This window comes from Sinohyriopsis cumingii, chromosome 2 (genome assembly GCF_028554795.1).
Source record: "Sinohyriopsis cumingii isolate HCF-2022 chromosome 2, ASM2855479v2, whole genome shotgun sequence".
Taxonomy (NCBI): Eukaryota; Metazoa; Mollusca; class Bivalvia; order Unionida; family Unionidae; genus Sinohyriopsis; species Sinohyriopsis cumingii.
This window is the reverse complement of record NC_142962.1, coordinates 158,217,502-158,278,449: the sequence shown is the minus strand read 5'-3', so window position 1 is coordinate 158,278,449 and position 60,948 is coordinate 158,217,502. Positions and strand designations below refer to the sequence as shown.

The 60,948-nt window shown below is 35.1% G+C and overlaps 1 protein-coding gene across 1 annotated transcript; it reads right to left on the bottom strand.

Moving 5' to 3' along the window:
- Window positions 1-8,265: 8,265 nt before the first annotated feature.
- Window positions 8,266-34,075, bottom strand: LOC149806185 (putative methyltransferase-like protein 24). The gene is made up of 7 exons (XM_089935284.1): window positions 34,040-34,075; window positions 33,238-33,390; window positions 26,908-27,080; window positions 20,973-21,125; window positions 15,474-15,548; window positions 11,571-11,709; window positions 8,266-9,480 (listed from the first exon to the last, which is right to left on the bottom strand). Exons 1-7 carry the CDS (start codon window positions 34,073-34,075, stop codon window positions 9,169-9,171), a joined length of 1,041 nt encoding a protein of 346 aa, XP_089791410.1. The 3' UTR covers window positions 8,266-9,168.
- Between the last annotated feature and the right edge of the window lie 26,873 nt (window positions 34,076-60,948).

Genomic DNA, 60,948 nt, shown 5'->3' with positions numbered 1-60,948 from the left:
TGTTTGCCGTGGTGGCCATAATGGATGTTAGATCAGCACCAATGTAATTTAGGAATAACTAGACAGGTATCATAAGAAGTCTTTTAGTGTAAACTCCTTGTTCATGTGACCATCCATTCAAAAGAAGTAGCAATGACAACATAGTAAAAATGGCCACTGTGGCAACAATACTGCATGTATGAGTGGCATCATTTCATTCAGCGCCAACAAGGCCTTGTGGTTGAATGTGTCTGAAAATGTTGCATGGTATGTAATCCTCCATGTAGTTAAGGTGATGTAGCGATAACAAACATGTGCTAGTGGATGGACAGATGGTGCATAGATGATTAACAACAGACCACCCTGGTTGCAGACCATTAAGTCTAAAACCAAAGACAAAACTTGTAGAAAGTATAAATGTCTCATTTAAAGAACTGCATTGGTACACAATTTTGGAAAAGAAAAATAGATTCCAAATTAGGTTGGCACTAGACAAGGAAATCCGAGAGTTAAAATTTTTCTTTTACTGAAAACACTGCTAATTCCTGGTGTAATACCAAAACCTTTACAATAAAGCAAAAGAATAAAATGTTCCTAAAGGTCCTAATTAGTTCATTATTTATTTGTCCAGTGGCAAGGACTCAATAAATAAATAAATAAATAATTAAATACATAAATAAATAAATATATGGTCTATTTCTCAATTGAAATGGTTTATACACACAAACGGTGGTTTCAAGAAAATTAAAAAAACATGTGAAAAAGTATGGAAAGTTAATGTACAATGATTCTGTCAGCATAAAAATAAGAGAAAATTAAACTGATAAGGTACATCTAAAAATAGCATCCTATAATACTAAATAAATGATAAATACATTTTTTGTAGGAAGAAAACAAATAGTGTTAACAATTTGTATAGAATGAAGCACTAAATTTACAAATCCAGTCACTATGAAATAGATGCAGTACAGTAGAAATTTGTTTACAAACAAAATTCTTAGAACAAACAAAATACGTCTGGAGAAACAGGAATTAGGAAGAGTAAGTCTTTCATATACTAAATCTGTACATTGACAAGATAAACATGGGGTATGCATAAGTAAGTAATGCTAATGAATTGTATACACTTGGTGGACACGCATAGTTTGCTTAAGTCAATAAAGGATGTGAGTGACTCAAGGTTATACTGTTACTGTAGCAAAATATATATGTATCAAGTACTTGCACAAAAACAAGGCTTTTATAGGGATTCCGTCAATGTCAAAGACAATCGAATAAAAAGAGCAACTAATACTTTCCAGTAGAAATTATTCTAAACTAAACATTATAGGAAGAATTTAATTTAATTTCAAATATGTAAAGCACTGACTGGTGTCATATTACTGTGTGCACTATAGGAAAACCTGACTTGTTTTTCATAACCAAACTCAAGGAACCAGTCAACCCCAAAACAACTCAACTGGAATAGAATAAATTCAAAACATTATTTAAAAAACAATCCAAAAAGGTAATCAAGCCTATGGAGACACTGATCTCAACATAAATACCAGAATAATTATTTAAAACATAACAGTATTTGTATTTTTGTGGGAGTTAGTTCCTGATTACTAGTATCATTGACAGGGTTTTATTGTAATTTTGTTGTCATCAGTAAGCCTAATTGAGTACACTTCATTTTATGTCAATTTGACAAACCCATCACCAGATAACATTACTACACTGAAAACAAACTACAATTAATGATATGTGGGGTGACCCTGAAATATTTGTTGTCTATCACTTTATTTAAATAAAATAAGATTCCTATTATCATCAACCAGTTATTACTGTTAGGAGAAACAGCTTATTTTGTGTTATCCTGCAAACAGGGCATGGATTCACTTGATACAATGTATCCAATTAACCAAAGATTTATTGAGTTAGCACCAAAATAAAACCATATCCAACTTCGGATATCTAAGAATCTCAATACGTAAACAAACTTGGTGATATGTTGTAATTACCATAAAATCCAAGAAAGAGGTATTTGCATGAAATGTGTTTCATTTGGGGTGGGTGGGGGGCATGCCTAATAAATCTATAATTAACAAATATTAAAAAAAGATAAACATTTTGTGTACAAAATAAGTAAATGAAAAAAAATCTGAATACTGTGAAACCCTGCTATAGCACACCTCATTGAAACATCACTTTAGATCTAATGTGATCATGGAATGGCTCTCAACATTTTACAATAATGTTACCAATAAAGTAAAACAAAGTTTTAGTCTTGATATAAAGAACTTGATTTAATAATTTTGCAAGATATGTTGCTTTCCTGCATAAAAAATGTCTTTTGTCAATGTGTCTTTCTTTATATCAATAATGATGTGAAAAGTTTATGTTACTTAATATTCATTTCAACTGCATTATTTCAATCATTGCACGTTGGTCTTAGGTTATTTATGAAAGACATCAGTGCTTTAGAAAACTGACTGCATTATGTCAATCATTGCACATTGGTCTTAGGTTATTTAAGAAAGACATCAGTGCTTTAGAAAACTGACTGCATTATGCCAATCACTGCACATTGATCTTAGGTTACACTGGTCAACAGTGAAATCATTACTGACTTGAAAAGGCCCTAATCTGTAGTATTTTGGTGTGCCGAACACGAATATAACCGTGAAAAATTTGTATTGGCTCTCGTTTTGAAGATATTCATATACCTCATTTTCTATGTTTCACTGTGTAAATTTCTCCAGTAGGACTGCAGCAACATCCGGAATAATGATGTAACATTGCATAATACCATCATGCTCACATCATCCACAGTTGATTGCATCATTTTCTGATGCAATGCAATACTAATGCCATGCGGCTGCTGAAGTAAGTTGACGTCAGCAGTGTACTATACATGTGTAGGCCTATTATACTAATGCCAGGCGGCTGCTGAAGCTGACGTAAGCAGTGTACTATATAAAGCCCAATCAGATAGGTTCAGCATTTAAAATATTTTAGACGTTGTGCGAGACAGTTCAAGCTACTGTTACATAAAACTTATTATTTTATCCATTTACGTACAATAAAGAACAGTAATGCCTCGAAAGTGTGTTAATACCGCGGACAATTTTTGCTATATTTGTGGGGAAGTGACATTTGCCAACCAGAAGAAAAGTATCAATTCTCAAGTGAAGAAGGCATATCATCTTTACTTCGGATGCAAGGTTGGTGACCAAGACAAGCCTTGGGCTCCGCATATATGCTGTGCTACATGTACAACACAGCTTTCACAGTGGTTGAATTGCAAAAGGTCATCAATGCCGTTTGCAGTCCCAATGGCGTGGAGAGAGCCAAGCAACCACCTAAATGACTGTTACTTCTGCTTGGTTCCTCCTCTTTCCGGCGGAATAACGAAGCGAAAGAAGTCGAGAATAGTCTACCCAAACATTCCGTCTGCATTGAGACCAGTTCCACATGGTGAGGGACTTCCTATTCCAGAACCTCCAGCAGAATATTCTCTTGATTCATCTGACGAAGACAAAGGTGAGTCGACCTGTTCTTCTCCTGGTCCATCAGCATGCAGTGATCCAGATTTTCACTGTGGTGCATCATCAACCCCACACAGAATAACACAGGAAGAACTAAATGACCTGATTCGTGATTTGGACTTATCAAAGAACAAGGCAGAATTGCTAGGATCAAGACTCCAACAATGGAATCTTCTAGAAGAAGATGTCACAATTACTGCATATCGAAAGCGCCACCAGCAATTGGAGCCTTTCTTCAGAAAGAAAAGTAATCTGATATTCTGTTCCGATATTGAGGGCCTCATGAATGCTTTAAAAATCACTCATGACCCACAAGAATGGAGACTATTTGTGGACTCTTCGAAACTGAGTCTCAAGGCTGTGCTTTTGCACAATGGAAACATTCTTCCATCTATTCCAGTAGCGTATGCTGTCCACATGAAAGAGACATACGATAACTTAAGGCAGCTACTGAATTCCATTGAGTATAACAAGTACAGCTGGCACCGCTATGGTGATTTGAAGGTAGTTGCCCTTTTAATGGGACTGCAGCAAGGATATACAAAATACATGTGTTTCTTATGCGAGTGGGATAGCCGAGCAAGGGAAATGCACTACATGAGGAAGGAATGGACTCACAGGCAGAATGTAGCCATTGGAGAGAAGAATATCCAACACCCAGCTCTGGTTGAGGCTCAGAAAATCTTGCTACCACCCCTTCACATCAAACTAGGTTTGATGAAGAACTTCGTGAAAGCCATTGACCGGACTTTGCCAGCATTCCGATACCTGCATGAAAAATTCCCTCGACTCAGCGAAGCAAAGATTAAAGAGGGAGTTTTTGTGGGTCCTCAGATTCGAGAGCTTTTCAAAGATGACCGGTTCAACAACTTGCTGGAAGGTGACGCGAAACAAGCATGGAATGCTTTTCGCCTAGTTTCTACAAACTTCCTCGGAAATGTTAGGGCAGAAAACTATAAGGAACTAGTAGAAGACATGTTGATGAAGTATAAGAAACTTGGCTGCAATATGTCTCTAAAGATTCACTTCCTTCATTCCCATTTGGATTTCTTTCCTAGCAACTGTGGTATTGTTAGTGATGAACACGGCGAACGTTTTCATCAAGATATCGCAACAATGGAACAAAGATACCAGGGAAAATGGTCCACTACAATGCTGGCTGACTACTGCTGGACACTCCTCAGAGATGCTCCCGAACAGCTGTACAAGAGACAGGCGAAGAAATCTAAGATGTAGTCAATGACTTGATTTTTTATAGGTAGGCTATTACAGTTGACCTTTTACTATTGGAATGCATTTCGTTATGTAAACATTAATTTCTTGCAGATTACAAAAAAACTAGAGCCAATTTTGCAATTTGACTGTCATATTCGTGTTCAGCACATAAAAATTGATAAGAATTGACTAATTTTATTTCAGTAACATGACTTTTGTAAAAATTTGTTGTCCAGTGTTATTTATGAAAAGACATCAGTGCTTTAGAAAACTGACTGCATTATGCCAATCACTGCACACTGATCTTAGGTTATTTATGAAAAGACATCAGTGCTTTAGAAAACTGACTGCATTATGCCAATCACTGCACATTGGTCTTAGGTTATTTATGAAAGACATCAGTGCTTTAGAAAAACTGACTGCATTATGCCAATCACTGCACATTGGTTATTTATGAAAGACATCAGTCAATCATCCCAATCAGTTGACCAGAAAATAATATCATCCATTCCGTATAAAAATAACCCCACTGTCCATTAACAATTATTCTTGCTGTAGTCATTTACACAAATAAGTGTCAAAGTGTGAATTAATGGGTATTTACACAGAAACAAAGTTTTTACAGTGTGTGATAAGATGGATGGCGACTTGGAATACTGACTATGGTCGAATTCTTGAGTTAAAGAAATATGATTGACTTTGTTAAGACAAAACATGACAATACCAGCTTGAAATCAATGTTTTAAAAAATAAAAAAACAATAAAGTCATATGAATCAAAGCAGAAAACATTCTAACTGTATATTTATAGACACTCTTTATTAACCCTGGAATGTACACATGTATATATACCAATGAGTGGTTCTCTGAATAAATTTCAATTTTACATATGCAATCTCTTTGTTTTCACTATATGTGTATTTCTCATTTAATATGCAATTAGTTAAGATGATAAATATGCCAATGAAGCATGCAGTCTTCTGCCCATTTCTGTCTCCACCCCTTTTTTGTATGCATCTTTTTCTCCAGCTAAATGACATGACACTTCTATCTCCACCCTTATTTTGTATGCATCTTTTCTCCAGCTAAATGAAGTGATTCATTCTAGCATGATAGTAACTATACATAGCATGACGATGGCCTTGGACCCAAACCACCATACTATAGCAGTCTTTCAGCTTGAGCTGAATGCACTTAAAACAGTCTGTCAAGCAAAACTATTCAATGTAATTGTGGAAAACCAGAAAAGAGGAAAACAAAAGCACTCCTTGATGTTGTAAATGACTGCTGAAGGTGGTGAATGTCTCAATTTCATATAAACCATGACATTCTTTTAGAAGTTCGGGAAGAAAATTAGCTGAATCAACATTTTTACATTAAGCATGAATCCTGTGTCCTGAATGTGGGAAAATCTACAATGAAAACAAAAATGAAACATAGAGAACCTCAACTCATCGCCATATATTCTTGAAATTCATGGTGATGAAACAACACTGCTAAAAAAACTTTATGAGATATAAACTTAGACTGAACATTGCTGAAAATAAAAGAAGAGACCAAAGATATCCATGAAAGTATGGACTCCGAGAGTGGCCAAAAAAATCAGAACAGAAGCAAGAGCCATAACAATGACATCTGCAATGGGTTGTGACTGAGATGCTCTCACCATGTACAATTTCTATGCATGAAAAGAATGGAAGGTAATCAAAAGAAGATCTCTCTACATAGCAACTAGAGCTCTGCCTACGGAAGATCCTTGAACAGAGAAAGGGTTGACTTATGTATATTTGATTTAATTTAATTGTCTGTTGTGTATTTAGATTTTTAATGTAGCTTTAACAATTTTTCAGTCATATCGCTATGATGTATGCAGTGTGACAGTTTATAGTGATGTCTAGCACTGGGGCATCATGCTGGAGACATGTAGCATGACGTCCACCCAGTCACATTATCCTGACACCAGGCCGACCAGTCCTAATACTAACCTCTTAATGCAGTTAGTACCATTTTTGTAAGTCTTTGGTATCATTTGGCAGAGGTTTGAACCTGCAACCTCCCAAATCTGAGGTGGATGCTCTAACCACTAGGCCATTGGAGTGGTCGTTTCTTTGGTAGTTTTACAGTTTTTTTTATTCATTACATGCTATTGTAATGTAATTTTATTTACTGGATTTTATATTTTAAAGAAATTCAGTTCAGTTTTTCGTAAACACTAATATAGAAACTTTGTATCTAATGCTGACCTAGTTTCTAACTTACTTCATAAGTAAACAACTTTTTATATCTTAGCTTTTAATTCTTTCTTAGAGTAGATTTATTGAGTGAAACTGAGGCCATGCTTGAAGTACGTGACAAATAACATGTAGCAATTATTTCAAAACTCTGGTTTTGAAATAACTGCTACATGTTATTTGTCACCCACAACCAGTCATTTGGTTTGTACAGTAGCCAGATTTAATATTGACGTATTGATAAATAATTTTAGTCTTGCCTTAACACTTGAGATGCCAACGTGGTTTTGTTGTGACCAGTTTGATTTTAATTTTTAATTTTTCTTCAAATTATTTGGATTCTAAGAGATTATTTTTCCTTGGAAATACTTGTGCTGTAAATTAATTCTTGGAGAAAGACAGTTATTGAAATTTACAGAATTAAAACACTGGAATACTATTTTCTGTGATTCAACAAAGAACTGTTGACACATCAGTACTACACTGACTACAGCATACATCATCGCCTTCCATTTTGGATTTCATCAAGATTCAAACTCAATTTCATTAGAACATTTTATTACTAGGACTTCTAATTTTTAATTCTTGGATTATTCTTGGATTATTTTTGGATTTGAATCTTAAAAGTTCCTTTTCTCATTTTTACCTTGTTTTTCTAGGGAAATAAATTATTTGTTAAATTTTACAAAGCTTTTTGTCTTCACTTTTTTCTTGTTACTGTTTAAAAGAGCCTAAACAATGTAACACTAAACAACACATTGAGAGAAAAGCTATCAGTGATCATGAAAACACTGCAAAAGCTGATTTTCACTCCATAAAAAACTTTAAGAAACCACATTACCTCCAAACATCTATTTAAACAATTAGGAAAAAATATGCTGTGAGTTAGTTATAATGCATATTAGTAAACATAAAATGTTAATTCCATCATACTCTACAGTCACATCACTGAAAAGCAACAGAAAGCGTATTCATTTGCAAACCAATACTCACTGATCCTTTCATCTAATTCAAAATCCTCCCATGAAAATAGGTCAAATTCTCCAATGTGAAATAATGAATCTTAGCTTTTCCTCAGACTTGGCTTTTACAGTTACATTCCTTATTTTTCAGTGTAACACTCTATGTACAATATATGAAAAGCTACACAGCAATGAATTAACGTGCAGTGACAAATAATACAATGTTTGTGTCAATCCCAGAAAATCAACACACTCCTTTACAAAGATTTGTTTCAACTTTTAATGATAATAATTTAGAACTTCTTGATTTTATTCAATGATATTTCTATTTGCAAAAATAATTGTACTATTTATTATAATGTTTTTTAATCGTGATCATGCAAGATTCATCGTTGGATAATTTACTGACCAATTTTTGGTACATTCATATATGTCTAAATGGAATGGCCCTAACTATTGGTTTCAGAAATAAGTCTAAATAGCAGTAAGCAATCATAAACAGCTGAGATGTGAAAGGACCCTAGTCTGAAAAAAAGGGTCAGAATGAATGAAAATCCTGAAAAAGTATTTGTGAACCTCTAATAGCACAAGATTCAGCTTGGACCAAATTTTGTCTAGTTTTTAACTTTTCACAAAGTCTGATAGCAAATGTCTTGGATTCCTGCAAATTTCTATCCAGGTAAATATTAAAATATTAAAATACTGAAATGCAAGAGGTATTTATAAAAGAAAATTGAGACCTTAAAAGACAATCAAAGTATGCACATAAAATTCTTGTAAAATCTATTCCTTTCTTGGTTAATATCACTGGCTACATGATATTAAGAGCAATAAGTTTAAAGAAAGAATGCAAAACACACACATAAAGAAAGTCATAATATTATAAATGGACTAAAAATGATTGTTCTATTGGACAATATAAAAAAATAGTGAACAGACAGTCTGATGTGCCTGTTACATCTGTAAAGTAAATATGGACATCTTAGATGACTCATTTCCAATAGCTCTAGGCTTTAACATATAATAATTGTATATAATACCAAAAATAAAATATATATTCTCTAACATCTCAGAAACCTCAAGACTTATAAGCAGTCTTATAAATATTACAAGTCAAAAGGATAACAGGGCTTGACACAGCACCATTTCTTATTTGTCATTTAATTTTACCCTATACATGCCTATTCAGGTAAATGTAATAAAGATAATGACATACGGACACTTTTAATCCCTAATAAAAACACTCTGAAGGTCAAGAAACTTTTAAGAAGTTGACCTCATGACAGTTAGCTCTTCTTAAATTTCTACATCTGGATAAAAAGATGCATGAAGGATTAGGATGTGTCCAGAAAATTCTAAAGCCTTCCTGATACAACTGTCTAAGGATATTAAGTGCCAGTAGATATTTTGGCCTTGGGACGTCTTTGTGCTGGGGTGGGGCAATATGCAAATGAAGCTCAATGGACAGCTGTCGCACTTGTTTCAGCACTCCCGACTGAAGCATCTCTGGAAGGGCTTCCCACTCAGACCGCTCAATGTCAATCTTCAACACATCTATTATTCTCTGCAGATGACAAAATAGCACAGGTTAAAAGGTTTATAATTTCTGTTTGGGATTGTATAACTTGACTACATTCCCTTGGAGGAACCGACACTCTACTGGGAAAAATGAGTTTCCAGATATTCAAGATAAAACCATTCCTTCCTTTTAACTGCTCAGTGCTCAAACCATCTCTTCAGCAATAGCAAGATTTTCAAATTAGCTGCAGTGGTGGATATATTGGATGTGATAACATGATTTCTGTGATGGCCCCACAGGACCAATTAGGACCAACTGAACATCATATGAAATCTTAGAGTGAAAACACTACAACCATTCATACAAGTGGAGCAGAGATACATTTTTGAATATGGATGTTATGGTGAAGATATTTTATGTCAGATTGCAACCATTTTCATATCCATAAGACCATCCATTCAGGTTGAGTGGCAATAACAAGATTTTCATGGTGACCATATTTGATGTCAGATCAGCATCATTTTCATTTCCATCTCACATCTGTCTGCGCCAGTTCGAGTCTCAGATTCAGCCAATGTGGTTAAGTGAGAAAGCTTGCCAGTAGCTTCTCGTGGGTCGGTGGTTCTTTCCGAGGTTTTCCCGGGTTCTTCCTCAACCATTAATACTGGCCACCATGTATAGCTTATCGTGTGCTGAAAAATGGCATTAAACCGAATAACAAGAACAACAACATCATTTTCATTTAGGACCAACTAGGTGTGGTAGAGGTAAGATTTTCTATATGGCTCCCATGGTGGCCATATTGGATGCCAGATCAGAACTATTTTCTTTAAAACCAAAAAGACATCATAGATGTTGTTTGGTGAAAACCCCATGTCAATATGATCACCCATTCTGGTGTATTAGTGGTGGCTATTTTGTATGTCAGATCTGCACCATTTTAATTTAAGACCCATGATGCAACAAAACAAGTCTTTCAGTGAAAACCTCATGTCAACAAGACAACCTATTCAAGAGAAGCAGCAATAACGAAATTTTCAAGATGGCAACCATGGCAGCCATATTGTAATTCAGTTCAGCACCTTTTTCATTTAGATCCAACTAGATATCATCAAAGTCTTTTAGTGATATTGTTAGTACCATCATTACTGGAAAAATAGCAATAGCAAGATTTTCAAGATGCTTATATTGTGGCCTCCTACTAGCTTAGGAAGAGTAGTGATAATGAACATGGACAAATGAACAAGACAATAAAAGGCCACGACGTTAAGCTCTTCAGGTCTATGACCAATAGTACTAACAAGATCTGTCACATTTTTGCACACTTTACTTTTATATAAATCAAGGAATTTTTTATTAACTGAACTGAAATGATGTAATGATTAATGAGCCACACTTATCTTGTTGCAGTTTTCCCAATCTCTTTTCACAACATGGATAATTCAAAGAAACAGAAACAGGATTTGAGTCCTTATATATCATTGGTAACAGTGAATTTCAGTTGCCAGTATGTAAGGGTGAAGAAGGCAAGTATTTCACAAGTTTCCTGGCAATTATGGAAAGCCCTGAATATATAGCATGTTATGAAATGGGTAACTTTTTCATAATCTGTGTTCGAAGTGAGACCCACTGGTGATGATTAAATCTGCCTTATACGTAATGAAGATCATAACTAGTAAGATTCTGATAAAAGAGGTCAGGGGAAAAAAATGGTGTAATTATTGCAAATAATAAATTATCCATCCAAGGCATATGTCATGTAACATGGGGGAAAAACAAAATATGGGGTGAAATATGGCACCCATTTGCCTTAGAATATCTGTAAAGAGTAATTTAAACCACTTTTGAACCTCCCCATTTATTTACCAAGAGGCAAAAATTTTCCTCAGAAATAACTTTTTTTTCAGACAACGTATCATAAGTAAGTTCAGCAGTTTTGTCGGGTTAAATACAGTTTCCTAAGATGGAGCCATTCATGTTACTGTATTCAGAATTAGCTTCTCATTGAGAAAAACTATTCTACCTATATAGATAGAATTTGCAGAAATTGTGTAAAAAAAGTCGAAAGGAATGGACATCTTATGGGATAGTGGTAGTATCCTAAGAATAAAATCTTGTTCTGGCCCCAGTCTCACCTGTGTGTGGTTGAGCATCTTCCTGATGCCCTGTAAGGTCACCATCTTCCAGCCAAGATTGTTCTGGAACTCCCTTCCAGATAGTCCCACCTTGTAGAAATAGTCCAAGTCACTCCTTTTGAAGTCTACCTGCTTCATACTGACCAAAAAGACAACAATATTGTCTTAACTTTTGATCCAACATGGTACCTTTATCTCATACTAAACAATCACTTTACAAGCATATCAACTACAACTTAGAATTGTTACATGTAACAGTTCATTGACAGCTATCCTAAATTTAATATCCAGCACTACAATCATGCAATCATGTATGCAAAAATGAAAAAATTACCTAATGAAAAATAAAGAAAAAAGGTAATTTGTATATGAACTGTCTGGATAAAAGACATAATGAACAGTAACTAAGTAATGAAAATAATTTACTTCTTTGAGAATGGCATAGCCAATCAAATCAGAATTAGTGCTGTTATGAAATTTTGCCATTGCTGATGTTAAATTCAGTGCAATGGTGAAATATGCACAAAAAAACATATACAGATTTTTGTTACATCACTCCCACCATGGACCCATGTGAATCCATTTACAATTCACTGCAGTACAAAGCACAATTGAAGAGTACCATGTTTTCTGTGATCCTGAGCATTCATTTTGACTGATACATGTATGTCAGACATAAACGCAAAGTTTACTACAGGTGATGATTATTGGTAAAATAAAAAGATGATGTAATCTTCTTTATAGTACATGTTTCTTCAATGCACTTTGCAGAGAAAAACTTGCTGATTTAAAATAATATAAACCATTGGCAATAACATGATACTACTTTATGTTCATAATAACATCACCAATCATAATAGCTACATTATCAAAACACCCTAGTAGGTAGTTACTCTGTTGTTTACAATCTCAGTGGAACTTTCAGTAATAAACAAAATTTTGCAATGAATGCAGAAATCAAAGCAATAATGTTGTTACATATCAGAGAACAAGAAACTGATAAGAACAAAGGCATAAATTTACTATTTCATACATGTAACACATAGGTAAGTTTTTAGGACAGTTCAGGAGATTTGCGAAATTTTGTCTGGAGTTTTTACTTTAAATCAGGACGATTTTCACTGACCTCAGTTTTAGCACATACATGGACAAACATGAAAACTATTAAACAAATTACTTTTTTCACCTTTCAAATGTGCATGGCATCTCATCACATCAGTGTTTTCACAGTAACATTTTGACATTTCTTAGTAGATAATTGGCTGGATTATATTTATGGCAGTCCTCATCATTGCCTGGATTATATTTATGGCAGTCCTCATCATTGCCTGGATTATATTTATGGCAGTCCTCATCATTGCCTGGATTATATTTGTGCCAGTCCTCATCATTGCCTGGATTATATTTGTGGCAGTCCTCATCACTGCTATATTTGTGGCAATCGTCATCATTGCCTGGATTATATTTGTGGCAGTCCTCATCATTGCCTGGATTATATTTGTGGCAGTCCTCATCATTGCCTGGATTATATTTGTGGCAGTCCTCATCATTGCCTGGATTATATTTGTGGAAGTCCTCATCATTGCCTGGATTATATTTGTGGAAATCCTCATCATTGCCTAGATCATATTTGTGGAAGTCATCATTGTTGATCTTAGCACTTAGCAAATGATACATCTTTTCTGGATCCAGATTTCCTCTGGATGGAGTCAGCCTGAATTATCCTCAGAATGGAAAATGTCCTTTCAGTGTCTGTACTGGAATGTGGCAATATTAATACAACTCTAATGAGCCCATCTGAACATTTAAATTGTTTCCTGCCTGTGGGTAGATTCTGGTTCTTGACTGCCTACCAGAACTACTCAAGACTGGTGCTTCTTTGGGTTGAATTTTGGAAGTTCTTTTTAAATTCAACTGTACAATAATGGAAGAATGAATATTCATGTCCCTTTGAACTTTGTTTTGGCTACTGAGATTCCAGTTTCTATCAATTATTGAATTCTGTGTGCTATTTTGGTTCTTTAGATTTGAGCATTTTAGCATTGGAAGATGATGCATGCTTAGATATCTTGACAAGCTTTAATTACCAAAGCCAAACTGACCTGTTTTATGCCACTTGGGGTCTTTAGGAATGACTAATCCAACCAAGATCCATTAATGTCTTTAATCCTTTCAGAATTATTCCTGATCATACACAGTATAAACCCATCACAGCAAACTTTAAATACTGAAGCCAAACCAAGCTTGCTGATTGAATCCAAAATATGTGAACTGTTTTATGCTACTTGACCTCTTTCGAAATCTGACTATAAGCTGTTAACATCTTTAATCATTTCTTAATTACTATTGATCACACTGTTACGTATATTTGATTTACTTGTATCTGATTTAATATATATTCATTTCAATTTAATTGTTTGTCAGTTTTAAATTTTTATTTTTTTTACAGGCTATTGTAATGCAAATTTATTTTCTAGAGATGATATATGTACTTTTTTCAGAAAATAATTTGACCTTGACTGTTAGTTTATAAACACTAGGTCTTGATCTAAATCCTGACCTTGTTTATAAATTTGTGACAACCACGTAAACAAGTTCTATCTTTATTTTAAAATGATTGGTTGTTGTCGAGGTCATGATGGGACTTTGTCTTTAAGATGTAAACAATTTTTTAAATTTTTTATTTCTTAGAGCAAAATGATTGGTTTTCATCAGGATCACACTGGGTAGACATGATCTTTAACAAGTACTTATTTTCTATAAGCTTCGAGAAGATGATCACGTGACCCCTTGTTTGTGTTTTTGAAGACCATACAACCTCTATTTTGGAAAATTATTCTCAGAAGAAGCTCAGCTGTTACACATGAAGTTGTATATTGTGCTCTTTGGAGTTATTTCAAATTACTTGGATTGGAATTATTCCAAATTATTTGGATTCAAAAGGATTAATTCTGTTATTTTTCTGGAAAATATGTGTCCTCATGTAAATTTTTTCAAAAAGGACAGTTTTCTATAAAAAATTTATTCACCTATCAGAAATCGGACTGATAATTCTTGTTTCTACAAGGAACTGTAGACTTCAACACTACAGACTGCAGCATACATCATCATCTTCCATCTTGGATTCTTTGTCGGGATTCAAACTTGAAATCAGGAGAACATTTTTTTATTAAGATTTCCAATTATTTTTAATTTTCACAGAATTTTTCCAGGGAAAAAAATTACTGTATTTTTTCAAAGCTTGTTGTTTTCACTCTTTCTTGTGTTACTGTTTATTTGAGCCTAAACATGTAACATAAGAACACACAGTATAATCTAATCACTTTAATGTTACTGTCTGTAATCACAGAAAGTCTTTACAACAAATATACTACAATGGAAGCAAGGTTTGAAGAAAAGTTTTGTTGAGTAGGTGTGTGTGTGATTCGGATTATTAATGTAACTTTAAAAAAAATTCAGTCATATTTCTATGATGCCTGCAGTTGGCAGTTTATAGCGATGTCTAGCACTGTGGCATCATGCCGCATACATGTAGCATCATGTCACACCCAGGCACATTATTCTGACACCAGGCCGACCAGTCCTAACACTAACCTCGTAATGCTGAGCACCTTGCAAGGCAGCTGTTAAGTACCATTTTTAGAAGTCTTAGGTATGACTCAGCAGGGGTTCGAACCAGCGACCTCCTGTATCCAAGGCGAATGCTCTAACCACTAGGCCACAGGAGTGGCCTTTGCTGAGATCTCAATAAGTGATGGGATGGAAGGGAGACACCACTCATCTTGAGTAGTTCAAATGTAAGCTATTTCTCCACATGAAGGAGTGAGGGTTCGTGGGAGGAAGCATGATGCTACCTAAGTAAAATTAACCAGATATACCGTATAACAGCAATTGTAAATTTACCTGGGGTCAAATGAGTGCACCTCGCAGTGGTAAAACTTGACCATGTCATCATCAAATGAAAAATCATTATTGATCCTGAAAAAAATAAGTTAATATTTTCAAAAGAAATGGGATTTAATCAGACTGAATAAACTTCATTGCTGAGTAATTAAGGAATAGACTGACTTAAGTACAAAAATGGATGCCACAAGTGCTAAAAATGTCAACACAATTTAACATCAAACTTTTTTTACTAGCACAGAAGTCTGTTCAGATCATATACACAGAGATAAAAACTCAGCCTTTCAATTTTCATTTGCATAAATTAAGTGGGCTTTTATTTACAGTAATTGTGCTAAAAATGTTTTTCAAATAAAAAATTATAAATCTTCTCCAAAAAGTATCAAAGAAAGATAAACCATTCAATTTTCTTTTACCTGAATTACAACAGAACCTAATCACATCATGCAAGTATTCACCTAGGTCAAGTGGTTTCTAAGCAATTATGTAAAGTTTCTATTATCAATGTTAAAATCCATATATTGAAATTACAAAATTAAATAAAAAAGCGAAAAATCATTTATATGGCATTACAATCTTATCAGGTCATCTATCTATGAATGTAAAATGCATACCAATTTGATTGCCTAGATGATATGGTTTCTAAATGATCAGGCTAATAAAGTTAGCATTAAAAATCTCATCCTAAATAGTGAAATGTAAAGATAAAAGTAAAATTTCGCTCAAATGGCTTGAAAATCTATTCAAGTCTTCTACATATGTATATATATAAAAAAGCCATAAGCAGTCTACCTAGATCATGCAGCCAATAAATATTCATGCTAACTTCACTGACAAAAGTTGCCAATAATTTGCAAAAACAACCCTCTAAAGCAAAAGCAAAATCACTTTCATAACACTAAAATATGATTAAAAATGCATATTAATATGTTTAGTAGATTTCAGGATGGATATGCCAGCCAATGCACCCACTTCTGTTAATGCAGCCAAGATATAAAAATTAAATCTATATACAATTTATACTGTTTAACAAAATGTTACTGAGTATTTGAAATATGTGTATTCTAGTCAAATAAAAACATACTAATTAATATGAAATTGACTTTGGGTCAGCTACTGAGGCATTTGCCTAGGCAAGTCACTCTACTCCAACTGACTTTGGGTCAGTTACTGAGGTGTGTACCTAGGCAAGGCACTTTATTCCAATTGACTTTGGGTCAGTTACTGAGGTGTGTACCTAGGCAAGGCACTTTACTCCAATTGACTTTGAGTCAGTTACTGAGGTGTGTACCTAGGCAAGTACTTTACTCCAACTGACTTTGGGTCAGTTACTGAGGTGTGTACCTAGGCAAGGCACTCTACTCTAATTGATTTTGGCTCAGTTACTGAGGTGTGTACCTAGGCAATGCACTTTACTCCAATTGACTTTGAGTCAGTTACTGAGGTGTTTACCTAGGCAAGTACTTTACTCCAACTGACTCTGGGTCAGTTATTGAGGTGTGTACCTAGGCAGGGCACTTTACTCCAATTGCCTCAACATTAAAAAACCTACTTGTGTTTCTCTCACTAATACATGTATATTTTACTAAAATGTGCACATCTCTCACTAATACATGCATATCTCACTAATGTGTGTAAATCTCACAAATACATGTATATCTCACTAACCTGTGTATATCTCACAAATACATGTATATCTCACTAACCTGTGTATATCTCACTAATGTGTGTAAATCTCACAAATACATGTATATCTCACTAACCTGTGTATATCTCATTAATATGTGGATATACTAATATGTGTATATCTCACTTAATACATGCATATCTCACTGTGTGTATATTTCACTAATGTGTGTATATCTCACTAATACATGTATATCTCACTAATATAATATGTGTATATCTCAATAATACGTGTATATCTCTCTAACATGTATATCTCATTAATACATGAATATTTCACTAATACATGTATATCTCACTTACATGTGTATATCTCACTAATACGGGTACATCTCACTATGTGTATATATCTCACTAATATGTGTATATCTCACTGTCTATATCTCATTTAATATATGTACATCTTACTAATGTGTGTATATCTCATTAGTATGTATATATCTTGCTATTATTTGTATATCTCACTAATATCAATATATCTGATTAATACATTTATATCTCACTAATATGTGCATATCTCACTAATACATGTACACCTCTCCCTCGATAACTCAGGCACAATGGGGTCCACAAACACAGACCGCACTATAAGTGAGGCGCAAGTTACTGAGGGACTTCCAATTTTTTTTAAAAATCGCTTTGACATTGACAAAAATCGGGCCGGGGTGGTGGGGGGGAGCAGCATTAGGGAACTAGGCTGTTTAATGACTGAATCCTCATTTTACGATCACATCGATATTAATTTTTAATAATGCACTTTTTCTAATGAAGTTGTTCATTATTCTGTTTAAATAACATTTATTTTCAAAATGTTCAACATATGAAAGATTGTTCCAACTGGTTTTAACAACCATCACATGTATTATGTCACTGCTTTTTATTTTCTTGATGAGTCTGGTTTCCATAGTGGTTTTTAATAGTATCCTGCCAAATATGGAGTCCACAGAGCAGGGAACTAGACTAACTGTTGATACACCACCAAACAAGATTCCTTTTTTACAAACACATGTGACATTTATGTCATGCGACAATTGTCTATGTCGAAACTTAATTTCTGTATTGTTCAATTAGTACAATATTGATGTTGTGATTTCATTGGAAGTAATAATGGAACTTCTTATCATCCTTGAGGATATCTCTAAGTGCCAGTTCAAGAATTCTCTGAATCTCGCTTGCCCACAATGGTCCGTATCGGTGAAATCAAGCCCTTTATTTTACAAAGTATTAATTTCGCTAGGATGCCTTGTCATCTTTGGTCACAGTTATGAAAGAGTCGGTTAATTTAAGGTAGTTTATGTTGCATACACAATAACATTTATAATTATTCGATTGACCAAATGAAGTGAGTTCACCCGACTTATGACTGGAGCCACTAATTTCAAGCTTGTAGGATTTTCGTGCCTTTTAATTTTTCTTTATTCCACCGCCTTTATTTGATTCAAAAGACATAATTAATGTGATAATATAAAGCAGGCCAGCTTTTAATTCAATGCAACAATACAACAAATACTTCCGCAAGTCAGTTATCAAAATATGGTCGGCACTTAATTAGGTTCACATAGAAGCACTCGCGGACATAGCTGTTATGGTAGATTGACGCATTTTATGTTTAATTACAAGAAGACAAATTGCATTTATGATGATTACACATAAAAGGAACTAAAAGATAGAACTAGAACACAAATTTCAATTGATAAAAAAATTATTTAATTTGTATTTATTTATTAAAGTACTGCATCCACTCAACGTAAGTGACATTTTCATTGATCAAAAATTTCCTTACATATCGTTAATTGCAGTGTACAAGGAATGTCTTTTGGAAAGAAAATGTAAAAAAATTCTTCAAGTTCAACAAATAGGGATCAATTTTTAGGGGTATTTTCTGGTTTACAAATATGGGATCCATGCCTGACCCCGTGTTATAAGCGGGATCGCGAGTTATCAGGGCACGATTTATTGAGGGAGTGGTGTATATGGTCACTAATACATGTATATCTCACTTAATACAGTACCTGTCCAGAAACTTCTTTATGAAGGTGGAGAAAATCCAACTGGAATTTCATCTCCTGATTGGTAACAAGTATAGGAGATCAGATACAAGATGACATCAATAATGTGTGATGATCTTTGTCACATTCAAACTAATCTAACATCTTGATAATATTGAACTATTTAACAAGTTTGATCAAAATTTGATCTGAAATATACCTGCTAGAGTGTTGGTAAGTTCAACCAATCCAGTGTCAAGTCACATCGTTAAAAAAGTGAGAGTTTCATACATATTCATACTCAAACAAGATCACGATGACATAGGCCTATTTACCAAATTCAATCAAATCACTGGAAACAAGACTGTCTTGAGAGTGGTAAATAAAATCACTCGAAACAATACTGTCTTGAGAGTGGTAAATCAAATCACTGCAAACAATACTGTCTTGAGAGTGGTAAATCCAATCACTGCAAATAATATTGTCTTGAAAGTGGTAAATCCAATCACTGCAAATAATACTGTCTTGAAAGTGGTAAATCAAATCACTGGAAACAATACTGTATCAAGAGTGGTAAATCAAATCTGAGTCAATGCTCATAAAACAATGTCGTGCTTATGTTAGCCTATTTACCAAGTCTGATTAAAATCAGGTCAGAAAAACACATCTGGGTCAAGACAAAATGTATTATATATCTTGTAAATACCAAGTATGCAACAAACAAATAAAAAACAGAAATAAAGGCACTAAAATGCTGATATCCAATCAGATATAAAATCACTTTAATGAATATGCATGGCTGGATCTTGTTATAAAAAGAATCATCCAAGATCTTGACAATCTAAGACCATTTACAAAGCTGACTCAAAGTTAGACCAGTGACAGTATCTATAGTGGTAACAAGCTCAGCCAATCACATGCAAGATAATTTGATTAATATGCACTGATCCAATGCATTATCAAATTCATGTGAGATGTACATCCCACAAAGCAATAGTCCACATTTGATCAAACACTGAATCAGAATTATGGCTCTGAGTGATAACAAGTTCAGTCGATCAGGCGCAAGATCATTTCATTAATATGCCTGAATCTTACTCATTAATGAAATTATCCAAGATCTTGATGATATAATCAAGAAATAGAGCTTCCTGCGTGGTAACAAACTCAGCCAATCACAAGCAAGATTACTGCATTATTGAAACTCTCACTCATTATTGAACCCATCCAGGATTTTCACTATATATGTCTGCATTTGATCCAAAATGTACCAGAAATATGGCTTCCAGAGTGGTACAAAGATCAGCCAATCAGATGCAGAATCACTTTAACAATATTCTCAGTTTTCACTAAATACTTAAATTGTCTGGTATCTTGATAATATAAACATGTATTCAAAGCTTGATCAAAATCAGATCAGAAATATGGCCTCCAGAGTGCAAACATGGTCAGCCAATCAGATATAAGATTACCCAATTAACGTGTGAGGATCTCAGTTGATCCAAGATCTTAATGACAATGTAACAGCCTATATTTCAAGTCAGATAAAAAACACATGAGAAATATGGTTTCCAAATCAGTAACAAGTTCAGCCAATTAAATGCAAGTTCACTTCAATTATGTGTCCATCTTGCCAGCCATGTTGGAGTTTTTGATGGCAGTAGCCCATATTCCAAGTTTGACTGAAGTCATATTATAAACATGGACTCCAGAGATGCAAGAAGCAATTGTTGACAAAAGGATTATGGAGATGACAGTCAACAGACACAGGTGAGTGTAAATATAACACATCTGGTAATCTGATATATGTGACTTCCAGTCTTACCCTACTGAGTATATGAGACAAGATGAATTAGATCCTGAAGAAGATAATGGGGGAGGCAGGTATTTTGATTCGGTACACACTTCCCAGCCACCGTCCTCCAACAGCCCCATCCGTACTTTCTTCTTGCACAGATACTGCACATTATTAATGTACCTGAACAGGACAAAGAAAAATATCTAGGGTATTATTTTATAAGTGTTTTCCAAATGCCATTAAAGTATGAAATTATATATTATCAACAGGATAACTTACGAGATGCAATGAAAATAAAGAGTATATCAGACATGATTTTGGTCTTCCCCCCAAAAAGCTGAAAAAATTTTAAGTGGGGTTTGGGGGTCCTCCTCCAACAGGGTCTTGAGGGTCAATGCCTGTGCCCCCCCCCCACCAAAAATGCATTTTAAACTCATAAAAAAACTGCTCCTGGTGCAACTTATGAACATAAAATAAACCAAAATAATCATTTGAAAAACTATTAAACTTACCAAAAATGTTCAACCTGAGTTCAATAATTTCACAATATTTATAGCCACATGAATTTGTTCTCCAATACTATTGAATCAGATGCTGAAGTTTATTTCATGTGCATGTCAATGTTCACATCGTAATTAAGTCACAATAAATTGTCAATTTTTGCAGCAAATATATTATACTTCTCTCTATTCATAACAAATCTGTAAAATAAAAGCCCAAGTACAACTATATACAAATAATCAAATACATTCACTTGTCTTTTTCTCCAATGGACACAACCTGTTGATATGCCAGTTGAGCTCTTTTTGCGGCTTTGGCAAAGATTTATTTAGCCTTCCTTTTTGTCACCACTGACTTTTTTGGCTCAATGTGCAATCGTTTATTTTCCTTCTCAATGAGAGCCTTTTTCCTTTCAAGCTGGTGCTTGGCAACATGCAGTGCGCATATTCTGACAGAGGGCTATATCTGTTCTCTCATGCAAGAAATCTTTTTTCTTATAGTAATTAAATGCACTTTTTCCAGATACCTCTGAGCTTCAATTTTTCCGTATGCAGCATCTTTTGTAGGTGTTGTTCCAAATTTGTCCAACTGCGATTACCATAATTCAGATCTTTATTGCAGTGGTCACAAAATGGCAGTCCTCTAGCATTCAGTTTTCTTATAAACTGACCAATTAAATTTCCGTCAACTTTTCTCTCCAGCCATTCCCATTTCCATATGTTTTTTAAACCTTTATCTAAACTTTTCATGCCATGGTCTCTCTCAACAACTCAGGATGCCATGTTCTGCAAGCATGCTTATTCTTTCCATTGCCATCAGTAACCATTACACGAAGATACACTGGATGAATTGAAACCTTTGACCAATCAGAATACTCTTTACGAGAGTATTGTGCTACCTAATATATGGAACGAATAATTTACAAGGGACATTGCGGATTGGGAATGGACAGACCATATTATTTTTAAACAGATTGGAGATGATACAAAAAATGAACTATATCAAGAAAAATCTGATTCAAATCATGAGAAAAGTGGAATTCCACTTTAAGGTGGAGAAAAATCATGTCTGATATATGACCCAATTAAATAATAACAATAAAAATATTTTCAATTAGTATATAGTCATACATATATATACATACATATATACATGTGTGCATATATATATATATATATATATATATATATATATATATATATATATATATATATATATATATATATATATATATATATACACATATATATATACACACACACACACACATGTATATATGTATACACACATGATCAATCTTAAGCGGGCAACTAGTCCCAGCTCTTTTGACGAAATGTTGTCCTGAAAGCTAACTTGGCAGATATTACTGACTTCATCTAATGTTTCTAATTCCTGAAAACTTTTTCATCCAGTCCTGTGGCACTAGTTGTGCAGGTATGATTTATTTTATCATGCTTCACATCTGTAAAACCTTTTCCCACTGGTTAAAAACCTGGCTTTGTCAGATGTAGTACCTGCATAACTCAGACATGTACTTTATCACTGTTGCTAGGTTACACTGAAAGCAATAATGATTTAACTAAACCAATCAAATTGATTGCTTACATCTGTAGAAAACGACTATGAATGACATCATAGCAATACATCACAATGATGCTGTGGTTTCAATTTATGTTCCAACATTTTCCTCATCACCTTTGGATATCAATGATAAAATAGTAAATGTTAAGGCATATATCAAAAAAAGAACCATTTTGTAAATTACATTAATTACATGATGAATGACGGTAATCTCCTTGAAATGTTTTTCCCTGCTTCGGTCTTGTTTTGATACGACATCACTGGAAGTGTTCAGTGAATTGTGGTTTAAACTTTTTGCTGAGGCTGATTTTGAATATCAAAATTATTACTGACACCTGCTTGTGGGGATCCGTGTATTACAGCTGTAGAGCTGTGCAGTAGCTTAAGATTCAATAGTCTTTGGCTTCAGAATCTAAAACTACAACTCAGTAATACATAGAATACAGAACTCAACAAGAGTCTAATATTTAAATAGTGTCAAATGTCTATTCTAGGTTGTACAATTGTGACATTCATTTTAAATATTAAAAGAATATGTAAAACAAACCAAAATGTGTGCAAATCATGTCTACAAGCCCGACTTTTATTTCTTTGTTAAATCATTCCTATTTTAAGACGCAGGGGTGAATTTCCCCATAAATTTTCAGTTGTACAATAAACCGTGAGTTGGAAATGAGTAGCGGAAAGGCCTAGGGCATGGTTCATGAATAACTCATTGAAGAACACAATATGAATATCTTCACCTGTTACTGATAATGTATACCAAGTTTCATCACAGTTTATGAAAGAATGCAAATGTACAATGCATTCATGATATCAGTGGTGTTCATGTATGTTTTGTTTTATGAATCAGTTCTAATGCACTTTACTCTGTGTTCATTTATTCAGGTCTACTGCACTCTGTAGTGTGCTCATGTATTCAGGTCTATTGCATACTGCTGTGTGTTCATGTATTCAGGTCTAATGCACTCAGTAGTGTGTTCATGTATTCAGGTCTATTGCATACTACAGTGTGTTCATGTATTCAGGTCTAATGCACTCAGTAGTGTGCTCATGTATTCAGGTCTATTGCATACTACTGTGTGTTCATGTATTCAGGTCTACTGCATTCTGAAGTGTGCTCATGTATTTAGGTCTATTGCATACAAGTGTTCATGTATTCAGGTCTAATGCACTCTGTAGTGTGCTCATGTATTCAGGTTTATTGCATACTACTGTGTGTTCATGTATGCAGGTCTACTGCATTCTGAAGTGTGCTCATATATTCACGTCTACTGCATACAAGAGTGTGTTCATGTATTCAGGTATAATGCACTCAGTAGTGTGCTCATGTATTCAGGTCTATTGCATACTACTGTGTGTTCATGTATTCAGGTCTAATGCACTCAGTAGTGTGCTCATGTATTCAGGTCTATTGCATACTACTGTGTGTTCATGTATTCAGGTCTACTGCATTCTGAAGTGTGCTCATGTATTTAGGTCTATTGCATACAAGTGTTCATGTATTCAGGTCTACTGCATTCTGAAGTGTGCTCATGTATTTAGGTCTATTGCATACAAGTGTTCATGTATTCAGGTCTAATGCACTCTGTAGTGTGCTCATGTATTCAGGTTAATTGCATACTACTGTGTGTTCATGTATTCAGGTCTACTGCATTCTGTAGTGTGTTCATGTATTCAGGTCTACTGCATTTCTGAAGTGTGCTCATGTATTCAGGTCTATTGAATACAAGAGTGTGTTCATGAATTCAGGTCTAATGCACTGTAGTGTGCTCATGTACTCAGGTCTAATGCACTCTGTAGTGTGTTCATGTATTCAGGTTTACTGCTTACTACAATGCATTCATGACATCACTGCACACTACAGTGTTCATGTATTCAGGTCTACTGCACTCTGTGCATACTACAGTGTTCATGTATTCAGGTCTACTGCACTCTGTGCATACTACAATGCATTTATGATATCACTGCACACTACAGTGTTCATGTATTCAGGTCTACTGCACTCTGTGCATACTACAGTGTTCATGTATTCAGGTCTACTGCACTCTGTGCATACTACAATGCATTCATGATATCACTGCACACTACAGTGTTCATGTATTCAGGTCTACTGCACTCTGTGCATACTACAATGCATTCATGACATCACTGCACACTACAGTGTTCATGCATTCAGGTCTACTGCACTCTGTGTATACTACAATGCATTCATGATAGCAATGCTGTACAGTGTTTATGTTTCTGTTTTGGTTTTTAAATCAGGTTTGTTGCACTCGATCTGTGCATGACAAAATATCTAATGGACTCCATACTGTTTTATGATATCCATGAATAGGGCTTGTATTTCTGGTTTGTTTTTTGGTTCAGGTCTAAAGCACTCTGCAGTGTTTTATGATATCCATACAAAATATTTCTGGTTTGGGTTTTGGATCAGGTCTAAAGCACTCTGCAGTGTTTTATGATATCCATATAAAATATTTTTGGTTTGGGTTTTGGATCAGGTATAATCATCTTCGCTAGCCAAGGTTTCAATACGATAATCCTATCTACACCTTGGCGGATCGAACAGATATATTGTTGCTTTGTACAAGCAACATCTATTGGATTTCATGAGTTGCCTCCCTTAGTATGTAATGCCGACTAACCAATTGCATGGTGCATTGCACATTGGCCTAAAATGGTGGGGTTAACAGATGTAAAAAAGATACTTTGGAAGTTTAACATCAAAAGTATGACTATGTACCAGAGGGAAGCCATTATGGGTATATTTGAGTGAAAGGTATTTGTATGAACACAGACCGGCACTAGAAAATTCCTTATTTATCAGTCCATTCAAGTTGTGTGCTCCTTTTGTCTTGATCATGTAGGAACAGTGTTCAAATCTGAACAACTTAAGTTTGATTGTATGTGTCACATCCAATGAAATTCACAGACCTGAAGTACAGAAAAGTCTGCTCAATACACCATGGTGTAAATAGAGTTATCACACTGGAACCTTGGCTAGCAAAGATGAGGTAAAATGTACACTAATTTTGCCCTGTGCTTATGTTTCTGAATTGGTTTCTGAATCAGGTTTATTACACTCTTTTGAGATCAGTCTGGTGCTCAGCAAGAAAATCATGCAGGTCACCATACAGTGAAATATGGACAACAAAGTCACAAAGAATGGTTTATTTTGACTCATGATATATACCCCTACCAAAGTTTCGGTTGAAGCTGAAATTAATTTAACTAAAAAGGAAAGTAATATAAATTTCATCATTTGAAAATATATATCTGTATCATACAAAGTTCTGATGGTACTTATTTATTACATGTGACCAAAATACATGTATAGCTCCATTTCCTTTCTTATATTCATGTCACACATGAAGTTGAATCGTAAGTCCAATTGGTTTTATTTTTCATTTAAAATTTACAACTCTTTAAGTTTCTAATGTTGTTCTTCAATATAAACTAGTCCAAACTGCTCTGTTAATATGAATTAAGCTGTCTACCATGATGTGATTCAAGCTCAATACTATTTCAAAGGGGCCCCGAGTGGCTGAGTGGTCCAAAGCGCTCACCGTTCTGGATCACTGCCATCTCACCTCTGTCTGCATGGGTTCGAGTCCAAGACTCAGCTAATGTGGGTATGGTGGGAAAGCCTGCCAGTAGCTTCTCGTGGGTCGGTGGTTCTTCCCTGGGTTTTCCAGGGTTCTTCCTCCACCAGTTATATTGGTCGCCATGTATAGCCTATCTTGTGCTGAAAAATGGCGTTAAACCCTAGAACAACAACAACAACAACAATTTCATATTTAATAATCAAATTAGGAATCCTTTCTTCTTCAAGGATGCAATCTTCAAAAATAATTTCTCAGTTGGATATTATTCTTACCTGTGATACATTGCACTTAATTCTTCATGGTTCATTTGATTCAGTCTATCTAATGATGGAATGACAAAATCATCTTTTGACTGATAATCCTTAACAAAATCCTCCCTCAACATGTCTTCAGGCTTGCATGAGACATCTGGTATCTCCTCTATGATTAGTGATGTATCTGGTACCTGAAGAAAATAAATAAATAAAAGCCACAATGTTTCCATTGTTAAACATCATTTGTTTCTGGTTTTTTAAAGAAGAAGAAAATAAAGAAGATTAAGAAGGTGTAGAAGAAGACTACAGTACTATATTTGCATGCTTAAAGGCCTTCTACAGTCTAATTTCTCTGATCAATGTTTAAACCAGTCAAATTTATCCATGTGGCTCAGGTGATGTACAAATGCAGTATGGTAAAATATTGTAATGTAGGTACATATGGTAGCTGTATAGTATTTATAGGTTACTGCATTTGTATGGGAAAATATGACCTTGGGAGTTCAGTATATCCATCCGACAAAACGAGTTCATATTTTCCCATACAAATGCAATAACCTTTCGAAAGAAAATGGCGTATCCAGTTAAAATTGAAATTTGAAGTCATATTGTGAATGAATGCGCATTGCAACAACAAATGCAGTAACCTTTTTATTATATGCTAAAAAACATTATTCTACCTAATGCTTAATTATATTAACAAAATATATTACACGAAACAAAGTAAATGAATGTATGCCGCATTCCAAACTAAATACACAAGCGCATATTCATCATTATTACTTAGTCGCGTGCTCGACATAACTTTCGAAAGAAAATGGTGGGTCTAGTTAAAATTGAAATTTTGAGTCATATTGTGAATGAATGTGCATTGTAACAACTTTTCCATTTGATCTGGAATGAATAGATTTTGGTATTTTTTTTTTATTTTTCGAAAGTTCATGATTATGGACTGGATTTATATGTGACAATTCCACATGAAATACATGGGATTGAAGAAGCGAGGGACAAGCATATTGACATCTGCAAATGTATTTCTGTTTCTGTCATTGAATGTTTGAAATCAAAATGTGGGGAAAATATGAAGTCTTTCAATTGCAATTATCAAAAAGACGCTATGGAATCTAATGCTTATTTCATTTTGAGTCCAGTAAGGAGGATATAATTGCACTTATAATTGAAGTTACAGTACAATTTCAAAATGTGTAATCAAGATTGAGAACCTTTGACATGGCTCATGTAATTCGGATTTGCAGAACTAAGAAAGTACATTTTGAGGAAATTCAGGATGTAAAACTGTAAGTATATTTTTTGCCATTCTTATCACCAGCTAAAGAAGACAGTATATGACTTGTCACTTGTATGTTATTTGTAAGGACCCCTTCTTGCATCTGTTGTGTACTGTAGCTAGCCTAAATCCGAAACGTATCAACAAATTTAACGTGGAATGTGCCAAAGCAGCTGGTATGTGGCAGTCCACGAAATGATCTGTTTTAGTTCATTCAGAAACAAATTTAAAAATCACAAAGTAAAGCACCTCTTACGCGAGTGTACATGATTTGTTTACAAATAAAAAGTGCTGGCATCTGCGTCCATTGTTTGTTTACAGTAGAAAGTAGTTCCTTTATGCACATGAATGCTATGTGTGTATTGGCACGTGAGTTCAGTATCGGGTAATACTGAACAATTCTGACAATGTAAAGTTAATGGGGCAAAAAATGAGCATATAATAAAAGGATTTACCTGTATATTTTTATTAAGTTAAATATGATTTTTTTGTTGAAGATGGCTCACATAAAACAAGAGGCCCAAGTGGATGAGTTGCTCACTGGCTTTTAGATGTTAAACAGATGGTCAAATATATGGGTTACAATGACTATTTTGTACATTTAAAGGATTTTATATTAGTAATGATGGCAGATCAAGACCATTTGTATAAGCTTGAAAAGCTTTTGTGTTAGCATGCCTTTTGTCAAATTTAATCATTTCTGTACAGCATTATTTGAAAGCTGTTTGAAGCTTTTTTTTTATTTTTTGCAATGGTAGCCATATTTGATGGCAGTTCAATATCACGGCTTTCATGCCACAATGCTTTCTGCTAAATTTAGTAAACCTTCTGTTCAACAGATTTAGAAAAGATATCATGGGAAGTGTGTTTGATCATTAGTAATTGCAGCCATACCTAATGATAGATTGGCTTAGTTTTTTCATAAACTTTTCAAAGTCTTCATTCAAGGATTCTTTCTATTAACTTTGGTCAAATTATCTTTTGCCAGTACCTTTCAGAATTACGTTACGGTTTTCCTATTTTCAGCAATGTCAGCCATATCTGCCATACTGACATAATTTCTAAATAAATGACCCATATATAAACATATTCTCAATAAGTTCACACAGCAGTCAAGATTAACAAATGGAAAAAAGTTTATGGTAAAAGAAATCAGGGATTTTCCATACATGTACACATTTAACTAAGTCAGCAAATCCCATTCTATATCACATGGTGTTTTGCATTATTTTATGAATGAAAAGTATAAAAAAGGAATTTGAACTGAATGTTAGGTGCTTCACAATTTAATAAGCAACAGAAGCAGACTTGATCATACAATCAGAGCTATCTAATAACCAATATTATCTAACTCGTTGAAGCCCATTAGGAGTGTACTGTAAACTCATGACTTTTGTTTCAGTGTGGGATTCTTATATCCCAGTGCTCCAAAAATCTGATAGCATGACACCCAGTGCCCCTCTAATTTCAGATTGGGACCATCCTGTATTCTAAGAGATGTGCCTGTCTGGCTTGTATTTTCAAGATGCTGACATACCTGCCATAATGATGAGTAATCTGATTAAAACCAGATCACCACTATCCTATGTGAAGTGCAGATCTGATTTTAATAAAACTATAACATGATGTGCCATGCTAAAACATGATTTTGTAATACCCCCAAACCTCCTTATACAGTCATGTTTCAAGGAAACAATTTTCTGTAATCTTTGAAAATAAAAGAAAAAAACACCACTTTCAATATACACCCATTAAATGTAGCATGTATAAATACTGCAAACATATCAACATACGTCATCTTGGTTCTGAGCAGGACTCACTCAGTGAATCCAGCAGAGAAGTTTGAACACCAAGACCATCCAGTCTCCAGCGAGTTTAGTAATGAACACTAATGACACTTGCATTACTTCAAACCCCCAACTGAAACCTATTTAATTTATATTTGAATTGTAACAATTGCAACATTGTGTGACAAATACCATTTAAAAAGGGGACATTTTGGGCATATAGAAATTTTAGCACAGGCTTGTGGAATTTAAGCCAATGCTTGTGATTTTTTAAGTCACAAACCTGGGCCTGTGTTAAAGCAGTTTCTTATTTGCGCACTGGATCCTTTGTATAAAGGCCAGTTAATGAACTCTATTATCCGTCAAGGTCAAAAAAGTGCTTTTAAGACCTGGGGCATAAAATTTAAGTTCAGGAAGGTTGGGGTTAAGTACAAATATGCCATGCAGTCTAATATAAGATTGTCGTAAAATGCCCAACACATAAATATCAAGGCCTCAGTCATAAATTGTAGGGCTAGAATGCCTCCCATCAGAAGTCACGTCGAAATACCCATTACTTTGGGGGATTTGTTGTTGTTGTTGTAGGGTTTAATGCCATTTTTCAGCACAAGATAGGCTATACATGGTGGCCAGTATAATTGGTGGAGGAAGAACCCTGGAAATCCCAGAAGAACCACCGACCCATGAGAAGTTACTGGCAGGCTTTCTCATGTACCAACGTTAGCCGAGCCTGAGACTTGAACTCACGCAGACAGAGGTGAGATGGCAATGATCCGTGATGGTGAGCGCTTTAGACCACTCGGAGCCCCTTGGGGGATTTGATGAACAGAAATAAAATAAATCATTAACCACAACCAATGCCTTGCATGTTTATTATGAATAACGGAGAACTCGCCCCATGGAGAACTCGCCCTGGGAGAACTCGTCCCAGGTGTTGAGAGAAGTCGACCCATGGTGGTCGGTGAAGTCACCCACTTCGCCTGGAGAAGTCGCCCCAAGGATCACATATAGTAATTCTGAGATGTTGCCACATGGTTGTTAAGGTTTTACTTATTGTTGTTTTTCTTTAACTTAATAACTTATTAAATCTATCAAATTTGAAATTTTTCAACTTTTTCATTTGATCAACTCCGCTTCTGGACTTAACGAAAAAAAGTGTTATCTGTCCCTTTTGCTCTGCTCTTCAAATCATTAGATGCATTTTATTTGGAAAAATAGAGAGGGTGTAAGCATAATGTGATGTCTGCAGCTTTTATATATGAAAGGGTTCCAACCTAATGACCTAAGTCATCCTGAGATGACTTTATGGCATGGACCTCTATAACCCGAAATCGACTGAATTGGCGATGACAGTCAATAAGCCAAAGGGTTATATTATCATCTCTCTAACTGAACAATTTAATCTGATTGTTCATTGAGATTTGCTAACCACTGACGAATGATACTTGAACTCGATAAAAAGCATCGCTGACACCTACTCAGGAAATGTGGTCGCTACCGAGTTCATCATCATGGCTAATGCGCAAAATTTGCACGGTTTCTGAAAGATCACTTGTACTACACCCATCATTTAGTTTATTTCTTCTTTTTTGTCAGTGTTCATAACTTATCATCCGTTTTAATCACTATACTGTCATCACTCATCAGATTATATAAAGACTTAATTTCATCCTTAGAAATATTACTATGATATTGCTTTTTATGATTACCAGTTAATATCTCTTTTGTGATTGCGTATATATAAAAATCTAAATATGAATCACATAAAAGATGATTTAATTCTGTTATTAAAAGGTTATCTGGGTGACAAGTTTTGGGGTGACTTCTCCAACCAATTGGGGCGACTTCTCCAATGACTATGGGGCAACTTCTCCAGATATGTTGGGGCGAGTTTTCCCAGGATGTGTTGTCCCAGGGGCAAGTTCTCCCACGGCTAGTCCTACGTGTAAGACCTGATGCTGATATTTATGTTGTGGGCGTCAAGGTCTTACAGCCTAACTAACAGCACTGTGTAGCATCTTTTGATGTCGATTAACATTATTACGAAAGTCACATTTTCAGAAATATTTAAAAAAAACTAACAACTAAAACAGCGACGCTTTTCTACAAAGTAAAGTCATAATGTTTTAGTCAGACTTTACTTATTCTGATGTCTTTTCTCTAATAAATTCAAATTCTCACAAAAGAAATGGACCTATTTTCAACTTTCGTTGGCCTACATTTCAGTTGGCTGGAAGGCGATGAAAGCCAGGAATGCTGAAATCGGGTTAAGTTGAAATATTATTCTTCAACGAAATGAATAAAAAATATATTATGCCTATTGGAACTGAAAGCAATGGTTCATTTCGTTCAAGAAACTTAACTCCAACATGTACCTAATTGAACTTACTTCAGCATACCTCGACTACTGTCGCATTGCAACAAATTCAGATGTATGTCAACAGAACATAAAAATGCGTCCATCTGCAAGTAGCATATTTTCATTCTGCCAGGATAAAGACAGCACAGTAAGTACATTAATTACACATAAATTAGTGGAAGTGAGTGTGATTTGGATTTTTAATGTAGCTTTAACAATTTTTCAGTCATATCGCTATGATGTCTGCAATGTGGCAGCTTATAGTGATGTCTAGCACTGGGGCATCATGCCGCAGACATGTAGCAAGATGTCCCACCCAGTCACATTATCCTAACACCAGGCCGACCAGTCCTAACACTAACCTCTTAATGCTCAGCGCCGAGCGAGGCACCTGTTAGTACCATTTTTGTAAGTCTTTGGTATGACTCGGCCAGGGATCGAACCCATGACCTCCCGCATCCAAGGCGGACTCTCTGACCACTAGGCCACCGGAGCGGTAATTAGTGGAAGAGTGTCGATATAGGCTGCCAAATGTGTGAGATGTTCCTGAAACTTTGATTACTCATTCCAATGTCAACGACATCGGAACACGATATACAAGGCCGTTATTTGGATAGTAAGACATAGCACCTAAACAAAATCAACACGTGCTATGCCTAGTCCAGGGCGAGTTCTCCGCATACCGTTTTATATGGAATACAATACAAATGAAATGTACTGTAAGCATGCTGAGACACGGGGTAGGGTCGCTATGTTTTCTAAAACAAGTGCCTGTCCCATGTCCGACCTAGTCCTACAATGTAAGACATATCATATGTTATTTATATTTTAGTGCTCGACGCCAAAAAAAAACAAATATCTACGAACAAACAAAATCATGTCTCCTAATTCAATGTATTTCCATGTTCGTGTACCTTCGTTAATGATGATCCATTAAACACAATACTAGTAACGATAACCAGACAAGTAAAGACAAAAAGTAAGAATAGAATGATCGTTTTTTGGTATCTAAAGTGACCATCCTCCATATTGTACACATTGGACTGCCATGTGAAAAGGGAACCATCCTGAAACATATAAAATTTACCATAGAGGTCCAGTCTAAGCAGCCAATAAGACGTGTTTGATTTAGCATTTGGTATACAACTTTTATTGTTCCATCAAATCAAGTGCCACCGTGCAGATGGACATAGAACACAATTAATTTGACTATATGTTCTCTACATTTGTTTCTCAGTACTGACCTTTCCACTGTGTAACAATGAATGCAAATCATATGTTAACCTAAAATACCATCAAAGATGATTTCACGGTGAAGTCCTTGTCAAAGGTTGACCTGCTCTTTTTTTAGATGCTGGACTGTCAACATAGCAGCATGTAAACAGAACACAAGTTTCATTTCCGGATCATCACCAAGGCCTTATTACTCACTGTGCACTGTCGCCAAAATACACACAGACAACAACACCCTGAGCTCATATTATCAAGAATAAACAGTTACCTTTAAATCCCTACCAAAAATGCATAAATAAAACTCTTCTATCACCACCAAAATGAGAGAGGAAAAAATGTTCTAAAAATAGACTAGAACTACATTGGGTACTGAACTGGAAGTATTAATTGTGACGTGATTCCAGATTTGGGACAAAACTTTTTGGACTTGCTCAGCTGTAGGTGTATGGGGCGTAATGACGTAGGCACAATTGCATCATTTACCAAAATGAAGAATGCAAACTTTTTCTTTCCCTCCATGGATCATGATAGGCCACATCAATGCTCCAAAACAGCATATACGTTTTAAGCTTGCATATAAAATAAAACAGCCTTTTTTTGCACGTGAATACAAAATATTTTCTTAAAATCTTAAGTGTTATATGATGAATAAAGCACTAGCTATGCTGTGGTTTAAAGTGTATCTGAACGTGGTTATGTAGGCGCATTTACAAACAATAACGAAATAGTTTTTGTTCCAAAATTTAATAATAGTATAGTCTATTACATCTCGATTGTTGAATGCACTTGAAATGCAATCTTTAAAAAACGAAAAATCCAGAGAAAATTATTGATCGCTATGGAGTTTTACAATGGTGGCCAGGTACTTGTTGTTTTAGGGTTTAACGCCATTTTTGAGCACAGGATAGACTATACATGGGGGCCAGTATAACTAGTGGAGGAAGAACCCTGGAAAACCCAGGGAAGAACCACCGACCCACGAGAAGCTACTGGCAGGCTTTCCCACGTAACCACGCATGCCGAGCCTTGGACTCGAACCCACGCAGACAGAGGTGAGATGGCAGTGATCAGGAACGGTGAGCGCTTTAGACCACTAGGCCACTAGTGGCCAGGTACTAAATTGAATCAAGAAAATAAGACGTCAGATCCATCATAACAAAGTTCAAGGAAATACGAATTTGTATCAACATGTGCAGCTTAGATAGTGACATCACAACGGTAATATTCAATCCAGTTTCTACTTTATTACATCTTCATGTTGACCTGCTCCCAAAAATGGCAGTGTACTTTATAATCACCGCTGTTTAAAAGTATGTGTAATCAAATAAATATATATATATATATATATATATATATATATATATATATATATATATATATATATATATATATATATATATTGACACCCATTACATTTTAATCCAGTATGGGAAATGAAACTATTAAGGCTTTGCAGGATGTGTTGCATAGTTGCGTTTTTAACGGACAGTTTATTTCATGGTGGCTGTTATCTTGATATTCAGACTGCAAAATAAACAGTAAAGCTTAAGCTGCATCGAAGCATGCATTTGGACCCTATTTGGTGCTTCTGCGTTTAATTTAAATTTCGAATTCTTTTACCAATTATTATTATTATTATTATTATTATTATTATTTCAAATGATCCTTAATTGTGGTTATAATTTATCCAAAAACTGGATTTGAAACTGATGGCCTTTTGAGAAAGCTTTACTTGCTAACGTTTCAAGCTCTGCGCTGTGTTTTGTTCACTTGTATCTATTTATTATGTTATGTTTTTATGCCTTGCAAATCATATTTACTTAATGACTCTTATTTGTTCTTTTTTTATATTTTTTTTTTTTATTATTTATAGAATCCGATCTTAGCTTAGCTTATCTTACCTTAGTTTTTTTTGTTTAGCAGGATAACCTTTGACCGTAATCAGAGCCTTCCTTTTGACGTTTTTATGTAAGTGAGAAACATACTGCTGGGTACTCAACATTATATTAGAACTTACAGTCCCTGTGAAAGAGCTAGAACTGCAATAAAAGACAGAAACTTTTCAGTCCATATTATTGCATGATTATTATCCATTAATTATAGAAAAATCAACACCTTTCGTATACATAACGCCATATTTTACTAATTCTGGAACGTACGCTTGATTTAAATCAGTCTATAACAGTGCATTTGTCTTGTGCTTTACTCAAAACGTGAATAAGGGCGCCCTATTACATTTCTCTCAGTTCTGACAAAATATGTAACGCAAATCATCTCTGGTTCGGATGTGGGGCAAAGAAGTTCACACTTATTAAATAATGTCGCTGGCGGTGATATAGCTACCGCGCTAACAAATCAACTGGGGTGGAGGAGTACCGTGTAGTAAGTATCATGGCGAAATCTATAATCTGAGTACAATTATTGCGGCCTGGAAGACTGCTAGACATACGTCTGCATGATAAGCAACCGAAGCCTGCCGAAGAATCTATAATGGGCATCAAAACTGCATTTTACAAATAATATCTCGCGTATAAAATGTAAACGAATCTTCAACGCGCCGACGTGGATCTAAGCCATGACTTGAATGCGATCAATCTACACTAGGAGAAAGAATCGCCAGATGGAATATTAAAAGAAGGTCACGATTTGACTTGGAGGCCAGCCACAGGGAGGGTGAACAGACCAATTTTGGAGCAAGTCTTCTTTGAAAATAAAACTTCATACGAAGAAAGTGAAAATACAAGGTCAATAACGTCAAACCAAAGCCTCTAACCGACCAAGATTTACTCTAATTGGGTTAGCTCATTTTGGTACTTTTTGTATGTGTATTCGTTTACCCACCCGGACACTCATTTTTGGTCGCACCCTCCCTGCTGCTGTAGTGTGTACAGCTAGATTAGCTCGAGAGAAACTAAAGGCAATTAAGAAATATATTCCAGTCCGTGATTCTGTCAAGCAAAAATTACAAGAGCGTCAGGAGTCTCAGATGGAACTTGCAGGAGGTACAGAACAGGTATTTAAACCAATTGTCGAACCAACGAAGAAAACTGTTACAGCAACTGACGCGGCTCAAAAAGCTCTTGAACCATTATCTGTTGATATTGTTGGCCGTCTTCAAGCAGCTCAACCACCCCACCCCACCTCCAGCAACCCCCTCAACCAGAATCTGAAGATGAGCCACAAGCTCTGTCAAGATTTAGAACCAACATCGCATATAAATTCACACCTGAAGGTATTGCCGCTATCAAAGACAAAAACAAAGTACTTAATATTGCCGCGTATGGATATCATGAGAGAAATAAATATGTAAAACCCGAATATGTTAAAACTCTATTTAAAAAAATGCCGACTGGATTAGAGATATTTATCGCATAGCTAATGATATTTCGCAAATTAGATGTATGGAAGATATTAATGATTTTGGCATCTTTAACCAGAAAGTATATATGAGTATATTAAACAAGTAAGACAAGAAAGGATACAAAAAGAAGAAGAAATGAAGCAGCAACTTGAAAAAGCAAAAGCAGAAAGGAAATCAACCTCAAGGGCATGGAAGAAAAAACGAATAAAACAACAAATGAGGAAGAAGGAGCAACTGGAAGTGGTCCTGTTACTTGAGGAAGTTGTCTTATTACTTCATGCCCAAACAACGTTTTTACAGATGTTGAACGATTAGAAATTCTGATTGGCGGATTCATCAGAAATTATTAATGAAGCAGCCTGTATTTATCACCGATTATTTACAGGCGGTATCATGGACATTAATGTTTATCGGTCTCTCTCGTCGATGAAATCGTTTATGATTATCACAGTGAATGAGGGTATACAATTAGATCAGTGAATAAAAAATAAGACGATCATACTTAATGCTCAACGTGGACCTGCAATGGTCAGGTTGATAAATTCGCGATTACCAAGATATAAGGTTACCTATGGAGATGGACTCGGTGATATTGTTCAGGGTCTATCAAGAAGATTAGCCCCAAAAGCAATAACGATTGCAAAACAATTATCATTGAAGGCTATTGACGTTGTTAGTGATAAAGGTATTGGTGCTGTTGGTGATGTTGCTAGTAACGCATTATCAGCAATCAATGACAGACTAGCACGATTAATACGACGAAAACCTCAGCCAGTAAAATTACCCAGCACTGAAGTGATGCCTTCAGATTTCAGTAAAATAATAAATCAAGCTGCGAATAAAAGGTTAGCAGAGATGGCTGGTGTACACCTATCAGAAACAGAAAACAATATAACTGATATTCTAATATCAGGAAGTGTTCTTCCTGTTAGACGAAAACAATTATAATAAAATGTTCAAACGTATATCTTCTGATCCAGCATTTGACATAGATGCGCCAGTTCTTAAAGATGAATCTGAGCGCGATTATCAATATTATTCTTATGACACACGACAGCCAAATCAGCATGGACGAATCGAACTTCAATTTCAGGATACAAGCAGATATTTCTTACCCACTGAATCATTTTTTGAAGTAGAAGGCGAAATTTTAAAAACAGATGATACTGTATATGGACCTGATGTTAGAATTGGTTAATAGTGATGTTATGGCGTTATTTAACAGTGCTACATACATGAATGACAAACAAAATCATTGAAATATGCCAGAACGACGTCGATATTGCCACGACGAAATTGGGTCTATCAAGATATTCCGATGATTATCCAAGATCAGCTGGTCCGTCAATGATGTTTGCCAAAGACACTTCTGACCACCCTAATAACATACAGTATAATATAAGACGACCAAAAACATTGCCGATAAAACTAAGCTGATGCCTGGTCGGTGGTTCATGGTGTTAATCCAGAATTCAACCTAGTATTGCAACGCGTCAATCAATGCTGAAAGATGGAAGCAGAAGATTTTCATGTGCAATTCCACTGTCCCACATCTTTTGATTTGCAGAAATATTAGAAAAGTTATTTTTGGAGCCAAACATACAGTTGTGCTTGTAAGAAAGGCTACTGACGATGGTGCAATCTGGCGTCCTATCGGTGATGCTGGTAAAGTAATGCTGACAAAACTTTCGTTGTGGATGCCAACGATGATACCAACAGTTACTCTCCTTTATGGAATCCGGTGGTAAATCAGTATTATCATGGTAGACGGTGACAACAGATAGTGTTCAAAGTAACACTAATTGTTTATTCATATGGCAGATAGCATCACAGCAAGGTGTTTCTGCGCCGCGACATATATTTGTTGCTTTCCAAGATGCTACAGGAGTAAACTCACAAACATACAGTATCATGATATTTGACAAACTTGGTATTATTGAAGTTTCACTGAGAATAATGGACATCAAGAACCATCCGAGATATATTATTCAATTTTGAGAATAATCATGTAGCACGTGCATATCATCGTTTGATGACATTCATATGACGTGATCAAATTATTGGTACTGGTCTACAAATATCACAACTAGATCTTACAACGCTGTATCCGATCTATTACTTTTTTTTCGCTGGAACACCTGGATTCATTTAGACAATCTGTCATTGATATACACTTTCGAGCTCGTATGGAAAGAGAAGCTATAGCTAATTACTGAGCATCTGCTGTTATACTCTCAGACAAAACAATGTTACTTGAAGGTGTTGGTGTACGATTGAGAGTTATTGATGCCCCCGTAGAAAACATGTAATTAAATCGCTCATGATATTATAATGTCATATCATCATGTTCGTGTCAGTCTGGCTCCTGGTCAGATTTTAAAAAAAACTACTATCAATATCAAAAGAAAACTGTGGAATAAAAGTAACACTAAAAAAGAACAATTCATAGGTAGTCCAAAATAAATTATCACTGACAGAACGTCAACTCAAACACTTCAATAAAGCCAAAGAATAAAAACTGGCGTTAAACAATATTTCTGCGGGTGCTATTAAAGTCGCAGTCATGACGGGTGGTATATTTCCACTTCTCGCAGCTATATCAGGGTTAATAGCCACTGAAGCCCCAGCTGTTGAAAAAGCAGCTGAACTTTGTGATAATGGAACTTCTGCTGGAATGGCACTGAAAAAAGCAACTGGAAAGGGAATTAAGCACGCAGAAAGCTTAAAAATGATCACGATGGGTACAACACGGAAAACGTCTAAGAGTGCCAAATGTGCCGCAGCCCGGTCGTCTAAGATTGGCAGGCCCGTGATATGGTCGCGGCCGAAGATTGCAAGGAACTCCTCACTCATTGTACGGAAAAAGTCTGAGACTTCCTGAGACACTTCATTAGACGTAAATCGCCCACTTCCTATGCCCAGTTTTGATTTAACTGACGCTGCTAAACAATTAAACATCAAAGGCTTCAGATTTTTTTTAATGCGTGATCAATTACCAAAACAACCAAACAATGTTCAAACCGGCATCATTAATCTCGATAGAAGCTCAGGAAAAAGTACTCATTGGGTTGCATATGCAATTGATCCACGTGGAATTGTTTATTTTGATTCATATGGGTTGGCGCCACCGAAAGAATTTGTAAAAAATGTCGGCAGAGTGCAAAGCACTCGTCTTCAAAACACTCCCGTCTGGTTTTCAACATTACCAACACAAACAATAACCGATCCGCCAATATGTGGCCGTGAAGTATATGCTGTACCAGACGCTGTGTCAAAATCTTCCGATGCACTTCTTAAAGTTGTACTTGCGTACACGAGTTCTGTTTTAAATAATTAATAATCATATAATGGTTTATATTTACGGAAGATCTTCTATCAAAGAAAGATGATGTTAATTTATCGAATTACCCGACCAGAGATGATCTTGTTGATCTATTGAACATATCTGGAGTGGATCGGGATGAATAGGGGTTTTGTTCAGGATAAATACGGTGTTTTAAAGACGAGTAACATTAAGTGGGTTGACATAGTTCGTCGAGTTTTCGGTGCTACCACGGATAACATTCCAGTATTTATTGGCGGCGTTAGAACCAGAGACTCAAATGTATCAATCGCAACTATCAGAAATGAAATTATAAAAAGTGTTACTGTTCGTTTACGATCCAAAGGTGATACAATGACAGGTGAACTCAACATGAATGGAAATAAAATAGTTTTTTTTAAGAGAACCAACATCCGATGAAAATGCCGTAACCAAAAATATGTATATAATATCTATACTACAGTAGATACCAAATTAACCACGCTGCGATTTGATTATGACTTTCATGTGAACATGTTTTCAAATCTTCGTAGAAATTTTCAAAAACTCAGTAAAATCACAGATGATTTCTTTGGAAGTCCGTTGTTTGTTGACGTAAATCTCTGTGAAATCAACACCAAACTCGGCGATATTAAAACAGCTATGTCAGACATTGAAACGATTAATCAACGATTAGGTGTTATCAGAGATCCTAAATCATTTTCAGATCTAGTCATGATAGCGCAGAGAAATATCGATGATATTAGAAGAAAAAAACTAGAAGATGTTATCAGTGGAATTCCTGATGTCATTAAAAAATTAATCTGAATAAATTCCTCACAAGCAGATCATCAGGATCATCAACTTGGCCACAGCAAAATAACGCTGTCAAACATGCTGCGGAAGTTACTGGTTTGTGTATAGGCTGTCCGTGTTCAGCGGTGCAAAATTTAGTATATCTACCACGTATATATGGCATCATTCAACTGATAATTTTTCAGGAACCATGTCTATTGTGTTAAATACAGCGGACGAAGAAACGTTTATGCTGAAACCATCTGATAAAAAATTAACCGCAGCGTCTTACTTGTGGTGTCTGAAATTTGTCGCTGAAACACCTCAATTGATTACTTAGTAAAAATATATGATTTCACAATTGTCCGATCTAAGTTCTGTAATCAAGTACAGGTTCGAAAAAGTATGTGATTGGCAAACCAAACTGAACAATATCGTTGACGAGTATACAGTAAAAGTAAAAAATATCGCAGACGTGTAGTTGTCATTGACATAATTATGTATTCGGCGTCTGCTGATATCACTGGAACCGGTGTATTTTTATCAACAATAATAATGACATCACCAGCAGTTGTAACAATTTGTGTTTCAGCTGCAGCAACAATACCCGGTATTCTTAATATCATCGCAAAAAACAATATCTACGTGTAGCGAAAAATAAACAACATGAGTATATAATAAAGTTGCATGTAGCGACGCTATCATATTCCAAATTATATTCCTTAATATCATCAGGTCTTAGCGATAGAATAATGTCAGAAAGCGAGTTCACTAAAATTATTAAGATTTACAACGAAGGTATAAATGTACCTTTGGAGACTATCATAATCTACGTCCGATTTATAAAATAATAATAATAATAATAATAATAATAATAATAATAATAATAATAATAATAATAATGTCAACGTCAAACGAATTACAGCAGCAGATTCTTGCTAATGCAACTCTGTAGACAAGCAGCATGATATGAGGAAGCTCGACCAATCCTGAGATCAGCGTGTCTTTCAAACTGCAATTCCAGCGAAAGAAATAGCACTAGTACAATTACGAATATATCATAGTTGGCCAAGTAGTAGATCAAAATCCTTTGGTGGATTGCCAGCAAATAATTCACTGGTATTTTCGTATAAAAATACACGCGATGGAACACCAGACTTGAAAGTTGTTGGTATTCCCACATGTAGTTATCGAATCGAACAAAGCAACGATGAATTCCAACGCAGAAACAAATCTTTTACACGAAGAGAATCTAAAATTACTATCACTGTCCACGAACCAACATTATCAGCGGCGACAGAAATAGACTCTCTAGATTATGCTGTAGATATATATCAATCGTCAATAAGAACATTATTAGGATGACCTGAAATATCACATGTTTATCAAGGACCGCTTAAGCCTAAACGTGTCAACTTTGTCACAGATAAATAAATATATAATAAACTTCCTGAATATCGAGAGAGAAAAAATCCATGGAAGTCTGCCATCTTACAATTGTATGCTTCTGACGGTGAATTACTTCCCAACATGCAGGATTATATATATATATATATATATATATATATATATATATATATATATATATATATATATATATATATATATATATATATATATATATATATATATATATATATATTATGACAACAATATACCAACAAGCATCGATGAATAATTTATCAAATCATCTATCGAGATAATTAAAATTGAGCATGCACATGCATTTGGCAACCTACAAAATTTATTTTGCATCACACAATAATATTACGAAAAGGAGGTAAAACAAAAGATTACTGAAAAGATACAACATTTAAACCAGATTATATTATATCTTAAATATATTAGCAAAGCTATCACTGAAACACTGGTTAGATACGATGCATGCATTCTTTTTTTTTTTTACAAAACCCTATATAAACGATCTTAGACAGTTGTTTCTCAATCATTATAAAATAACCGACAGAGAATTACCAGCATTTATTTAAATAACCAGGATTTAATTACGACGAGCTAACAAAATCAGTCAACGATATCATCGATGTATATTTTTTCCAAGGTACTTGAAGCATGATTAAAAACAATGATCCATACGGTGCAGGTCGTCATGTTTCACCAAGAATTGTAAATATAACATCAACGATCGCAGTCAATCTTGTATGTGATGCAATTGATGGCAGTTATCACGTAGATCTTGAAAAACCCAGTCAGGCTCACCGGGGTTATATTTTATATAAATTTACACCTAAGTACCTCCTGGATATATGATTGCACAAGAATCAATTAATCCGGTTTATCTGCGATATCATAATCCGCCTTTATCAAGGATACATTTCAAACTTACTGACCAGATCGGACACCTTTTTGATTTGCGATATGCAGTTTTGAATATAAATCTGTATGTAAGATCACAGATGTTTTCGTCGATTTTATCGCTCGTGACAGAGTCAAGGAAAGTAAAAACATATATTTCTGAGTCGAAGTTGGCGCTTTACAAATAATCTTTTCTTGATTTAATCAAATGGGGTATTATATATGAATCAACACGTGAGAGATTTTATGTACAACAAAGAGAGACTTGAAAGTGCCGTCAGAACAATATTGACGGTTTCCACCATTGACAAAGTCAAGGCAGAAAAAGTTAATGTTAATGAATGCGGCGATGAAGAAATTTTGTCAATGCAGAAACAGTTAAATGAGCCGCAGGGAGAACATATTATTACGAGTATGAGCTATCGAGATCAGATTCTGAATTATGCACATTCTTACATTGAATTTGATCAGCTTAATAAATATTATCTGATTCCCTTGACAAAGTCAAGACAGAACAAAATTAATATAAATGATAAAATAATTGAATCTGATTCAGAATAAAAATCGAATTTCATCAAATTGACGGGTATATTACCCTTGATTTTTCAGATTATCAAACAATTTCATCAAATTGATGGGTATATTACCCATAATGTTTCAGATTATCAAACAATTTCATCAAATTGATGGGTATATTACCCTTGATTTTTCAGATTATCAAACAATTTCATCAAATTGATGGGTATATTACCCTTGATTTTTCAGATTATCAAACAATTTCATCAAATTGATGGGTATATTACCCATAATGTTTCAGATTATCAAACAATTTCATCAAATTGATGGGTATATTACCCTTGATTTTTCAGATTATCAAACAATTTCATCAAATTGATGGGTATATTACCCATAATGTTTCAGATTATCAAACAATTTCATCAAATTGATGGGTATATTACCCTTGATTTTTCAGACTATCAAACAATTTCATCAACTTGATGGGTATATTACCCATAATGTTTCAGAATATCAAACAATTTCATCAAATTGATGGGTATATTACCCATAATGTTTCAGATTATCAAACAATTTCATCAAATTGATGGGTATATTACCCTTGATTTTTCAGATTATCAAACAATCTCATCAAATTGATGGGTATATTACCCATAATGTTTCAGATTATCAAACAATTTCATCAAATTGATGGGTGTATTACCCATAATGTTTCAGATTATCAAATAATTTCATCAAATTGATGGGTATATTACCCATAATGTTTCAGATTATTAGTCAAGTTCATTAATAATTTTATATTCAATGATGTTATCATTGATATTAAAATGATTTTATCGTTATTAATATTATTTCAGATTTAATGATTTTATCATTAGGTTAGTTTCACTGATTTGACGGGTATATTCCCCAAATTAAACCAGATTATTGAACAGTTTAATTGAATTGACACGTATATCACCCAAATTAAATCAGATTATAACACAATTTCATCACGTTGACGGATATATTACCCAAATTTAATCAGATTATCAAACAATTTCATCAACTTGATGGGTATATTACCCAAAATCAGAATATCATACAAGTTCATCAATTTGATGGGGTAAATATTACTCAGACTAATAAAAATCTCATCAAAAACAGAAAAATTTACGTAATAATAATTTCTTAAAAAAAACATATACATATATTTTAACATAATTTATGTTTTACTGATTCTAGTCTAGATTTCATGCAAATGATATTCAAAATTGTCAAAATCAGATTTTATAATTTAATGGGGTATGTGATACTCATAATTGTGAAAATCCTAATCAAAACATAAAATTAGCATCACAAATATTATAATCTGAATAAAAGTAAATGTAAATTTGAAAAATAAATCTGAATCTGACTAAATATTTTAATCTAAATAAATATTATTATCAGAATAAATATTATAATCTGAATAAATATTATAATCTGAATAAATAATATTATCAGAATTTTAAAAAATTCTTATTCTTCATTGATTATCGAATTTCCTGGGATAAATCGTAATCAAAATTGTGATCATCGATCACAGTTCATAATTTTTTTTATGGTAAATATTACTCAAAATATTAATTATTGAACTGATTTCATAATTTGATGGGGTAAATGCTACTCAAAATAATGAAAATCCTGCTGAAAACAGAGAGATAAAATTACATAATAATAATTTCACAATATAAAATATAAAATATATCTGAATAAAAAACAAATCTGAATAAAATCATAATAAATATTATTATTAGAATAAATATTGCATGTGTTATTACGTGTTAACACTTTCCCTTTCACAATCACTAGTGACTTTGTCATTGTTTTCAATTTGAGAATCCGTTAGCCCAGACAAAACTGGAATGCTCGCTGTTGCCATAACTTTCACTTTCACAATCACTACGGTCACAGGTGACAGCACTTTCATTTTCACTTTTACAATGAATAGTTTCACGATCTGACATAATCTTTTTCATCTGCCTTACACGCGCATTCATAACCTTGTTTTCGTATTCGTGAGATAATTTTGATCTAATTTTTTTTAATTGCGCGCGAGAAAGAAACGAACTTTTTAACTGCTGTGTCTATGACGGTCGCCAAGTAATGGAATATAGATTGTTCAATCACCTTAATGAATAGGTATTCTGCTGGTAATTTATACATATCTTCTAATTTTCATTGTTGTAATGATCCAAACTTACAAATAATTTTTTCAAGATTCAGTTGCTTAGATATTTTTAAACCGTCATGTTGTAATATTTTAATTCCAGAAATAATAAAATAATAAGATTAATATTTTCCTAATTCATTATATATATATATATATATATATATATATATATATATATATATATATATATATATATATATATATATATATATATATATATATATATATATATATATATATAATAGAAAAAACATTTAAAATGAAATAAGTATTTACACAACCCCATGTGACCTCTTGGATTATCAAACGTTATTCATTATTCATGCAACTTCAGTGGTGCGAAATATACAACACCTATGTGAAACCCTCGATTACCAAACGATATTATTGCAAAGTTAAGAGGGCGCATATATAAAATCTTAGCTCTAAGGACGGCACGGCACAGCATACAAACATACAAACGGGACCATCTCTTCGTTCAACAACGATTTCTGCACACCCTCCCTATAATCAACCACGGGAGTGCAAAATAGAGGTTGTACATTTTATGTTGAAGTTCGAGCTTGATGCGATCCCCAATAAAAACGCGGGTCCTATGCTATAAAATCTAACCAATAATTAGAAATTCAAAAGTAGCTTACGCAACTGGCGTGGCTTATTCGCTCGTTGTATTTTTTATATTTTTTTTTGAATTATTATCGCTGAAAAAAATCTAGAGGAAGCGGGATACCTGAATGATTCAGAACCATAAGGGTAATATTTTTTTTTAATCAACCAAGAAAACATTATTCATTAGTAAATAAAAAGTATTTATAAGATACATGTTCTACCTTTACCTGACAGAGTTTTATCCCTTGACATTGTCCAATGACATAGTCACTGACGTTGAATTTCTCTGTGTTACAATAGAATTACACTCTGAAATAAAATACCTTTGCTTGTAATTCTTTGAAAATACCGATTTTATTATATTATTTGCAACACGATGGGAAAAAATAACCAAACATTAACAATTTATTTATAAGCGAATATTATTGTAAAATACAGACGAGATAACGTTTTGATCGCTGTATCGTTTACCCGACAGAGTTATTTCCCTTCATCAATTTGTATGTAACACAATCGGGAGATACTGAAATATTTTTTGTTTATATTTCATCGAAAATGCTGATCTGGTAATATTATCTGCGACGCGCTGAACCAAAGGTATGCAAATATCAAAGTAATTGCCAAAATATTTGCCTGCCGCATTCATTGATTGAAATTTTATTTCTTTACCAGTCTCCACTTTCAGAGATTTATTAACCCTATAAAATTGATTGTTTCCCAGTATTTCCAAAATTTGCAATTTTGACTTTGTGTAAATACCTATCAGCCTGTAGATTAATCAAATAATTATTATTCGGATTTGAATTAAAATGATCGATAACATGACTGTCTTTGACTACTCCGTAAAAACACTCGTAGATAAATTTATGAGAAAGATAATTTTTCTTCCCCCGACGCTGAACATGACATAACCAAAAAATTTAACAAAACCGACTGGTTTTTTTTGGATCGACAGTTCCTGATGATACCAGCTCGAGATGCTTTATAATTCTTGATGATGAGATGTTTTACAAACTCATTTTGCTCCTTTTATATAATGATATTATTTGTCTAAATAATTATTATGAAACTCTGGCGAGATAGTCTTCTTCGTTTTTTATGACCTTGTCATTGCCGGCGTTTTTAAAAATTATAATATCGTTTTAGGTCTCTCTATTTTTTACCAGAACATTGCACACACGACTGCGTTTCTCCACTAACCCCACCATCACACTTCAGACTTGGTTTCGGTCCTAGATTCCCTCTTTGTACACGTTGTAGGTAAAATCCACAGAGTTCGTTTACGCAGGTTTTGTTACAGGGAGTTGTGGAACCTATCATTAACCATTTACAGTTATTATTTGTTTGAATCATTATGTATATAATTATATTTCAATTTAAATATATATATGCCTTAATTATAACATGGAAAAGTTTGAGAGATTATCTACATTCGAACCTTTTAAAGCTAGATTCAAACTTGAGAGAAGATCCCCTGACTTGCGGAGAAGAGATCTGGTTGTTCCGACGGAAACTCTGATTAATAGTGTTCGTTGCGACAAGAAAGAATTTCGCGACGATGTTGCAGCTCATGTGTGGTCAACTTTCACAGTCATGCACAATACCGAAGGTGCTATCCATGCTACTATGAATGATCAACGAACAGCGACGATTATTAATTATCTCGACAATCAAAGACATTTTTTTGAAAAAAATTTACGTAGATAACACGGCAGACGATACTTGGATTATCCGTGACTAACGTGACCCTGTCCGTCTTCATACTGGAAATACTGTTACGTTAAGTAAAACTTCCTAACCAGGAATGTTGAATGGTATTGATAAACGGTATTATGAACGAGTATATCCTGTGATTGCAGTTATTTATGCAATATATCCGATAGATGATAAATCTAGCGTTCGTGATATTTCGACACTGAACTGTGTAGCCGAGCGAATTACAAATGATAAATTATAAGTGATAAACCTAGCGTTCATGAAATTTTCGACGCTGAATTGTGTAGCCGAGCAAATTACAGAAAATTTCACAAATGCGATACGTTGAAACGGTTTAACAGATCTAAGACGTAAAAAAAAAATGAGTGGGCAGAAACAGTTAAAGATGCCGGAGCATCTATCAAAGACGTTGCTGAACAGGGAAAAAAACTAAAATTTTTAATAACGATGAAAACAATAACCGGAGAGATCCTGTACGAATCGAAATATAAATCGAAAGGAGCTCCGATAAATAGTATTGATCATAATGAGCATGCGTAAACATTGGCGGTGAAAATATTTCCCCGAAATCACACTGTTTAGTTCTATAACGGTGATATGTTTGATTTTATCAGAAATATCAGTAAAAGCGATCCTATATCCGTGTGGCTGTTTCAAAGTTCGATGATGGAAACTATGATCAGTTTGTATGACCTAATGGAGATATTTACCGTACAGAATCTATCCATGAAGAAATAAAAAAATCTTGCGTTGAAATATACCCATAACTATGCCTAACAATTATTGAGTAACTGTTTTACCGTTCCCTCAGTTGCTGCTCATTTTGTTCCGAAGGAAAATTCACGGTTGGAATTTCTTGAAGAAAAACAACGCATTTGTGTTGAATATGGAAACGGGGGATTATGAAATACCAGGTACGATTATAAGAATGTTATCTTGGTTAATATGGTTGCATGTTGTCTTGGGGTTTTCTTGGAATGGAAGAATGTTCTGTATATTTTAAGAGATTTGGAAATCCAACACACGAGATGACCAGCATTGTGATAAATGGACCATTAACAGATTTTGACTTAAATGGATTTGAACGCATCGAGTCATTTAAGTTTGCTGAAGGTCTTCATCCGATTTGTTATGTCTGGTTCGGGAAACATTTTTCAGACGAAATGTGGGCACCAACAGTATTATTACAGTTCATGCTTGATGCAAACATATTAATAAAGATGACTGTAAGTGAAGTAATTATATCGTATAGTCCGCAGAAACAAGTTTGGTTACCACAACAACAAAAATTTTTCGCTGATGAAAATCATGATATAACTGATTTTGAGAATAAAATCGCAAAAGATCTTGGCAGAAAAATAATTGGCAAATTTACCCAAGGAGGATCATCTGATCATAAACGACATTGTACGATATTCATAACAGATGATGCTGAACTCGATTTTTTAATTATTGATACAACGGAGAGAAACACATTTATAAGTCGAAGTAATGTTAATTTATCGGTCGAAACTAAATTAGGTACAATTGTGAATTACACGGATAATGGGTCACTGCAGTTTACTCATTTAAGATCTTCATTGCTTGCTTACGTTTCGATAATATTATAATCGATGATAAATAGATTTCCTGATGCCGCTGTTAGAGTCGCCACAGATTCATTTTACATGAATAAAAAAATAAAGGATTGCAAGATGAACTACCTATCGGCGCTGATGCATCATGAGGAGAATGGAGAATAAAACAAGAAAAGATACTTAGTGATATGAATGTGAAGACGTTGAAATCAAAAATATTTATTACAAAAATAATCAAATATCAGAATTGTCATATGCACCAGCGGTATATGATCCTGTGACCAGACATAAAACTGTTTATCTCAATGGATCGGGGGTTCTGGTAAAACAACACATGTGATCGAATTATTTCGTGGACTTGATGTAATTGTGTTAAGCCCTACACATAGACTGACCAAAGAAATGAACGAACGATGAGTTAAATCTGATACTTATCACACTTTTTCCAATGGAAGGGAGATAAATGCACTCCTAATCGAAATGGTGAAAAAAATATATTCCGAAGATTATAATCTGGGGTGAAATATGTACAGTGTCGCTAGAGACATTAAGAATATTTCTTGATTGGTTGTTGACAAAAAATACTGATGTGATAATGTCTGGTGATCATGATCAACCGCCACCTTTTGTTGGAATGTCTCCGCATGAATGGTTAAAAAATGTTCGCAGGTTATTCTGAGGAAATAACTAATGAGCATACAGCGCTTGATCCAGAATTAAGAGAGCTTAAGAAATTAATCAGACTACAACAAAATAAAATTCAGAGCGAAATAATGCGTTAAGTAATTTCAGAAACTCATATTATTGATTTTTTTGGAATATATGGAGATCTGATAGTTGCAAGTAGAAAAACAGTTCGTGATACACTTCAGCAACAATTATTTATGTTACATAGAGTAAAGTTTTCCAATCCACTTGTACTATTTTACTATCGCCCAGCAGATTCTCGACGGTAAAATATCGACATCGAAATTCTAGGTTGTGGTAGTGAACAAAATCATGTGTTAATTGAATGTTTTAGTTCATGTTAGTGTTAGTGAGAGCGCGTAAACGATGGACAAAACTCCATGTACGCAAGGTTATGCTATAGCGATTCATTCGTCACATGGATTACCTATTCCTGATACTAATATTTGGATTGCTGATGATCGCTTAGAATGGTAAAACTTAGTTTATGTCGCAGTCTCGAGTCAGATCAATATCTCAGCTGCAGAGGGTTAGCATAGACTTCACAGAAAATAATAATCAAACTGATAGCTATGGCAATGATGTAGTAAACAAAATTAGTTATAAACAGTGTGACAAAAACAAATGATCATAACATTAAAACAACTACAGAATAATCATTGTGCGAGTTGTAACACAGTTATGGCAATATTCAAATAATAATCGAAGACAGTTTCCTGTAGATAGAATTATTAGTAGCCTTCGTCACACACCCGAATTTTTTTTGCTGACCTGTCTTGAGTGTAATCGACGTCGAGGCGCTAGTTCACAAAAGTGAACGCGGTGGTAATTGAATATCCTCAGGAATTACTTGTAATTGTTCACGTACAAATCCACGTCGAGGAGCAGTTGAATCTAATCTGCAGATTGCTGGTCTATCCGTGGATCTTACCTTGCTGAAAATTGTATGTGTGGTCACATACCAAATAGGATCAGTTGCTCTTTTTTACCTTCTTAAAGTTCACCAGGTTCACATAAATATCTTATAGTCACAATACCTAGTACTGGTTGTTTTGAAAAGGAGCCATGTCGTTGTATTGTTGTATGTTTTTTTTTCTTTTTTTTTGTGATCGCATTGGTAGGTTTCGTAGAAATTGGACAAGTAATTTCATTATTTAACGCAGCTATTACACTCGGTACTCTTGCAACCTATTAACGAGATCTCATATCTTTCTGAATTATTTCATTTGCATACTGATATCCAAATAACCACTAAGCAAGTGTTCGATTAAATCATTCAACAATTGCCTGATCGCGTATAATTACTGATGTCTTCGTCTGACTTTGACGTTATGTGTTTTCATCAGAGATGATACTGCACCAAGAAATTCCTTGCCATGATCAACCTGTAGAAACTGGCCATCGTAGACCAAACTGTGGTCCGGATCGTCGTTAATAAATACGTTCAAACGTACATGCAACTTCAGTTACTGTTTTAGTTGATAGTGGTTCTGCTTTTTTATATCTACTTGCAACGTCAACGACAGTTAACGCGTATTTGTATGTGTATGATTGACGTCTACCAGGTTTAACGGTATTTTGTGGTAAAAACAAAATCTGCTTGACGAACTTCATTGGGAGTGCTGATATCAAAATGTGAGTACTGAATTTTTTACGTGGTGGTAAATAATTTTCCATATTGCCTATTTTTATACCTACATCATGAACATGGCACGCTTGATCAGTATCGTTTATTTGATACTATCCAGGTCTTGGTTGATCTTTCTCGTCAAGTCAGATACCAAGTCGGGTTCCAGGACCACAATAATTATATCAAGGAATAAGTTTTTCTCCTGGGTATTTAGCCCATAAGGCCCCTGATGATTTTCCCAGTGAAGTAACGATATCACCACCTGTTTTCTTTGACTTGTCAAGGAAGATAAATTTGTATTTGATTGTACCACATTTTACATACTTACCTGTAAGGGCGCGCTTTTTATTTTTTATTATCATTGTTGTTAGTCAACTGATGGGGGCGATGCTCTGCTTCGAACACAGTATAAATCCATATATTTATTATATTTGTACGACATGGATGTAATTGATTTCTCAGCGACACGAAAGCAAGAGCGAGTCTAGCATCATCCAGCGCTAGCAAATTCTATCTGAGCAATTATCATAGGTCCATCTGGGTCTGGTAAGACGCAATAGTTATTTAACCTGATAATGAGGTGGCTAAAGTGGGATAAGTTGTATTTGGTGGCTCCGTCAGTTGATGATCAGATATGCTATGATGTGGTTAAAGATTCTAATAAAAATGCAAAATTGTTGGACGAGGACGGTGATGATGTTATTGATTTTATTACCGATATTGATATGGATTTATTACTATCTCGGTAATATTGATATGGATTTATTACTATCTCGATGATGTGATGCTGAACAAACAATCAAATCCAGCTCTGATGTTTTCTCGAGGTAGACACAAAAACACCACAGACGTGATTTATGTTACTCAGCGATATAGACAAATATCAAACCTAAAGTGATCAGAGATAACTGCAATATTTTAGTTGTGTTTAATGGAGTCGATACACATACTTTGCGGGACATTCACCAGACTTGGTATTCAGGGGATATGGATATGATTAAGTTCAAAAACTGCTTTTCACGTACGCAAACTACCACACGTAGATTTATCACAATAAATTTACATGATCCTCGATCACGAAATCGTGTAGGTCTTGATAAAATGTTTGGTTAAGAAACAGCAGCAGGTACGGTGCGAACAAAAATGAGTGTCCGGGTGGGTAAACAAACAGACATATAAATCTGAAAACACGAACGACAAAGATAAAGTAACGATATACGCTAACCCAATTAGATAAAATCTCGGTCCGTTAGAGGCTTCACTTTGACGCTATTGACCTTATAATCTCATTTTTTTTTTCGTGTCACGTTGGTTTGTTCACCGTCCCTGCTGATGAGGCTAAGCATTACCATTGACAAAGTTCACTCTGTGGTCGCTAGCGCGTGAATCATCTCGGGTAAAACCGTAATAAACATGGACGCTAATCTGCCCGCGATATGCAACAGTCCGCGCAAGTATGGAAGAGCGAAGCAGCTGTTGAAAAGCCAGCGAGCGCAGCAAAAGTTACCTACGGGGTTGCTCGAAAATGTCTGACTAAACATATTTATCCACTCATGGCAAGGCAAATTTCATGTAGGTAGCTTCATGTGAGAACCCCTAATGAAGTTCACCAGGCAAATATATTGTTTTTCTTTGCATGCTCAGGTACATGCGCGTACATACAAATATGCGCTAACAAAAAGTGAATATTGCCAGTAAGTACAGTGAAGCTAAGCCTTCAACGTCTACAGATTCAACAAGTGCCACAGATGCATTCAAATGTATCTATGGACCTTCATCTCTATCATAGCCGCGATTTCTGCGGGTGGATCTAGATAAAGAATTTCTCAGAACCGTTTGTGTATTGTTGATGAAACATCATATATTGGTGCGTCGTGGACATGTCGGCATGCCTTGTGATCAGGGCATCGTGGAACGATTGAACCGTACACTTGCGGAATGATTATTCGGGTACCAGTGTTCGTACAAATTCTTGATGAACTGTAAGGCGTGGTCACGAGAATGGGTAAGACATATTTAGTCGGTCATAGCAGCGTTGAATCATGAATCCGCGCTATGATTGGGTTTAAGTTCGTTGAATGATGGTCTTTCAGATACTCAGGAGTGTCGAACTTTTTGTTTCAATGACGCCTCGCCTATGTCTGCGTAAACACTATCGGCGGTAATATGCATCAGCACCGAGTCTAATATTGACATTGTCACCGTTCCATTGCCAGCTCTTGTCAAAGTAGAACTAATAATTTGGTTAAGTTCAACACAGACGCACGAACGTAAATGGGCTTTGTCAACATCATTTTGTCTTTCTTGATGTGGATACTGAGTACAATGAGTCCAATATCGAATATATTACGTGACTCGAATGCCTGATCCCCAATCAGCCTGTTGAGTTTTCGTTTATTCGGTATTCCCGACAAGGTGTCGGGGATTCGCTTCCGCACTTTCTCTGTTGTTTTTCTGAGAAAGAAACAGTCTTCATTCAGGTAGTTTTGTGAACAGTATTTCTTTGAGAAGTATAAGCACGATGAAGTTTTAAGCTGCTGAACACTAATTTCGCACAGAAGAAAAGATGTTATCTGGTCAATGTTGTTTACGGTGGTATGAATGTTCAACCCCAGATGAGTCCCCAGAGTCCAAACGAAATCTAGAAGGTTCAGAGGTTCTTTCAGACCAAACTACGTCTCGAAGAATTATGAGAGGTTCATGTTTAAAATTGACACTGACTTGCACATCGTCACATTTGATTTCATTTTCGAGCGTAACCAATCTAAGCTCGGCGTTTCCCCAGTTAATAAAGAAAAATATACTTTTCCATGAATGGGATCCAACCTGAAATATCCCGATGACAGTATGGCACGCAAACCGAATAGGCCTTGAAGATCTTAACATGTAAAATGGAAAAGAAACCTAATATATAAACTTAAAAGCGCTGGCGAAAACGATATGATGCACCTTCCGTATTCTTCCTAGTCGAAACAAAGCCATTTCAGAATTGATATTACATCGTCTATTATTTTCAATAGTGTTCATATCGCATTTTATTGCATGCATTGTCCCACGTGTAAATCATTACTGGCATCTTGGAAATGTAATCTTATGTCTGCAAGTGTTAATTAGTACTTCCACTAATAACTAGCTAGCTCGTTTTCACGTCGACTGTGACCAAGCACTTGTAAAAGACAAGTAATGGATGGTTCCTTTTGAGAATTATGGACAACGCATGGCCCTCCATTACTTGTCTTATACTGCAGGAAAAGACAGTATAATAAAGGAGGAAAGAGCCAGTATACCACGGATCAACAATAACAGTGATAACAAACTTACAGCAGCTTATTTGTCTGACTGGGACATCTCGTAGAGCTCGCTAGAAGCCTCAAACAGTGTACAGTAAGGGATGCATACGTGTGTAAACGTCATCAGATCAATAATGATTCTTAAATTTAAAAGTTAGAATAAATGTCTCTTTAAATATAAAACATACATGACTTTAAGGATTTTTTAGCTGTCAACAACGAATGAATATTATATGAACAATGATTGATGATTATTAACTATCATAAACATCAAAGTGTCATAAATAATTACCAAATGTTACAAAATAGCACATGATGCTTTCTTGTTTAGTTATTGAAGTGATCAGTCAAACGGAAATTCAACGAATTTGTTCATTTGAAATGTATGATTTTGAATATGTACAAGTACACGAAGTTACACGGTTGTTCTGCAGGGGTTGCACGAGCTCATAGAAATAAAATCGTACGTTTCTGGCAAACAATGCGGCGAATGCCTTTGATTAGTATTGTTATCATGCTTGCAGTTTATTTAAGCAAGAATCAGTCTTGCTAATATACGTCTCTTTTTATTTATACACGTATATGAAAAGGCTACCACATGTAAACATTACAGGCAGCGTGATACATCAAAAGCCAGATGGACTTATTATCTGTAGGACTGGATACTTTTTTAAAGTCATATTTATAACTAATTTGCGATGTGATCGTCAATTTAAAACAATAAGGTTACAACAATAAAACATGTATAAGAGTTTATTCAGAACTACTAATGAACGGTGACGAAGGAGTATTCGTTTAATAATAATAATAATAATAATAATACAATTCTGGAAGAAGGAGGCATTTGTACTGTCTAATTATTCATTAGATATTATGTCGCTGTCAAGTCACGGCAGGTCGGATATGTAATTCAGTCCTCCAGGTTTAAAATGTACATAACACCATGACCTTGTCACAATTTTCATTCGGATAACACGGTTCAGTCCGTTGTAATATGAACATCATTCTACTGTGTTTTGCTTTATGCTATAACAACCAGATTGCAGCTCTCATTGCGCCACATTGTAACTTTCATTGAGCTATAACGGCAACTTTCAGAATGTGAACATGTTACCAGTTTGATACACTACAGTCAGGACCGAATGGGGTGGGGGTGGGGGTCAACCGGGAATATATCCCATAACGATCCCGGGCCGAACAACACATTTTAATTTTACAAAAGAAAACTTTTGTTTCAGCAAGAACTAGGAGAGGCCCGGGTGTTTCTTACCCTAGGGCCCGTGATCGCTCTCTACGGCCCTGTTTACAGTGTAAGATAAAATTAACTCTGCCAATTGCAAGGATTTTGAGCTGGAAACACACAGTTCCAAATATTAACGTGTTTAATAATAAATACACAATAAATCACACACATGGAATACGAAGACATGAAGCTGCACTTAATAACACACTTAACAACAAGTATTGGCGGAATATGGCAATGTAGAATGTACATGTACAGCCAACACAAATTCATGCATATAATTAGCGCGGGAATCCAACGTGAATGTCTGGGTCAAATCATTGAAAACACTGCATTTCGTGCGTAGGTGGATCTGTGATATAAATGTTCAATACAATTTGTTTTCTTCGTTTAACCACGTAGCTAGGTTGTCTAACGCGTATTATTTCCATTAAGATGCAACAAAACTGATTAGTGCGTGACAAGTTAAACTTATAGAGCTTTTGCCCAAGGACACACGACGTTAGCCGATTCTGCCGAATGAAATTAATATCACAATGTATACATAGCGTCCAGAACAATAGTATTATTGTTATTATTATTATTCTGATAGAACATGGGTGGCAGTACTGGTGAATAGACCACTTTATATGTTAGAAGCGTGGACGTGAAGAAGAAAAACTGTTCGTCGGATATATATATATATATATATATATATATATATATATATAGGTATATGTGTGTCTGTCTGCCTGTATGCCTGTATGTGTCTGTGTATGTGTCAGAGTCAGACGGAGTATTAAAAATCATTTGTTAATTTGGATAATTAAGCCCCATATAACGAGTGATGTACAGGGTTTATTATATGTGATTCCAAGGGCTTAATATAAATCTTTAGTATCTTTAGCATTATAAATAATCTTGTGCATTAGACCTACGTCTCGGTCAGGAGATACAAAATAAAAACCGATCCGCTGACCTAGTGGTTAGAGCGTCCGCCTCGGATGCGGGAGGTCGTGGGTTCGATCCCCATTTGAGTCATACCAAAGACTTACAAAAATGGTACTAACACCTTCCTCGCTTGGCGCTCAGCATTACGAGGTTAGTTTTAGGACTGGTCGGCCTGGTGTCGGATAATATGACTGGGTGGGACATCACGCTACATGTCTGCGACATGATGCCTCAGTGCTAGACATCATTATAAACTGACACACTGCAGACATCGTAGCGATATGACCTAAAAATTGTTAAAGCTACGTTAAAAATCCAAATCATACACATACACACACACACACACACTAAAAATATCTTTATTCTTCTTTCAGTTCATTTCAATTGTTTGATTTCTCTTGTGGTTTATTTTTTACCTTATTCATTTTATTTCACTTTCTCAAAAATCCCAAACTTTGTTGAAAATTCAAATTATTTATTGCTTATATCTGTCTTTTTAAATGACCTGTGATGTTTCCTGTGTCTACCTATATCCTCACGCGTATATCAGCATGACTGTACAGCACTTGTAAAATATGTGTCAGTAGATCAGCCAGGTATGTGCGATGACTTCCATATACAATTGAAAAGTCCTAGGGCCGTCCTACAAAATACAAGTCAATGAAGTTATTGGTGTATATCTTTTTCAACCTACAACCAACACCTGGTTTGGTTAGGCGGAGTCCGCTTTGAAATGTTTTACCTTAAGGCTTGTTGTTGTTGTTGCTGTTGTTGTTTTGTGTTTAACGCCTTTTCTCAGCCAAGACATGGCGATTGGAAGAATCGGGAAAAAGCCGGTAAGAAATACCGACCCACGAGTAGCTACGATGTCGTAGCCTCAACTTGATTTGTTGTGGTTGAGGCTACGAACTGATCCCATATCATGTAATGGAGCAAAAAAATTCGTCACTAAAGTCAGAAAAACAAACAGTGTAGAAATCAAATACATAAGTATAATCGTATTGTGGAAGAAATTTGGCTTATTTTGAATTTATTAAGCCCTTACGCGATAAAATAAATTGGCATGGTTACTCTAACCTTATCCTGTCCGCCATGACAGATAACGCGAGACTCTCGCCGTGACCCCTTTTCTACGTAAGTCTTGCCAGACCATATTTTGGATTTTCTACGCTATATAATTATCAATTAAGTGCGAATAATCGCTTCTTGGTGGAATTTCAAAGTCGCCGGTAAACCGTATTTACTTTTAATGCGCAGAATTTCTGACCCAAACGGCGCCAAAATTTTACTACGATTTGTTTACATTTCCAAAAAAGGCGCCAATGTCCTTATATGGCACACAAACAAACGAGGCTGAGAACGGAAGTAATCATTATTTGAAATAATATGGTGGACGATCTAAACGAAAATATCGGCTAAAAAAGGTAAACGAGATTTTACAACTATTTCTACAATGATTTTCGATACTTCCGGTATTAAATAAGAGGACTACTCAATTTATTGGATTACATGCAAGGAATATGTTTAAAGTTTTATTATTAGGCTAAAGGAACGCCGGGTGTGAATCACACCCGGCTTGCTCCATTAACACGTATATGCTCATGTTAGTACCCTGTCCACGAGGTACGAGTAAGGGTACTAATATTAGTACTAACCCACGAGAAGCTACTGGCAAACTTTATCACATAACCACATTTTCCGAAGATTCTATCCCACGTTTACAGAATTGTGATGTCAGTAATGGGTAAAGGCGAGCACTTTAGACTACTCGGCTACCCGTGGCTGAACAGGCTTTTTGTTTCTTCGAAAAGCCGTCTTTAAAGTGGACATCTTCCTGACAAAACTCGTTGTATTGTGTTAGAAATAAGACGCTTAAAAAATGTTAAAATAAACATCACACAAAATCCCTCAATCCGCGCATATATATATATATATATATATATATATATATATATATATATATATATATATATATATATACAGCTGTATATATGTATGTATTTATGTGTTTGTGTGTGTGTGTGTGTGTGAGCGCGTGGCCTATAGTTTCACTTGTTGGACCTTTGTCGTTGTATTTCATTAAAGGGGCCCTCTTTACCCGAGTATAAATAGAAAGCATCTGACCGATCATCTAGAGTCTATATTTTTTAACCAGAATAGTAGTGAGATAATGAGGCTTTTATATTTTTGTGATTGTTCGTGCCAATGCGTTCCACCCCCACGACTTTACCACTTTTCCCGCTTCGCACCTCCCGCAGAAAGCAAGTACAGTTATTGATCGCGTCTGCGATGCTGTATTGGCACAAGCTGAATTGCTGATGTTGAGATTTGTGTAATCCAAGATACCCGTTTGTTTGTACAGTCAATTCATTCACTGATTTATAATTTCTAACCTGACTGTGAGTACAGTGGCCCTAACACCATCATCGTTGCGTTTTCTACGCTTAATGGAAGTTTTCAATATAATAGACGGACATGCTCGAGATCCATTTCCAGTTCCTGGACAAGTCCATATTCAGAAAAGGGGTGTGTGCACGACTAATTTGCCTTCCACTTCGATTTATCAAGCGGTTTAATTTCTATTTCCATGTGTGAAGAGGAATATAATTCCAAACTGTCAACGTTATGGTAATTGAAGGAATTATCCGGCAGTTACCGAATAAGATAAACTACGTCATTATGTTGTCTGATGGAAATAAACTAGCCCATAGTGTACGTAATATGGCGCCATGTTAGTATGGAAAGTTCGTTAGGCATGAAAGGTGCAGGGGATGCCAGTATTAGCGCCATTCTGGTCACAGTCAGGTTAGAAATTATAAATCAGTGATTCAATTGACTGATTTATGTACACTGTTTATCACACTAAGCCTTTTCTTTATTGAAATCGGTGGGGGGGGGGGGTACAAACAAACGGGGATGTATAGTCAGACTATAGTTCTGCTTGCTTATAGACCTCAAAATAAAATCTATTATAAATCTCTGTAAAGTGTCGAAGTTTGAATTGTATTTAACCTTAAAGTTGAATGCACTGAGCATTTAAATTGTCTCACATTTAAGCCGGAAACGTTTTCCTGAAGGGTCACTTCGACCTTTCTTCTTTTCTCCCTCCATGTCATTGTTAAAACGTGAAAGGCTAGCATGTATGACTAGGTGAGATTTGAACAGGGCAATGCAACGTTGTACTTAGAAAGTAAATATTTGCGCTACCAACCATAACCGCTTGATAGGAA

Bases quoted from the DNA above. Each gene is read 5' to 3' on its own strand.
- LOC149806185 (XM_089935284.1), bottom strand. From the start codon at position 34,075: ATGGAGGGAAAGAAAAAGTTTGCATTCTTCATTTTG. The intron at 33,391-34,039 runs GTAAATGATGCA...TATATGTTTCAG, and splicing joins AGTTTGCATTCTTCATTTTG to GATGGTTCCCTTTTCACATG. The intron at 11,710-15,473 runs GTAAATTTACAA...CTTTTTGGTCAG, and splicing joins GTGCACTCATTTGACCCCAG to TATGAAGCAGGTAGACTTCA.